Below are 72089 nucleotides of genomic sequence, written 5' to 3'. Positions count from 1 at the left end.
TTACAAATGGAGCTGAAAGCAAGACTTATACTCCACAGCCAAATTCAGGACGTTAAAACTTTAAGTTTGAGTTATTTGTCACACGGATCATGAGTACTGACACAGAATTACAAGGATATGCCAAACAAACACGTCATTCAATAATATCAAGATCTGCTCTGTTACCATGGCTGCAGTCTGTTTCATTTTATAACCACTGGCAGACAAATTGAGTGTAAAAAAAGAAATTAAAATATACCCACATCCATGAAACATTTTCCACACACAGAATTATCTTATTCCATTAAGTAGTCTAGCACTATAACTGTTGTAAAGAGAGGGCTATTCTCTGAGAAAACGAAGGAAATTGACATTTGAACTCTCTTGCTATATTACCATCCCCATTGGAGACATGATCACACTTGATCCCTCAGTTGATCACCTCCCAATTTACACATCACCCAAGAATTTACATGGTTTAATGTGAATAATTATCATACAGTATTGCACACGTTTGGTATCATTTGAAATGTCTCAGTGTGACTGGTACAAAGGTCTCATTCCAAAAGAGTAAAACAACAGGTAATAAAGTTTTTAAGTGTTTAGAGATAACTTCTGCTCCGGTGTAAACTCATTCATATTGCCATTGTTAGCAAATGTTTCCATGTAAATCTGGGATGGAGGTTAATGTAAATTCTCCACTGTGAACTTATGTTCACATTTGAAAAGAGGTGTCTACCTTGGTCCATCTATGTAATGAAATGGCCCAAGGGGCTCTGGGTGATTCTGTAACATAATGTAAGGACCTAAGGGCTTCAGCATTATGTATTTTTGTCAACAACAATCATATGATGTTATTGTATTGATTATCTTTGAACTGATTATGAAATGGGCATGATACATTTACCTGACATAATTAATTGTAAACATTTAATTTTATTCTAATGGTTTCTGACATTATTTTCAGTAAAGAGTTTAAAAGAATAGTCAAACATTCGCTTACATTTGTGGTGCGGATATCATTAAAACGTTAGCACATGAAAAAAATGTATTTCATGTAAATGTGGTGCATGTGCTCTCGGTCGAGGAGCCCTGACTGGCTCGAGCTGAGGCGGACTGCTGGTGCCCGTGCTCTCGCTGTGAACTATGAACACATATAGAGTCTGTCTGCTGCAGAGAATTTCAATGATGGCAATTTCTCCTGAACGAAATCTCTGAATAAGACGAGCACACGGACGTTTGTGTTGTGATGTGAACTATCCTAGTTTCGCCTGACTGAACATCCAGGTATCATGTAGTAATTCACCATATAGAAATAAATACAAACGAGGAGTAATTCACTAATGAGTTTGCCAATGTAATGCTAACAGGGTTTTTTGTTGTGGGAAGAAAGAGGCGGGAACCGGCGAACATTTAAACGTTTTAATAATAGTATAAGTATAAGCCAGCAGCCCCTCGTGGACGACTGTTGTTTCTGTTGTGTCTAACATTACAGAACACAACATAAAATCAGGCCTGTTTTTCTCTCGATCTGCCGCCATCGCTCCTCATTTTATGCTTTCGCTCCTCCGTGAGAGATGCGAGACCGGTGCGTCTCTGTCTTTCATTATCACTCACGCCACCGGCCTCACGCCATTCTCTTACGTCCCTCGATCGTCCTGCTCACCATAGCCAACTAACTAGAAATTTTGTGTGAAATGAATTTCAAACTCTGGTGACAGCTAACGTTAGCCTTGTAGACGGAAGAGTGATTTCTCTGTTTGCGCTGTTCCTGATTAATGGGTGTGGCTTGTGGAACTGTGCAATGTGGTGCATTGTGGGAGTTGTTGTCTTACATACAAATGCGCCCGTCCGTTATTTTCTGTCTTTTCTCGGTCAAGAGGGCACCAAATTCAAAAATTCCTTTACTTTTCGACACTTTCAATAAAGATTAATGTTGACATGGGTGAAATGCTCCTTTAATACTTAACTTGGTTACACTTTATTTTTATGATCCACTTTAGACATTCTACTAAGTAACTTTGCAACTAGAAGTCAACTAACTCTCATTAGAGTATTGGTGGACTGTCTGCTTAAAGGTATTTGTTACTCAAGCGCAGAATGAGTGTTAATGGGTTTTATTGAAAGACAGTTTGACAAGACGAGAAATGGTGGATGAGGAGGTGATAACAGTCCAAACAGTGGGAAGGGAACAAAGCACAATCACAGGCAAGCTGAGAGAGTGGCAGTTGAGACGAGCCCAAGGTGAACACACTGCTGTTTTGACTCTGAGGGAGATGAGCAGCACAAGGCCAATGGATGCAGCAAGAGCCAGACAGGATAATACAGCATACGTAGATGGAATCACAGGGCACAATCTGTCAATGCACCGGTCTCGCTGCTTGGTAGAGTGGAAGCAGCCAACTTGCAGGGCTGAAGCAAACAGGGAACACAACAAACACAAGACATGATATCCAGGCACTATACACAACTGTGACCATGAGCAATAAGTAACAGATAGCAGAAAGCACTAACTGAAAACAAACTGGCGTAACTGAAAACAAACTCCACATACCAAGGGAGCTGACCGCTACTGCCTACTGGCCTAGTGGGTGCCATCTTAGACTGGTCACCCTCTCCGCTCAGTGTAATCTGTTTGGCAGGCGCAATGAGCTGTCAGTGCATTTAATTAATCTTATCTCACTGAATCTTCTGATTTTCACAGTTTTTTTTTATTTGCTGCAAAGGTCATACATGTAGCTCTGATTAGGAATGGCTGACGTGAAATGGAAGTTCTGAAGCTTTTCGAGATCCCGAAGCGCAGATGTTTCGAAACAATGATCCGAAGCGTGATTCAAAACTCCCATGTCACGTGACTACGACTAAATGAAGCTTAGAAGTGTTTTGACAGGTTCAATTCAATTCAATTTAAATTTGTTTGTTCTTCTGCAGAACAAACACAAAAAATATATTTTGAATAATTCTGATGTTTTAACTGTATTTGTTCATACAGTGAAAGTGTGGTTCAAAACAGCATTGGAGCTCATTGTCTTCAATTGTAATTTCTGGAGAAAAAAAATCACAAATTCACATTGTGTGATAAGAAGTCAATATATTGTTTTATTTCTCTGTTATACTGTAAGATTGAATTATCAAGTTTGTCCAAAGGCTAGACACCAAGTAATTAATTGTATTCCCTTTCTCTGCCATCAAATCAAAATTGTATTTTGTTATTGTCAACTTGTATTTGTCAAAGCCATTTTTGTGCGTTTGATTTTGTGTGAGCATTCAGTCAGTACTGGCAATAGGTGGCAACACATTTGGTGTTGTCTGAGCATTTTTTCGATTAGCCTGACAGTCTCAAACTCTCCTTCCTAAAATATATTGACCTGGGATCCAAATAATTTTGTTATTCTGACTTTCACCAATTACACAGAACCAATCAAAAGTAGAGAAAACGTTGGGCCAACATTTGGAGCATGGCAATACCCTCGGGTTGGCCTCATTAGCGTGCAGCCCGTTGGATCTGCTGGTGTGGAGATAATCCGCTGTTGTTTTCTTCTGTCTCACATGAAGTATATGCTAATGATGACACTGTTTTACAGAGATACAAGACACAACAAAAGGACTACATTCTGTTCTTTAGTTTATATAAATTAAATCCCCTTTAACATATGAAACTCACATTTATTAGTCTTTGCACAATTCTAACAATATGTTGGCCGTCTTTCAGATTTCAAAAGCTTGGGGTTCGTAAGATTTATTTTTGAAGAATTTAAGTTTAGAATTTACACTTTAGAATACTGTTCCATTATTAATGAACATCTATACAGGAATATATGAGTAACATAATATTAATATTCTAGTAACTGCTATTAAAGGTGCTATATGTATTTTTTAGCTGCCTCTTTTGGTGATGTTTCAGATTGCAAGAGTGCTTGTGCTCTTGTGCGTGCTCGAACACAAGAGCGATCACTCATGGTACACGCCCACACTGAGGCTTTCAACACCGGAGAAAGCATCACAAAACAGGCTGGAAACTCATGTAAACTCCCACGACAACGTTACAGTAATAGGCTACTTTTATCAGATTGATATATATTTGTACTATGATAACGTAACATTTGTGGTGTTATCTAGCAAAAGGAATTTCACTAACTAAAGATACACTTTGTGTATATTTCACAATGTCAACATAGATGAATGTATAATATGATGACGAAAACGTATTGATCATAAGAAGTAACATTACTGTACTGAACGTGTCTGTAAATGTGTATTATAAACAATATGATAGTAGTGGAATGAGTCACGTTAGACAGTAGATCTAGTACATACAATAAAAGTTACATCCTAAAGCACCTACTTTTTGTTATCCTGGAACGGTCTTTTGTATTCATTTCATATGTCATATATGTTGTAGTTTACCTTGCTATTTTCATTATAGTTTATCATTATTTATTTCAGCATATCTTAAAAATTGTAGTTTATCACAATAAAAATAGCGGAGGTCTCTCCATAATTCAAACGCTCTGAATCTTGACAACGATGTTGATCCGTGTTTTCGTACTAAGTCGATCCAATTCACGTTTGGCCTGACGAGCTTCAACAGATAAATTTTTGTTTTGTTTTTTATATTTATGTGGAGTTTGTGTTCGAGTGTGTGTTGTGCTGGAGGTAGGTCGTTTTTTTGGTGTTATCAGACTCATTTCGTTCGCTGCAGGGCCGTCGCATAGACTGTATATAAAAGGAGAGAGGCTCGGGAGCGCGCATACGTCACATCCGATGGATTTCGCAGAAAATCCGACCCGGAGACTATGTGAATAGAAAAAGGAAAAAAAAAGAGATTCTTATTTATTAATTTTTTTTTTTTTTTTTTACAAAAATAAACATACTGGACTCAGTACAAACTTTGATATATTAAAATCAAAGAAAACAAATTGCAACAGGCAGCAAAATCTCCATGATACATTCAGCAAAATAACCCCATCCTTTTCCCCGTAAGGTTCAATTAAGACTGTCTTATATAGCCTAGACTATATAGCCTTTTGGCATCAATACCAAAACTTTGTAGCCTAAATATATGACCTTTTAACTTCCAAAAATAAATTAAATAAACTCATTCAGCAACTTAAACAACATGAAAACACTTTAAGACATTTATCCATGCCTTCATCGCCAAACTTTAGGCTCACTTCCCTCTTAATAACCAGAGCCTCTTTCTCCATAGTAGAATATCTGACCTCACAGGGGAAAAATTTCCGACTTACATACTGCACCGGCCTTCGATTTTCACTGTCACCTTGCAGCAAGACAGCTCCTAGACCTACTCCTGATGCATCTGTTTGCACTGTGAAAGGAAGGTCAAAGTTGGGGCTCTGCAACACACTAGCCCCTGACACAAACAGCCCTTGAGATCTTGAAAGAATATTTCACACTCCAGTGTCCACAAAACCTTTTGGGGGCTACTCTTCTGAGTGAGGTCAGCGAACATAACTGCTTGGGCGGAAAAATTAGGAATGAAACGTCGGTAACAACCTACGAGACCCAAGAAGAACCTCATCCACTTTTTGGTTGTTGGAGGTGGGCAAGAACGCACTGCCTCCACTTTGTCCACTTGAGGTTTAATTACCCCACCCCCCAGCACATATCCCCAATAAGACACTTCAAGCTTTTCCAAATGACATTTAGAGGCGTTAACCCCAAGCCCAGCATCATGGATTCTGGAGAATACAGCTGACAAATACTCCAGATGGTCTTCCCATGATGAGCTGTAAACAACCACATCATCAATATAGGCTGCTGTACAGTCCTCCATACCTCTCAGTACACAGTCCTGCAGGCCATGAAGGCCGAAAGGCATGACCCTAAAATGATATAGCCCATTTGCTATTTATTGGGTCAACCTGCAGCATCATCGCTGAGATGCTTTGCGTTCATCCTGGCTACTAGGTACACCAACACCTTTTACCATAAAAAGTGTCTGGCCCTATTGGGATGTATGACCTTTATGCCTTCAATAAAAAGTATGTAAATGGCATGTTTTATACATAAGGGGCAGTGGACATGTTTTCTTTGCATAATTTCAATTTCAATTCTGAGTGCTTGGCCCTAAACAGCATCACATAGAATATGAATTTCACCAGAATTATCATTTCCACCTAGTTTGACATGTAGGGAGCAATGGCGTGTTTTTGCAATAGGGTTTTCTATAAATATTCAGATATGTAGATCTGTGCATGCATCTAACTATAAAGAACAGGAAATGTGAGCGTGCTCAGCAGCAGATCTGGGACCGCTAATGTTTAAGTGAAGATGTTGGCAGGTGATGTGTGAGCTCTGCATTTATATTTATTTTTTTCACCAGACCAGAATCAGAATGCTTCCAGGTGTCACAACACATTGTTAGTCAGACACAGGAAGTCTAGAAGCTCTATGGTGGCAGCAGGATTCCCTTCGAGGCACAATACTTTAGATGCTCATCAATCAAAGCTTGAGTCTGAAAAGCAGAGCCCAGGGTAAAGAAATATGTTAATGGAGAAAAAAAACTTTAAGTTTTTTTTTTAATGAAGATATCAGAAAAATAATGATTTTCATTTGCATCTTAAGCAGGAGAGCAAGTATGTTGATTTTGTACATGGACAATTGATTTTATGTGAGTTTGGCTTTGCAAGAATAAAAAACTTTGAATCTAAAGTTTAAATATGTTCAAGCACTTTTGACTTCATCCTGTAATCCTGCAAAATAGTGTGTAGGAAGATTAAGCTCAAAATAGCTCTTTCCAGCTGCTAGCTAACCTCTCTGCACTAATTTAAATAAATAACTAAATAAAAAAAAACGTACTCAGTTACTAATGTAACCTCGGTTCTAGGGAATGAGTACTGCGTAATATCTTGCGCTAGGGGAAACCCACTTTTCCACGAGATATTGAAGCCAAAATTGATCCTTAATTTTGAATTAAAAATTGAAATCTCTGAGGGATGATTCAAAGAGGCCAGCTGGGGAGATAGTCGCATATAGAAACGCGGAGCACACCATCTCAGATAACGACAGCCATAGATGTCTCTCAGCATGTTCCGCTCAATGGCCGGAGCAACCGATTTCGCAGCGCAAGAGCCAGGTCTGTAGCACTCCTCAAATGTGGCACGCTGATAGCTTCTGGTAACTTCCTCATCCAGTTTTCGGAGAAGGTCGGCTTGGAAGGTCTGCGGTACCGCCATTGAGTGTAATGCCGTTGCAGCCTGACCAGGCTCGCCCAATCCTCACTGTCCAAGTCCAGGACAGAACAGCTGGCCTCCTCATCAATGGCAGAAGAGGCAGCGGAAGGCGTTCGTTGTCCGTCAGAGAGCAACTCGAGTGAAGCTGGTGAGACTGGCGGGTGAACTCTCGAAGGCTCGGGGGACCCTCTCTGCAGTTGCCGCAGGACAGCCAATAGGCACACAAGCCGTCTTGCCAATGTCTGCACACTGTCGCAACGCATTTTACATTAATTCAAAATTAAGGATAACTTTTGGCTTCAATATCTCGTGGAAAAGAGGTTTTGCCCTAGCGTAAGATATTACGCCGTACGAGAGAACCTCTCGTAAGAGAACTACAGTAAATAGAACATTGATCTTCTGATTCATGAATGTTCGACAGCTCTATCTACAAGAGCTCATTCTGCTTTCTCAGTTCTCAGCATTTTCTCATTTTAAATTAATTATATTTACATGTATTATTTAATATTTATTTTTTCATTATTTTAAAATATTATGCATTTTCACACATAAACAACATTTTTGCAACAATAGCTTATTTTAATTATACATGAAACCAAGACAATAAATTCACTTTTTGAAACACCAGGAAAATGTTGGCGTTTAAGACAAAACATTACCAAATCATTCTGTATGCTAATAATTTTACCTGCTAATGTAAGTAATAAGAGCCTAATTTGCATTATTAAAATTAATCTTCTCAGTTTATTTCCAAAGGTGCATCTTAAACGTTCAACTATTGCTTGTAGAGACTAAAATCATGAAGAGTAAAAGTTCTCACTTTTACTTAACTCTCTCTTTTCTTTTTTTTTCTATTCCAGATCTTCACCTGGATTAAGTCATTTCTTCTGGACTGGCAGCTTCACGTGGCCAATATTTAAAACAAGAACTTTTTACATCTTTTGGTGTTCTGAGAAACTGCAGAATCACCTCTCTCTAAACCATTTGCAGCCATCATTGGATATGCGGGGAATGAAGGAATATTCTGATGCATATGTCTGAAACAACAGAGCTTTTGCAGACCAACAGAAGAATAAATTAAAAAGTCTTCCAACCGTTCATTAGAGCCGAAATTGTGGGATCTCCACATTTTTATGGTAGAATACGGGACAATAAAGAAAATAATGAGCAGTGATTTAAGGGCTAAAGGGATATTTTTTATAACTTAGATGAGCACAAAGAGTAATACCCTTTTCTTATTTGTTCTGTGGCATTTAACTTTCTGTGTGTGTCAACATATTCTATAAAACAACATTATAAACAGTCACAGTATATTCAACCATGAAAACAGTCACAGTATATTCAACCATCACAGTATATTCGACCAATATATGTGCTCACATTTATCAGCCATGACCTTCTCAAAGGCAAAGCATCATCAATATCTCAAACCAGCCTACTAAATTACTCTTTCACCACAAGAGGTTTTTATGGAATAATTGATCATTTATGGTAAGAATCATGCATAGATGATGTGAAGCGCTGGTGAACCATGCAATATGGATCTGTTCAACAGCTCAGATGAGTTCTTCCTCATCAATGCTACGGTCAGTCCCACAACCCTGGAGTCCTGGGACGACGCTACTCTCCTCGGCTTTCAGATCTCCATCTCTGCTATGCTAGCAATCGTCACTTTGGCCACTGCTCTGTCCAACGCTTTTGTGATCGCAACCATTTTCCTCACACGCAAGCTTCACACCCCTGCCAACTTCCTGATCGGCTCTCTCGCAGTGACTGACCTCCTGGTGTCCATTTTAGTCATGCCGATCAGCATTGTGTACACGGTCAGTAAGACCTGGACTCTGGGTCAGATCGTATGTGATATCTGGCTATCATCTGACATAACGTTCTGCACGGCGTCCATCTTGCACCTGTGCGTGATCGCGTTGGATCGATACTGGGCCATCACCGACGCCCTGGAATACTCGAAACGGCGCACCATGCGACGAGCGGCACTGATGATCGGGGTGGTGTGGGTGATCTCCGTCTCAATCTCCTTGCCTCCTCTATTCTGGCGGCAGGCTAAGGCACATGAGGAGCTCACAGAGTGCATGGTCAACACTGACCAGATCTCCTACACGCTTTATTCCACATTTGGCGCCTTTTACGTGCCCACGATCCTCTTGATGATTCTCTACGGGCGTATCTACGTGGCGGCTCGCTCCAGGATCTTTAAAACACCAGCGACCAGCGGAAAACGATTCACCGCTGCTCAGCTCATCCAGAACTCAGCGGGCTCTTCGCTTTGCTCGCTGAATTCCACCTCAAATCAGGAGGGACATCTTCATCCTGGAGGAGGGGGGGAGGGGGGTCTCCTCTTTTCACAAACAGTGTGAAAGTGAAGCTGGCTGACAGCGTACTGGAAAGAAAGCGTCTTTGTGCCGCTCGGGAGAAGAAGGCAACCAAAACTCTTGGGATTATCCTGGGTGCGTTTATAGTCTGCTGGCTCCCGTTCTTCGTGTTTACGCTGGTGATGGGAGTCTGTAAAGACTGCTGGTTTGAACCTGTGCTCTTTGATGTGTTCACCTGGCTAGGGTACCTCAACTCGCTCATCAATCCAGTCATCTACACTGTCTTCAATGATGACTTCAAGCAAGCCTTCCACAAACTCATTAAGTTTAAAAGATGCTATTGATGTTACACTCCTCTCCTGTTTTGACACATTCATGACTTAATTAGAGGATTTCTGCTGAAAATACCTGAATCCTGTGAACTTTCATTGTTCATATGCTGTTGAGGTCCCCTGCACTCAGAGCTCCTAAACGCGCATACAGTGTCCGGTCTATGTAGATTATTGTTCTCATGAGACAGCTTGTAAATATCTTGCCATATTGTTGATGCTTCCTCATAGTTTGAATGCATGCTAAGAATACAAATCCTTCACTAGAGAGCAACGTTCTACTGTCTCTGTAACCAATAACTGTTTATAAACTGCCTTATTTAACAGAAACAGAGTGAAATTGATATGAAAGACTATTTAAAAAGAATTCAAATAAATGGTGGTTGCTGTTCCCATAGGAACGCATACATGAGCTCCCTGAGGACTGTGTAGAAGTATATGAATATTAGCATAGACACTCTAAATAAAAATGTTCATTACATAAGTTTAAAAAGAAGCTTTAAGTTTTGTGGTTTTGTATTTTCGTCTGAAAGAAGTTTGTTTTCAGTTCTCCCCTTCCCTCCATTTTGATGTCAGAGTTTGAGGGATTTTATGATCATGAAGATAAAAAAAACAGGCTTCAGGCTGCATGGCTCATTTCAGGACATGATGCTGCAGAAGAAAATCATGATCAAACGTTCAAATTCTGGATATACCTGATGTGTTTTGACACAAGGTGCAGCAAAATTGACACAAAAGGTATTTTTTATTGCTATTTTAACAATGTCCACATAAAAAAAAACACAAATCAAACCAAACAATAATAGAGATAATAATGATTATAAAAAAGGAGATACATATGCAGTATGATTATGATAACACAATGGAGGAAAACAATAAGGAACACACAAATATCCAATATACAGTACATCATATATGTACTTTATATATAACCAAATTAACAGGGGTATATACATGTATACTACAACTGTCCCATTATGGATACATGCTGGAATCTTCAGTTATCCCAAGAGACTTCAATGGTTCTTTCCACAGTTTGCCCATAAAAAATAATCCATTTTTTTTTCTAAAGATATACTATACTTCATCATAACTAGCCAATCCCTATGTAATAAAGGGCTACCTCAGACCCATATGTTTTTAAAGGCCTTCCTTGCCAACATCAGCAATGGATGAACAATTTCTTTGGCTGAGTCCGAAATCGCATACTCTTTTAAGTAAGTAGTTATTTTGAATAAATAATTACTTCACGGCTGCTAACAAAAGGATGTTCCAGATATGAATGTGAATGTGAACGCACTACATTCGCCATGCTGTCATTATCAGAGCATCATTTATTTTATTTATATATTTAGTGTGAAGGTCCTTATCTCGTCAAATATCCCAATAATGCAACTTGTGGAAAGTGAAGCACCTCTGACTGCAGTGGTATATATGAATAATGGCATCCAGGAAATTGGCAAACTTTGCCCTCCATCACTCTGTCTTATGAAGAAGGTCGGCTGTGTTGGTTCAAAAGGTTTTTTGATAGAAAAACACGGCAATAAGAGACTTTAAACTTGAGTCAGACAGGAATAATGAGGCATATCCCTGGAACGTGCTGCCTGCAGGCTCTCAGACAGCATTTGAGAGTGCAGGGTAAAGCTGTGCTGGGCAGTGGCGGCTCCTGCAAAATCTCTCAGGAGGGGCAAATATTTGGATGATTGATAAGGACAAGGCCCACCCATGCAATGGATAAATTAAAAGCTTAAGCATGTAAAGTCAACTTCACTTTAATATTAATGACTAATAAAGTGACTTAATAACAATAAATCTTCTTGTTTCTATACTCACTATTATTACACTTATTACATCACATTTAAGAGATTCGGCACACAAATTAAGATATTTTTGATTATATCTAAGAGCTGGATCACTCCTCCATACACAGCAAATTCTGTTTTTTGGAATAAACTCCGTTAGTTAAAATCAACTCAATCTGAGTGTACATGTGAGACCATCAAATAGACTCCAGCGCAGAGTTAAAATAACTCTGCTCTTGGAGTTGAATTTAACACTTTTTCGGAGTTAAAATGTATGGAGTTAAAATACTAAACCTACGGAGCGTAAATGTAACTCTAAAAATAATTATATGAACTCATTACCAGTGTTAAAAAGTAACACTCAAAAAAAATATTTAGTTTAACACTTCTTAGAGTTAATATTTATTTAACACAATATAATGTTTTGTGTGGAAATTACTACACTGAACACCATATTCTTGATTTACTGCCTTTATTTCAGCAAATCGATTTGGTTCAGATTTGAGGAGGAGTAACCTTCAACCGGTTGTCTGCAGGACAGTCGCATATGAAGATCACAAAAACAACAGTATGAGGCATAATCTAGCACCATTCATTGAGAATGCAAAAATATATTAGCTGAAAATCACGCACATGTGATCGTGGGTCACCACTAATACGTAGCCTAACGTTATAGCTGTTACAATTCAAATCATTGCAGGCCTACACAGCACAACTATCTTATTTTCCAGGGTAACGTTAGACACTGCAATTGTGTAACCACGTATGCCTGTAATGCATTGATGCATCAACTTCACGGTAAAACACTCATTTTCAGAAACACGGTGAATGGAAAGACGGTTAGCTAATGTTAACTCGTTTACATTGACAAAAACCCCACGCAAATAGCCATTTCAAAATTTGAAACAAGTAAACAAACGTTCAACAGCAAGTTTGTCATAATCGTTGACGTTAGTAAACAGTATAACTAGCCTATAACGTAGCAGCTACGCGATGACCAAACGTGTTTGTCAGAAAATATAGAACATTTGTACATAGTTTATATACTCTTTTACCTACCTCACGACGAGGCACATAAGTCCATTATTCCTTTATCCAGCGGCAGGGTCGTGTCGAGGCGCATTTCTCAAAAATAACTCCAGGTGTAGCTAGTGTTAAACCAAAACACACTCCTGAACACCAATGAATGAACTCCAAAATACAACACAGCCGGGGAGTATCCAATAACACAAAGTGTAGTCAGAGTTAAAAAAAGATAACTCAAAAGTAACTCTTTTTTGCCTAACTCATGATTTTTCAACTCCTGAAATTTGCTGTGTAGGCATCTAAAGGACTGTGTTCGCCATGGCGTTGTTCAAGTTCAACTGTCTGTAGCCACAACTCGCGAGATGTCCCAACAGTCTCTCTCGCTCTCGCTTTTTTTTTTTAATCAATTTGATAAAGATAATTAAGTAGTGTTTCATTTTTTATTGTTGCTGTTTGAAGTTAAAATTGTTTTAAAATATTATTTGTCACTTAATATTAAAGATTTTTAATAGTGGATGTTTGTTCCCACCAATCGCTGCACAAGTTAAGGATACGTATGATGATGTAAGCACGTTAGTGCGAGCCCTCCCGGAACCCATAGAGAATGCGTTGCAGTGCCTGCAGTTCGAAAAAAACATCTTTGAATGTAAGTCTATGGGAACACTCTGGGCGATTTTCAGCCAGAGTGAAATCGCCCAAAAAGAGGCGGTACTCCACAGAACGTGACATGACACTGATTGGACTATATAGTGATGGCTAGCGTAACTCTCTGGTTGAATGAGATTGTGAGTGTGATGATTCACACTTTGGTGGTGCGTCGCCCAATCGCCCCAATGAAGAAACCGCCCCTGGTGCTGGGCTATTTGGTTGAGATAGATTGTCTGTATTCACAGTCTGTATATCAAGAGATAGAGCTCCCTCTCCCTCATCCACACAACAAGGATTAGGTCACAGCCCATAAAATAGATCTTTAGGCTCATTATCATTCACTACCACCAGTAAATCCAAACAGGAATATTTGTTCGTTGTACAGGAAGGCTGGTGTGATGTATCAGTGTGTGGCCCGTCTTGACATGGACTAGATTAGAAGACAAAAATTGATACACTATGATGTAGAGGAGGTAAAATCTGAGAACGACAGGGATTTTCCATTGACATCTTGTATTTATGACATTTTCTATTCTACACAACCTCTTAAAAGGATGCTTCACCCAAAATGAAAATGCTGATATATATCACACACATCACACCAGCCTTCATGTACAAACCTCACAGCAGAATACGTGGTGAAAGAATATTCCTGTTTGGATTTACTGGTGGTTGTGAACGATACTGAGCCTAAAGATCTACTGTATTTCATGGAGTGTGACCTATTTTTTATTGTCTGAACAGAGACATTATTTTTCACAAAATAACTTATTTTGTGTTTTGTGTGAGAAAGAACATCACGCATGGTTTAGAGCAACATGAGTGTGTAAATTATGACAAAATTAAAAATTTTGTGTGAACTATCCCTTAAATAAAAGGTAACACTTTAGAATAAGGTTCCTCTCTGTCCCAATTTGAGACACTCTCGCACTGTACTCCATCTTTTAATGCACTTTAGACATAACACACACACACACACAAAAAAAAAAAAAAAAAGGAGAAGATAGGGACTGAAGAGATGTGGGGGGAAGGTTATCTTATATTATCTTATATCATCTTTTATTTTAGACAGGGTTGACAATGGCAATTGTTACATAGGAGGAAGGATGGAAATAAAAATCGATAAAATACAATATTGGCAATATGGTGGTAGTGGGGAGTGGGGGTGGTGATGGTAATGACAATGGTAATAAATGGTTACTTTGTTTACGCATACATACACATACACACTCACACCCACTCACATACACACTTAGATCAAACACTTAAATCACTCTTCTGGAATTATGGAATTACAAGATTGCTCACTACTACACTGCACACACACACACACACAAAAAAAACAATAAGTAACACAATATTAACAATATATAATTATTAACTTACAAGAAACTCTGATTAACAAACTAGTAATAGTGCACAGATGAAAGTGGTACTTCACTAACTAACCACTATTTTTTAATGCTTCACAGAGAACTACTGAAAAATGTTATTAACAATCTAGTAAGTACTAAGAAGCACTGATAAACGAAGTAGTAAGTAATAGCACACAGATGAAAGTGGTACTTCATACTTCTGTGGGAATTATTAATTTTTTGGATCCTTATTCTAAAGTGAAGATCATAGGAACTAACTAGTAATGACTCAAGTGTTTACTTATAACTCACCATTATGGTGATTATTGTTTGCCTTAGTTGGCCTCTTGACCCTTAAACTATTAACATTAGATTTAGTTTGGCTGTTGTAATTGAGTTACAGGTTGCCAACTCTCTGAAATGGAAATAAGAACATTCATAATGTACCATGACCGTCATAAATAATAAAGTCATTGAATTGAATTTAATATTTTCTTCAAATAGTTAAATAAATTGGAAAAATAGTTCAAACTGATTTTGCTGTGGTACCTAAATTGTTACTGAGAACTGTAATTTTTTTTATTGTATCGGTACCGACTAGTGGAATTTTGTTTGACTAGGTTTCAAATTTTATACATGTCATGTTTTTTTTTTTTTTTTTTTTTTTTTTTTTTTTTTTTTAGGAAACACAGTGGCAGTTTGGTCCAACTTGATAGCATAGAGTAGACCAAATGTGACCACAAAACTAGTCACAAGTCTCACGGGTATATTTGTGGTTACACCCAACAATACATCGTATAGGTCAAAATTATTGCTTTTTCTTTAATGCCAAAATTATTAGGAAATTAAGTAAAGATCATGTTCCATGAAGATATTTTGTAAGTTTCCAAGCGTAAATGTATAAAATATTTATTTTTGTGATTGAATGCAGCACAATCGCGAACATAAATGGACAACTTTTTAAGGCAATATTCTCAATGTTTAGATTTTTTGCACCCCCAGATTCCAGATTTTCTCTGCCAAATATTGTCCTATCCAAACAAACCATACATCGATGGAAGGCTTATTTATTCAGCTTTCAGATGAAGTGCACATCTCAAAAAAAAAAAAAAAAAATGGACCCATGTTACTGCTTTTGTGGTCCAGGGTCACAACTATGTAAATCTATCTGAATCCTTTTTTTGTTTGTTTGTTTGTTTGTTTTTTCTTCAGATAAAACCAAGATTCTAAGTGTGCTGTGAAAAAAACTTTTCTATAATATGGATTTCTTTACGTTTATTTTTTTGAATCCTAATTCCATAATTTCAAATGTGAATTGCAAATGCTTGAATTTTGATGCTTCAATTCATATTTAATTGAATATCAGAAATTGAATTGAACTAGCATTTTCTATTCAGTTCTGTAATCTGCACACACATTTCTGTTATACCCCCAGCTAGTATTTCCTCAAAAATATGAATCCATTCTTGCTCCCTAATGTTCTCATGTTTGGAGTTTCACTCAATGCATTATTCATATTCAGTTAGTTGCTCCCAAAACAAATCCGCTAATTAATTAAGTCTCATAAATTAAGACACATGCGTTTTAAAAGAGTCTAAGTAAACAAAGCCTATTAAAAGCAGCAACAAAATGAGCTCATTGGTTTGCAAAAAGATATTTAGCAGTGTGAGCAGATAAAAAAAAAAAAAAAACATGTGTAAGGCTCCTGTTTTTATTCTTTTCTCTTTCAGCTGAAGCAGGGTGTCGTGACTCAATAAGGGAAAGGTAATCACATGTGACACAGAGATGCAATTAGCTCGATATCTCCTGATTTCTGCCTCAGGAAGTGTTTAAATCGACAGCATCGCTGAATCAATTTAAAACAAATGTAAATTGCAAACAGGCATTACAATTGAGGTGGGGGTTCAGGAGGAGAGATGGCCAGTGACCTCACTTTACAGGAAAATAAGCAAGATGCTTCAGATAATGTTAAGTTTGCAGTAAAACAAGATGGAGAGGGTCAGCATGCATTTAACCTTGCTGGGTGGTGTTTGTCTCTTCGCACTTAGGTGAAACAGAGATATGGAGAAAGACGGAGACAAGGGACAAACAGAATGCACTCCCACAGAGGAGAGATACAGGGTTTAAATGAGGACAACCCTAAACATTAACAAACACTTGCATCCATAGAGAGCAGCAAAAAACCCAGACAGGAGGGAAAAGGACAGACAAGAAAAAATCTGAGTTTGCCCTTTGAGTGCACATCGATGAGATGTCTCCCTCTGAGAGACATAACTACCGCCTCAAGAGCTGCTGCTGGGGAGAGTCACAAGCACTAAAGCTGAAGAACCACATAAACATCAAGAAGAGAACCCTTATTACCTATTCAGACTGACTATTGTTTTTGTTTGGGATCCAATACCCCAATGACTTCTAAAACAATAATCCTATTATTTAGGCTACCCTTCAAATTATTTTAAAAAGTTTGCCATTTAACAGACTGGATTCTGTTTGGAGTCAGGTTTATCCTTGCAAAAAAAATGCATTTTAAAAATTCAATAAAATATTAATATATTTATTTATTTTATACAGTAAAAACTTTAAAATAACTGTTTTAACTTTTAATAACACATAAAAAAGTGTTATTTATTCCTGGAATGCAAAGCTGAATTTTTAGCATCATTAATCCAGTCTTCGGTGTCACACATGATACTTCAGAAATCATTCTAATATGCTTAATATGTTAACTTTGATTATTAATAACAGTTATTATTATCATCACCAATATTAAAAACAGTTTATGCTCCTTGTTGAATACATTTCTACAATACATTTTCTTTAAAACAATCTTTGATGAATAGAAAGTCGAAAAGAGCAGCATTTGATTAAAATAGAAATCACATTATAAATGTCTTTACTGTCACTTTTGGTCAAATTAATTACCTTCTTTGTTAAATAAAATATTAATGTCATTTGCTGTGTCCGAAATCTCCACTCAAACCACTAACTCCCTACCACCTACATAGTAGAGCACTATATAGTGAGCTCACCAGCATAATGGAAACACTACTTTCGGACACTACTCGATCGTCTCTCGGCGCCGTTGATTACATCATCTGTCAGCTGGTGCCGGGCAGGCTCTGGGCTAAATAGATTTTTAAAAATAAATACATTACATTATTTTGAGCTTATTTCTCCAAAATTTTAAAAACTAAAAGTCATTTCTGTTATAATGCGCTACTCCACACACTATCATAACTTATTTTTATGATCAGTGCAATGCATGATGGTAAGGCTTGGGTTAGTGACCATCGGTTGTGCACTACTTTTCAAAATACATTCTGGGATACATTGAGTGGAGTATATAGGGTATAATAATCATCACTACACATTCGCACAGCACTACAAAATGGCGAGCTCACTATATAGTCCACTATATAGTGAGTTGTGGGTGATTTCGGACACTTAATTATCTCAAACATTTGATTGGTGTATCTGTCAGTTATGTTCTGTCCTGTCTGCACCTGTTCTCGTCAGTCCCTGATTAGTTATCTTCCTCCACCTGTGTGTATTTAATTCAGCAGGAATAAAAACAAAATTAAAATGCGATTTTTTCCCCCCATTTCTAGGTAATGTCCTTCAACCTCATTGTAAAGTAGAGATGTTAAAACAGAGTATAGGTGTCAGGACTTTTTTTTTTAACGTAAAATGTGACTCAAAGTGGGAAAAGATTTTGAGTGACAAGATAAGCATTTTGCATGAAGCATGCATCTCTAAAAAACAACAGCTAATTATGAAGCATGACAGCAGTGATGATGAGTGTTGATGGTATTGTCTGAGATCCATCAGCACAGATTGATCTGGCAGAGGAAGGTTTGCTAACAGGCAGGATGTGCTCAGTTGTGGCTGCTTCTAATAAGACTCCCTCTCATTCCCAGTTATTACAAACAATCAGGGGGCACCATATGAGCCTGGTGGTGTTGTCTTGACAAATGACTTGACTAGAAAGCAAATCTGCAACAGATGAAAGGGGAGTTTCAAAAGAGAGCAGAAATATTGCACCAGAACACAGAATTGAGTGGGAGAACCTGATGAAGATCAGTAGCCACCGATTCAGAGATAATGATAATTATAGAACAATGGGATCTGACGTTTAAAAGAGCTTCTGTCACTCACTATCACATTGTTGCATCATGAAAAAGGTATTTCACTCTTGGGAAGAGGAGGTTATTCGTTACCATGAGGAAAAAAAAAAAAAAAAAAGGTTGTACATGATCCATGCGAATGGCTGCAGCTGGTGCTTATCTTAGAGAGAGATGTGCAATATTCTTCACTTGCTTTGCTTTTACTATTAATTTAAAAGAACATCCATTGTGAATTATGTTCTTTAAAGGAATAATTCACCCATGGCATTTCAAACCTGCATGACCTTTTTTTTTCCATGAAAACTGCAGCTGCTCTTTTCCATGCGATAAAAGCTATGGGTTGTCAAGCTCAAAAGACACCATAAAATTGACCCATATGACTTCTGAAGAATACTTTGTGTGATGAAAAAAGTCTTAAATTTAAGCCATTATTCACTGAAATGTATATTCACTTTTGCATTACCACATATTATAATTACAGGTGTCACGACTGGTCATGTAACACATGAGAACCAATAGCACTCTGCACCATTAATTACTTTTATGGTCCTTATTAAGACTAAGGCTCAATCCCAATTCACCCCTTGCCCCTACCCCTCCGTTTTGCGCGTTCACGTCTAGGGGTAGGGTGTCCCAATTTTTGTTGAGATCAAGGGGTAGGGCGAAGGGGTGAATTGGGATTGAGCCTAAAATCTGTGACTATGTTAAACAGGAAACAAAGTCAGACAGGTTTCAAACTAAATGAGGCTGGGTACATTTTGGGTGATCTTACAAGTCTTAAAAGGATAGTTAATCACAAATAAAACTGGTTTAAAGAATGTTAAGGTTCAAACAGTGTTTGATGTTCCTTTTCATAAAAAAAAAAAAAATACAACAAGCAGCTTTCCTGCTGATTCTAAATGTGGAGGTGAATTACATAACTGCTTTACTTAATTTATTGTGTAGAACAATATGCCCAGTACAAGTGAATGATGTCTGGGGCATGTATAGCATGTTTAATCTGCCAAAACATTGTTATGAAGCTGATGACTGATGCGAGTTTGTAAAATGATGGAAATGAGTTGTCCTCTGGGTTGCCATGACAACACTTTCTATACAGGAACATGCTGTGTGGGAAGCCAGCCCACCATTCACCCAGATCTAGCCTGTCTCAAAGGCATAAGTGATATTTTATTTGAGTTAAATGATCTTTGCTGTAAACTTTTGCTGACCTCTTTTATAACATTAGACCTGTAATCCATACAGTCATTCTGAGATAACAGGATTTTCCTTTCTGCCATGACCTGCCTCAGTGGATCAGTCAAACACTGATATATTGACATGAACTTTCAGACCAGCATCCATGAATCACTGAAAATGACTGAAGTATTGAGACACCTCAGATTGAGCTTATACCCTTTATATAACAACATACAAATATGAGCTGTCAAACTTTTAACTGAATTAAGCATATGTTATGCTGATTTCATATGTTATACGTTATTTTTTATGGTTATTTTGCCTTTATCATGACAGGACACTTAGTTGAAAGCAAAGTTGGAGAGAAAGGGGGGATGGGATCGGGAAAGGTCCAGGAGCTGTGATTCGAACTCGGGAAGTGCAACTGCGCTATATGTCGGCATGCTGCCCAAGAGGCTATTGGTGCCAACACAAGAACTTTTATTAAAAACAGTAACATTACGTTACTGTCAGAAGAAATAACTGAATATACAAGATGTGAATTTAGACCTTTATCCTAAGTTTTAACCTATACATAATAAAATTAAGTTAATTAATTTTGTTTAATAAGTTAATTAATTAATGAACAAAGAACCTTTCAGAGAACAGTTCTTAAAAGAACACTATATTTCCCACTATAAAGAACCTTGAAAGATTGCATGAATGTTAAAGGGTTTTTTAGCATGTAGAATGCATATTGATACACAGTGTACGAATAAACCAATAAAACTGAAATGATAAAATGAGAGTTGAAGGAAGGAAGGAAAGGACTCCTAGGAGGAAACATGAAGGAGGCAAATGAATATTACCATATTAAAGAAATTACATAAGATTTTCGGAAGTTGAAGTTGAATTTGACAGTAATGTAATGTTATTGTTTTTAATAATGTTGGCGTCAATATAGCCTCCTGGGGCTGTATTCATTAAGAATTTAGTCTAAAGACTAAAAGTTGCTCCTAACTGGCGAATTTAGGAGTAGCCTAACTCCTAAAAATAATGGGTGTGACACTCCTAACTTTAGGACTAAGAGTAATTAACAAAGCATTTTAGCCCTAAAAGTGGGGCTAAAGACTTAGCCCACCTAAGTCTGGGACAACTCAAAAATGATTGTAGAGCATACCACCACCTCTCGCAGTCGTCCGGGTCTGCGACACAAGAGGGAATGCATTGATCTGCAAACAAATCCTCATCCATGTCTCATGCTTAGTTTTGCTTGATATCCCAGTGCCAAATTTCCCTTTTGTTCTGTTTTTTTTTTCCAGCACCAAGATTTAGATGTCGTAGTTCCATGATTTGTTGGGTCTGTTATGTTCCACATGATGGTCTGGCCCTGTCATCTAACAACCAATCACCGGGATCATTGCGAGGAAGCTCGTGCAGAAGAACTGACGTCAGCCATAGCAACAAAGACTCACTGATAGTTTAGGAGTTGCCATTTTTCCTTACAAATAGTAAGTCTGAAAGGTGTTGTGAATAACATTTAGGAGAAAACTCCTAGCTAAAATATTTTAGAGCAATAAAATATTTTAATTAGGGCCCCTGGGCAGCATGCCGACATATAGCGCAGTTGCAGTTCAATACAAACCTCACATGCCCTTTTCTTGCACTTTTAAATCCCCAGATGTTCTTCATTGATTTCTTCATTGATATCATGGACCCAGTCTTTTACTTCTATTGCGCTTACACACAATCACATCATTAACTGAAAATTCAGCCCTGCAGTTCTAGAGCTCATGAACAGTTGCATCAAGCAAGCTTACAGCAGATGGCAAACCTCTCACACAGTTTTTTTTTTTGCCATCTTAAAACTCATAATAGCTCCACAGTACACTATTTATTTATTGTTTTTTACTGAAACAACTGCAGAATAGATGTCTGCATTGGCATTGAGTCCCGCCGGGTCCCGCTGGACCCAACGTAAATCTCGCAGGAGCGGGCGGAAATGGGCGGCCAAGAAAAACACAGCGGGATCAGGAGGTAGCCTAGCGACATGATGGAGATGTCAATAAATGATGTGGAAAAGAACCTCAAACGAGGTATTTACAGCACAAAACCTAAGCAAGGCAAGTCTGAAATTAACGTATTTTGTCTTTCTGTGTTCTCCGAGGCTAGATGCTTTCAGAGATGCTTTCTGCACATTTACCCCAGGACCAATTAACACAGTCTCATCCCAAAAAGTCATATAACTGACGTTTTGGGACGTATTTTGACCATACGTCAATATCAGCCTTTTTAGGGCCCCCTTAAACGTCGGTAGATAGCGATCCCGGGCCGTCATACAACTGACGCTTTACCTTTAACGTCAGTTAGGTGACGGGTTAGGTTTAGGGTTAGGTTTAGGTATGGGGTAGAGTTAGGATCCCATAACCTCATCTACCGACGTTTAAGGGGGCCCTAAAAAGGCGAATATTGACGTATGGTCAAAAGACGTCCCAAAACGTCAGTTATATGACGTCTTGGGGTGAGACCGGGTTGGACCAATAAAGCCTATGATGGAATACTTCAATAGCTAAAATCAAAGTACTTGAAATATTAAGAAATGCGCAGTAGCCTAAGCTTTTTAGATGTGATCTAGATGTGATTTAGATCTGATCAGTGCGTCAGAATACATGCAAACAAAATATCTTTAATAATAGCAATACAAATACGTGTTTGTTTTTTCCTGCAGGACGGGAGAAGACACAAAATCAATGCATCTATATTATTGTGCGGGTATACTGTAGGTGTTACACTCCCGCCCACAATATGTATGTCCATTCCCGCCTGCACCCGCAAAACTCTGAGAATTTAATACTACGTCGTTGTACGGGAAACGCACCCCAGATTTGAGAGACACGTTTACAGTTTCTGTCAAGTTTGGGCTTAAATCAGGTTAAGGTGCTTCTAAATCAGTTTTATTCACCTCTCGTTTCCCTCTGATTTTAAAGATAACTTGTAGGATTAGGTTCAGGGGTAGGATATGGTTAGGACAACATTTTCAGACAGGAATGCTATTTCGGGATCAAAAAAAAAATATTTTACGTACTAACATGGTAAAGTCAAGTAAATGTTAAATGTTGGCAGAATAGATAATTAAACAACTCTTACACAATAATGGCCAAATCCACATAGAGAAACAATCACTGGGCATTGCCACATCAGAGTGGTCATGTACTGCAAGAAAACAACAAAGCCTTCGTAAATTTTGATCTGAATTGGTGTTTCATTATGGTCCTTTGGGAGGTTGATGTGTTTCAACAGGTTTAGCTGATTAGCTGTGATGTGTCCTTAATTTTAAAAAAGTGAGTAATAAAGTAAGCAGCAATGAATTTTACTGAAGTTTCTAAAATAATATACTTCTGTGGAGAAACATACCCTTTACATCAAAAGCACCCTGTGAGAGAAAGCTATGGGTGCTGGATTAGTAAAGTATGGAAATTCTGACATTTTCAGAGGCTGCTGGTGTGATAGTGATGCACACTGCCTTCACTGCCACTGGGCAGGATCAAGGGAGCTTGACCCAAACAGGCTGGGAGCTGAACACATTGCTGGTGGTCATTATAAAGATGATGAATACATACAAGTTCATAGAAAATGGCAAACTGGTTCAAGCTAACCAGTCTCTGAACACATCAAACCTTAATGTGTACGAGCTACTTCAGCAAAAGACTACCTGAGGCTACAGAGGTTAGAAACCCAACCAAACTGGTCTTAATACTGCTTGACTAAGCATGAAGTGTGTCAGTAGCCCAGTCTGGCGGTGGTGAATGATAGGAAATCATTTGTTGGCATATGTTAGGCTCCTTAATAGCTATTGAGCAGTATTTTAAAAACACTGCCTGCTGGAATGCTGACCGTGAATGCCTTATATCCACGTATGGCTATTCCAGCAGGATAATGCAAATGTGACCATACATTCTTTGTATTTCAGTTTTTTACATATTTTGCATCTTTGGGATTTAGCTGAAAATGCACAAAATGAATGTACAACCAACACAATTACTGGAACTAGCTCAAGCTCAAAATAACAACCCTTTGGTGACATTATTTCCTTGATACAGTAAGTTTTGTGGTGGAACATTATTTATTTATTATAGCTTATAATCATTAATTTACATAACATTAATTGCTAATGCTAGTCCGTTGGTGAAAAGACATTCAGATACATTTGTATATGACCCTGCAAGCAAGATTGAGTCTTTAATATTTGGGGGCTTTTTCAAATATAACTCACTTTTTAATATATATATTTTATTACGTTTTTTAAGATGTTTTTATTGGATCAAAAATACAGCACAAGTAATATAACTGGCAATTATAGATGGCAATATTACATTTTTAGTAGCCATTACTGCAGTCTTCAGTGTCACATGATTCTTCAGAAATCAATCTAATATGTGGTATATCTAATATACATAATACGTATATATATATGCATAGGTTTATTTTAAGGCCCTTTGTGGGAATCCAGCCATTTTCTAATTTGATTGGACACTGGGAAATTGAGCTTGTTTTCATTCCATTTGGGCGGGTTTTGAGTTGTCATTGGGCTTGAAATATTTCTGGGACCTGGCAACCCTGGTGATTGCTTGTAGATTGCATGTAAAGGACCTATCAGCCACCCTGGAGTTTCATGAATGAACTAGATCTTTATTTCTAAAAATAAAAATAAATGAAAAATCTAACTGTCCCAAAATTGTTGAGTGTTTATGGTAAAAGTGAATTATCTTTTTTTTTTTTCTTTTTTTTTTTTTGGCAAGTGATATTGACAAATTGCCACAAGACTTTAAATGTTGATGTCCAACAATGGAAGCAAGGAAAGTAATTTGCCATATTTGAATACACAGCAAATGTGCAGCATCACTTGATATCGCATTCACTTTGAACAGGGCTTCACAACAACTTGAATTAACTTGACACTTGACACTCACTGAAATCTCACTGTTATGCATAAATCGCAGATCATGACAGGGAAGGAACAGTGGGAAATATTCTTATTGAAAATGTAATACTCATACATTCACTCTCCCACACACTCTCTCTGAGATATATAATAAATGTACAGGCAATGGATGTGTTAAAATTGATTGTGAAGACATTCTATCATTCTGATGCTTTCAGTTTGGAGGAGAGGACCACAACAGCCATAAAAGCTGCTAAAAAAAAAACCCATAGCTGCACACATTTCTCTCCTGAACCCTGACCGCTGTCTCACCTGGACTCAACACCTTTCCATTTAGCAGAGCCTCTCCTGAACTGAACAATTAGAGTCATTGTCTCTCTCATGACAAAGATGGGTGACAACTTTGCAGATTGCAGAAACCTTGCGAGAAAAATGGTCTCCTGCATGATGTAAAGTTTCCTAAAAATTGCTTTAGATCCAACTGATCGTACATAAACCATGATATGCTTAGACCTTTTACTGCATGTGTAATTATTCATAACAGGCACACCTGTACCAAATCACTTTAGATCCAGCTGCTCATGAATTAATCATCCTGGATTTTTCTGCACTGTGGCTTTTACAGTATGTGCAACATTTTCAATCCAGTCACACTTGCATTTGTGTTCAAGAGACTCAGGCACAACACCCCCCGTATCATGGTCATGTTTTAGTATACATCCCAGGGCACACCACACTGCCTAAAATGCTGATTTGAAACACAAAACGGGTGGAAAGCAAGCTCGAGGACTCATGCTGCGCTGGTTTTGATGGTGTGTGAATTCCATTGTGTTTGAAGTAGCTTATATTAAACCGCAAACAGACAGTGAAATGGAAAAATAGTGTGCCGTATTGATTTAAGCTCATGAAAGCAGGAGGAGCTAAAAGTGCATAGTTTTTTAAGCAATTGAAGAGCTATTGTTGAGCACATTATAACATCAGTGCTGTATTTCCTCTGATACATGATACATGTCTCTTTATTAATGTCAGAAACAAATATTTTAAAGAAATGAAAGGAAAGTTAAAGGTTGATGAATATACTATACTATACTATAAAGCTCAGATTTAGTCATTTAATTTGATCAATTAAATGCAAAATTTCTGCCACTGAAAATGTTCAACCAAAAAATACCACAAAATGCCATTTTTACTGTTCAGATGGAAGAAAACATACCAGGCATTTTAAAGAGGTAAGCATTACTTTGACATCCAATATTAGTCATTGCCATGGAGAAAAAGCAGTGAGCACATAAAATGATCCAATTTTAATTCATGTTTAATGCAAAAAAAAACAGCTCTCTGTAGGTGATGTGAGAGAGTCTTGTGGAGATATGCAGTCATGCACAAACTCAAGAGCAAATTGAGTTTTGTATTTGAATTGTCTTGTTGTACATTCAAATTTAATTGTCATATTAATACTGTTTCTCACATGCTTGCACAGACTGCACAGGTATGTATTTGCACAATTCCCCAATAAGCACTAATATACTGTATATATATATATATATATATATATATATATATATATACAGTATATATTACATAATATATGATAAGGTCATAAGTTCGATTCCTGCATGACCTGATCTGCCAAAGTCATGAATGTATAGCATACAATATTTTAAGTTGTTGGAGGCTAGATGATATTTCATAGAGACAAACCTAGTGTAATCAGTAAAAGTCCGAATTAATTAAAGTCAAAAGGAAAAGTAGAAAGCCTTAAATTTATTGTAAGGTTATTACAAATGAGTATTTACAAAAAACATATGAAAATATATTACGCTGTCCTTGTTGTGGTCAGCGGTCTAGAAACAAGGATCTAAAGCCCCAAGAATTCATGGTTAATTATGTTTTGACACAAATGATTGTTATTCTAAATGAGATAATTAGAACAAATTCTCTTCTACAGTCACACCAAAATAATAATAAAAATCACAATTAATCTTACTGCCTCACACAGTGGGACAATAAATACTTGAAGCAATTAATGAAGCACAGAGCAAACAAACACACACACACATGCTGCAAAATAACAGGTTCATCAATTTTGAGGTTTTCCCACTTAATCATAATAAAGCTAAATCCAAAACACTTATTTCATGCATAAATACAGTCCTTAAGCATAGAAATCTCAGACAGGATTATTGCATCAGCTGTTATTCACTTCTAGCCTGACTTCGTCATACTCATATTCTATTCAGAATGTGAGTATGATACTGCTCCATAGGGCTTTGATTATGAGGCGTGTCTTAATCGAACCAGGAAGAAAAAAAAAACCCTCTGCACTAAATTGGATAGACCTACAACCAATCAGAGCAATATGTTGAGCGACTCATAGTTGTCAACAGAACTGAACTGCATGCACTCTGGGAAAAAGTATTTAAAAGAAAAATTAGTGTTAATGACCTTACTTGCAAACTCGTTAATGAAGAGTACTTGCAAACTCGAAAAACATTTTTGAACGAAATAGAAAATGTGAATGTCTATACAAACAAGTTCTCTGTTTAGGATTAGATCTCAACAATAAAGCCAACAAATCTGCTGGCATTTGTCGGCCCTGTCTCAACTTTATAACACGGGTGGAGCGCGACATGACTGATGACTGACGAAAGAGACCAGGTTGAAGAAGCGTGTTCATTTGAGTCTTCAAAGAAAAGAGGCCGGTTTTAATTATGCATTTAATGATGATTTAAATACAAAAGGACGAGTAGTATCATCAAATAATTTATTTAAAAAAATACACTGCTTATAAGGGGTACAGTGACTACCAGTACGGGTATGGTGTGCGAGTAGTTTAACAAAGCGTCACCATTGTTTGATGCAGCGATGGCTTTGAAATGAGTTGTATCGCAGTGTTGCCCATTTCGGTTGCTTGATTTACTTGGTCTTCCATGAGTGCAACCAAAAGAGAAACCACAATGACAACTGGGTTTTCATTGCGTCCCATCTTCTTAGCGATCATTGGAGCCATACTGATGCAAACACATCTTTCCGATCGACAGATGCCTTTATTGCAGTTCTCTGTTCGTCTTTTAAAATGAATGCACTTTCGGTTTCTTCTAAAACAGACGCGATAACGGAATCTAAACATCTCAATTCTCCAGCTGCACTTATCTTTGTTGTAAACCAGTTCAAACCCAGTGCTCTTTAGTGACGTGATGATTACGTAACTGCAGATCATCAGTCCATCATCGTACAAAGCCCGCCCTGACAATTTGATTGGCCCGACCGTTTTTTTACTGATCAAAATTACTCCTCAATGGATCGAATCCAGACTGAACTTCCCGACCAAAAAATGTTGTTCGGGTTGGAATCCAGGCTGATTAACTACATATCTGCACGTGAAATTCATTAATGACTTGGAAAGAGGTTTCATCATTAGGTGGCTGTCAGGCTGTAAAATTCCCAGTCTTCTCTCACTGGCCTGGTTTCCTGTCAGTGATCATCTCTCTCTTTGTCTATGTGTGTGTGTGTGTGTGTGTGTGTGTATGTGTGACTCTCTGCCTGTGGGTAGGTTTAAACATTGGTATGCATAGAGAGCAGTGGAGAGTCGTTCTTCTCTTATCTGCTGTGCGGAAAGACGTGAGGCGTAGACGAAAGAGAATTAGGAGAGAAACAGAGTGTGGGAGACCGCAGGCATTACTGAGCTCACATTTGTAATTACAGGCTTTATGCTATTGATTCCATAGTCCAAGTTCACTTTTCCATTCCAGGTCCTCCAGCCAAAATAGATTTCCATAAGCCACACAGACCTTCTAACACTGACCAATCAGTGATGGTCAAGCAAAGGGTCTGAATTTAAGATTCTTGGTGGAAATGTGAAGCTTGTGTCAGTTTCTTTATCTGTCTGTCTGTTGGATACATGTAACAGTATAAACAAGTATTTCATATGTAAAATTATTTGAAGAAAAAAGAAATGCATTTGCAGTCTCCAGTGTTGCCAAGTCCATGGTTTTCTTGTGGGATTGGGCTACTTTTACACTGTTGCTGCTTCTTCCCTCGAAACACGTTTTTTTTTTTTTTTTTACTGGGACGTGATTGGTCCAGGTTTGATTAGCAATTGGGCTGAGACCAAAAGTATTGTTCTCAATCTCTCTTTCGCCTGCAAAACTGATGTAATGCTTAACCCTGCAGGAACACAGTTATAATGAAGAAAAAAAATACATTATTCAGCAACTGAATGGAGGCAAAGAATTGAAGAGCAAGATAGACAGAGACAGCTAGAGAGCGAGAGAGAGAGAATATACACAGTGATAACTGTATAATAGACCTTGATGTGAAACAAATGGTCCAGAGCTTAGGTTAATTCATCTGAACTTAGTTTGGAAATGGATGATAGTCTAGGGGAGCATTAGTATTACATATGAATGCTTTTGTATTGGCCTGCCATCCATCTGAGATGAGGTCTGCTCTGTATTATATAAAACAAGTGGAGGTAATAAGGAAATGTCTGGCAAGACCTTTGTCAAAACCCAGTCTCTATAATAAACAAATTGCAGCCATCTGTTGTCAAACTTGGCTTGATGTTGGGCTGATTGGAGATATACTGTATGTGCTCCTTTGTGTTCATATTACTTAAGAAAAAAGCTAAATCCTCTCTGAAGCTGCACTTAAACTCAATGTTCTTTCATATGATGATAAATCTTTGTCGAAATGCCAAACTGTTAAAAGTCGTACACATAATGACATGAATCATTCATCATAGGGGACACGGTGAATTGAATTTTATCTGGAATGGTGAATTTTATCTGGAATGGTGGTCCAGGTTCTTGTCAGAAAAATGAAGATGTATAAGTTCTGTCAGGACCACTTTCGTCAAATGCGCTTGACAATTAGCATATACAGTTAGGATTGGTATGGTTCTGTGGGCAAGAACTCCTTGCATAGACCTAGCATAGGACCTTGCATAGACCTAGTATAGAGCAGGGAGAGCAATGATAACCTCCCTTAGGGTGAACAGAACCAACATTGCAGATAGCATTGATTCAAGATTTTAAAGTACAACATAATTTGAGAATTTATTCTGATTAAAAGGGCACGCAGAAAGCCAAATACTGACTGCACAAAAGGAGGAGCTGGGGATGGAGGAGGGTATTCAGTTCCTGAGAAAGATGATAGCTGCTGATAATACTGAAGGAGCTTATATATGTACACGTCGATAGGCATCATGTTCCTTTACAGTAGGTAGACGTGGATCAGCTGAGATTCAATGACGTGACCTGCCAGAACTGACGCTATGCTTATTTTTATTTTTATTTTTTTTTACAAATTTTAGGTGGGAATTACTTACACATTTCCAGCACCAGAGCCACTCATGAGTTGAACACAAAGCAAACCTAAACAGAATAACCTGCATAGGCCAAAAAAGACTCACAAGACATTGTTCAAAATACTCACAAACTAATGATTTACCAGTTTGAACAAGTTCATCATGAATCCTCCAATAAATAAACTCACCAAATCCATCATAGCATCTACAGCATCAACATAACTCACCTACTGAACAGCATATATTATAATAATAACCATTAGGCTACTGCTATGCCACCAAGAAAGCAGAAATATACTTTTCCTCATTAAAGGAGCATTTCACCCATTTCAACATTAATCTTTATTGAAAGTGGATCATATATGCAGCGAGAGCACGGGCACCAGCGTCCGCCCAGCTCGAGCCAGTCCAGCTCCTTGGCCACGGCAGGCAGCCGTCTCCGGTTCCTCCATCAGCTTCAGCTGCTCTTCACTATGCGACTCGTAAAGACAGCCACGAACATCGGATTCGAGCACCATAATTTCAAAATCCTCTTCTTCCATATCATGTTTAGTTTCTTCCATCATTCTCATACTTCCTATCTACACAGCACTTGTTAGCTTAGCTTCCAAACAAGATTGCTGATATTGATTTCAGTTTCTGCAAGTGAAGTTCCACCCACTGATCTGTAGTAAGTCTGTGAGTGGGTCCCACACCCTTGAATAATGAGGAGTTAAGTTTGCTCTACACTTTTCAATTAAATGTGACTTCCTGCTTATTATGACGCAAGACGGTGATTTTTACATCATAATAAGCAGGAAGTAGAACACTTAAATCCTTATTTCTCCCATCTCAGGGGAAAATAAGGGAATAAACCATGACCATTCAACTGGGTTTCTAAAGATACAAAGCTTAATGCAAATGGGTGAAGTGTCCCTTTAAGTATTTGATTTCTGTATCTCACATTCATGTATTTGTGCATGTTTTTATTAATTGTTATTGCTTACCTAAGACAACTAAAGTGATAGGCTACCCAAATGTAACTCTACCTGAAAAAGAGCACAAATGCATTTTTTACTCACAGTACACTTAAATTATTTGTCAGTACTCAAAAAGCTATTGAACAAACACTGCATTGCAGACTGTAAACAAGTTTCAGATTAATCTTTATAATCTTTATACAAGAAAATATAAAGCATTATGTTGGGGTACATTGAGTTCATAACTGAAAAAAAAATTAAATAAATCTCATGAATTTACTGAAACATTAGCTCTGTTTCAAAACCTATTGAGCTGCTTCACTGCCTATATAGGCAGCTGTCTTCTATGACACAATCTTAACTGAAATGGAACCTATTAGTTATTGATTTGAAACGCTCTACATAATCATGAACTCAGTGCGCAATACAAAAAACACTCACACTCCTCACAGGAAGTGAAGGAGAGACTCAACTCGCAGCAGAATTCAATACATGTGAGAGGAACAATGTAATATTTCAACATAACACTCAGTTTAAATGGGAAAAGGTTAGTTTTAAATTTAAAAAAAATTCTATTGGTAGTACATTTATCTACCTTCTAGTGCGTTATGGCATAGCCTTCTCTTGAAAGGAAGCATGAGATGCTTCTAGTATTGAGAATGGATCTATTGTGCATGGAGATTTGAGATAACTTTTTTGTTCAGCAGGATGTCGGCATGATCTAAAAGTACTTTTGAATCAGCCTTCATGTCAGGAGTGTGCAAAACAGCCAGTTATGGGAAAAGAGCAAATTTGCACTTAAAGTCCCCCTGTAGTCAACTAGTTTATCCCTTAAAACTCATCTTTGATTACCAAAATGACATATTTAAACATTTTTTTCTTTGAAAAAAAATCTTAATGCATTAAAATAGCTTGAATGTAACTCTACACCCTTGCTTAATGTAGTATACCCGGATCCAAGAATATGCTAATTACCCCCGTCTTCACTTATTTACGTCAGCTCACGGATTTAACACTGCACAATGGCATCACTCTTTACAATGTCGGACACACATAATTAATGCGATTAGCTTTTGCTTGACAATCAAGCAGCTAATATTGTGTTGCTAATGTTACACAAACTATGTTTACAGCATTTTTCAGGAGAAAATACTCAGAAATGGTGTTGACAAGAATTTACACATGGTTTGTGTTAAAGCACGGTAAAAACACCACATAGAAAAAACATCATTAAAAAATTGATTTTCAACACAGAGACTTAGAACTAGCATGTTTTGCAGTGATGTATCATGAGGAGTGGGGTTGCATCTGCAGAATCATTCACATCCAGTTTGTTAAGGGCAAAGAGATTGCAATTTTTCCAAACTGTGAACAAGTTAATCATTGCCGACAGGAGCTGCTGAAAGAAAGAAAGAGGGAGTGATCAAGTTAAACACATCTCCCCAGTGAGGACCTGCTGGCATAAGAGGAAATTACAGAAGCTTTACCCTACTTTTCTACATGTGTGTTATCGGTCACCTGCACAAACAGGAAATGAGGCGTGCTGAAGATACAACCGCCATTATGGCATCAGAGATGAGCGCACGGAGAAGGGGAAACGCACACACCTGACTCATCCTCACCATGAAAAAACCCACACACTTCCTGATTCCATCAGCATAATTGCCATGGAATTCTGAATTCTGCCAGAGAGCATGATGGGATTAATTAGACCGAAGAAGAGACTTGTTTGTAACTGCTATATACTTTCCTTTTCCTGCTCATTTACTGCTGTTCACCACTCTCAAAATCAGTGCAGTCTTTAACTATGTAAAACAACAACACTTCATCACTCCACCAAGACTCAACCTGAAGGTTCAGAGAGACAGAAAGGATTTATGCACTAAGCTCATGCTCCGCCATAGCCAAATTTGTAGAATTCTAACCTAACATAAAGGCCAGTGTTTTATGTACAAAACACTCCTGAATAATGATTGCAGAGCTTGAGAAAGTCCACGTAGATTCAAGCTTTGGTTTTCAGGACTAGTAGAAGTTGTTTTTGCTATTTCTGCCTGAAGTATTCTCAACTTTTCTTTTCCTCAAGCCTCCCTGATGGCATTTGCATGTAACAAATCATCATTAATTGGTTACAAGCCTCAGAGTTGGTAAACAACCTTCATGCAGGCTAAATATTCATACCTCTCATTCGCTTCACATTTAGGTAAAAGTGTTAAGAATGCATCTCTTAAAGCACCCTGCAGGTAAGAAAGAGGCTTTGTTCACAACCGCCACCTGAAGGCTGTTATAAACAGTAGGCATGCATATAAAGCAGCATCTCACAGGCATCAGCAAGTCAATATTCAGTACTGAAAATCTGCAGTATAAAACATCCTTAGTAAAAAAATATTTGTGCTGTTTATTTTTTGTAAAGTATAAAAGTATACTTTTAAATACACTTTGTGTAACAGTATTACACAACTAGTTTACAACTCTTTTTTTTTCATTTGTACTACAACTATAGCTGAACTCATGGGTATACTGATAAGTGAACTCATGGGTATACTGATAGTTTACTAGTCAAATACTTGTGTGTGTGTGGGGGGGGAGGGGTTGTTTAATAGGCTAATCAATCAAAACAAAATGCATTATCAAACTAATAGCACACTTCAATAAACTTTCCAAATAGACAACTTTATAATGATTAACATGTTGTTTGTTTAGGGCAGTATGATAACACAGTCTCATCCCAAGACATCATATAACTGACGTCTTGGGACGTCTTTTGACCATACGTCAACATCCGCCTTTTTAGGGTACCCTTAAACGTCGGTTAGATGACGTTATCGGATCCCAACCCTACCAGAGACCTAAACCTACCCCTAAACCTACCCCGTCACCTAACCGACATTAAAGGTAAAGCGTCAGTTGTATGACGGCCCGGGATCGTCATGTAACCGACGTTTAAGGGTACCCTAAAAAGGCGGATGTTGACGTATGGTCAAAAGATGTCCCAAGACGTCAGTTATTTGACTTCTTGGGATGAGACTGAGCCAGTAGTTAGCTTAGCAAAGAGCTGATGCCTGAATCTGTTGAAAGTCTCAGTAAACAATAGTTTGTCAAGTCCCTCGTACAATGTGAGGAGCCTTATATAGCAAGTGTAATTGACTTGCTTATTAAGCTTCAAGGTAGGCCATAAGCTAAAGTTGAACTACCATTAAGGTACCCTTTTGAAAAAGTAGTTAGCTACACTACAAGATGCTAAAAAGTAGCCAGCTAAGTACGGCGAAAGCATTAAAAAGCATTTGATCAGTAGAATTTGACTACACATTAAAATATTTAGTAAATCCTGCTGGAAAAAAAGATCTCCCAGTTCTCACAGCCTGGTCTGTTGGCTGTTTTTTTAGCTGGTCAGTCCAAGAGACCTTATGAAACCAGCTAAACAAAGTTAGTGGCATTGCCACCTTTATCTAGTTACTTGCCAGTATAGGATTTGAAATAGAGGTATTGTGTTTCTGAATCCCACCCATGAAGGGACTCTTTTTTGTGTCCTGGACTCTTGGCTGGTTATCATTTCTGTTTATAGGTCAAATACCACACTTCCAATCTTCTGTCGGCCTCTTATCTCTTTCAAAAGGCTGGCCATTGCTTCAACCTGAACTTCATAGATTGCTGCACAACTTAGATTAGGCCAGACAGCCACTTAATCTCAGAGCCCGAGAGCTCTATCGGCCAAGAGCCAATGAACATGTGATGGAACTCAAAATGACAGAAGAGAGACAGAAAGGAATGGAGAATTGGAGAAAGGGAAAAGGAGAGATGGACAATGCAACAGCAGGACAGACTGAAAGCGGAGATGAAGGGGAGAGACCGAGAAAGTGTAAATGGAAACTCAAATGACAGAAGGATAAGGAGATGGACCATTACACAGATCAGAGGAAGGAGAGGGTTTATGGTCAGCACTCTATAGTGTGTGAAGTTTATCTGAACACAAAGAGTAGAGAACTTCACAGTGGAGACGAAACAGAGAGAAATCCTTTCTACTATTTCCACTCCAAATATGATCAAAACAACCTGGAGATATAGAAGACCACCAAAATGCAAACATAAGGCTGACAACCATCCCATATAATATGAAATTGTACCATATTTAAGGGCAAACCAAAAATCCACTGCTGCATCAATGTATATCTAATGAGTGATTATAATCAAGGTATTAAACAATAGTTTTCCTTAAATATCACATGAGTTGAATGACTTCTCTAGGCTTACTAGATTTTACTTTGTTATAGAAGTTACCAGTGTGATTACTGAAATGTTCTTTTAATGTATTCTCTAATGTTTGTATTAAATATCTGAGAGGTGACTGCGGGTCTAGCCCATGCTAGGAATACAGCAACAGTTGTATTCCAGAAATGGCTTCCAGAAATGAAATATGCACTCCTTTTATTTGAGAAAGGTCTTCAACGTGTCAAAGGTCATTGGAACCAATAGTTTAAGTGACTACAGCCCATTCTCACCCCCAAGGCGTCACCTAACTGACGCCTTGGGAAGCATTTGGACATGCTTCAATATCTGACGCTTTAGGCGCCCTTTAGCGTCAGTTAGATGACGCCCTAGGATCGCGTGTACCCTACCCCCACCCCACACCTAAACCTAACCGCGTCCTCTGACTGACGCTTTCCTTTAGCGTCAGTTAGATGACGCCGTAGGGTCGCGTCATGTAAGTGCTAAAGGGCGCCGCTAAAGGGTGCCTAAAACGTCAAATATTGAAGCATGGTCAAAGGTCACGCCTTGGGGTGAGAATGCGTTGGTGACTATTTCATAGGGTCCTCTCATTGAGAGAAAGAACATGTTATCAAGATGTTTTGGGAAGACTCTCATGCTTATCATTAGAACCCAACAACAAAATCCAACCTCGTAGAAGCTGTGAGTTGGTGTGTGTTAGTCTTCTTGGTTACAGGTTAAGGAACAACCACCATTATTGTGCTACTAACTATCAGTCCATGAGTGGAACATTACTAGCTCCTTTCACACAGCACGTTGATCCCGGGAAATTGCCATTAAATTGCTAGAGTGCCTTCTGTCCCAAGACTGATGCCGGGATGGGGACCTAGTATGCCAGGATCAGTCCTGGAACACGCCCTGTGTGAGCAAAAGCCAGGGTGAATGTCGTAAGGGGTGTATCGTGTACAGTAATGATAACTCATGCGCCATTGCAATGATGTAGTTATCGTGCAACTCTGTTGCTCTTAGAAGAAAGTTTGTGTCCGTCGTCAACAAAGAAAGAACGAAAAAATGTCTGCAAACTTGAATGAAGCAGGGAGCTCCTTACTATCCGTGCTGAAGCTGAGATCATTTGCCAGCTTTGTGGAACGGTACGCGATGGGTTAGTGCCTGATCCGCTGCCATGTTTTTTAAAGAAATGCAAACACTTCCGCTGTTTTAGCCCAACATGTTTTCGACAGGTACCTTACACATCACATGCTGACATCACGTGTCTTTACGGGATGTGTCTGAACGCACTCACAGATTCCGGAAAAATCACTGGCAGTGTGAATGAACCAAAATCAAACGATCCACATTATCACACATTATCTGTGTATTTTCCGGAATCTCAGTGTGAAAGGAGCTTATGTTTATCTATTTCTTAGCCAATCTGAATCATTAAACCTGATGCAAAGACATAGCACAAACCTTGGTGAAGGGTATAATTGCTGTGATCTTTGTACTTTAAACAGGGTGGCCTACGAACTCCTTGTGAGTCTTGAAGCTGACTTCTGCCTGATAAAATTCTCTTTTATTTATTACAATTCTGACTCTTGTCTTAAATTGACTGCACTTCTAACTCTTGGTTTTACACTAATTAATCATATCTGGACCTTGGGTCTTTAACTGTAAATCACCAAACACAGAGACCAAACAAAATGATCAACATGCAAAATGATTACCTTGCCATAGGCTGAACAGGAAAAGCAGCAATTTCATAAATGCATAAACATCAGAATTCTAATTTACATTGTTTATTTGCGAGAGTGATTGGTTAGTAAATGGCAAGTGAATTCTAAATGTAATGTTAGAATAAATAAATTCCAATCAGAATAAATAATTCCAATGTGCAGTAAAATACGCCTCTTTATTTAGCTTTTTTTACCTATACATGGTTATATAAATCTATTTTATTATTTGCATATAGAGTTACTTATGCCTGCTGTGATAACAGGCCGGCACAACAGTGTTTTCTCAGGAAAGAGCTATAATATTAAGTTCAAACTGAGCACAATACAACACTAAACGTTTACACTCTTTCAGGTCTTCACTGTGAAAGGTGAATAAGGATGTCCTAGCAGAGTAAGACACACGCACACCATTTGGGAGGCCACGTGATTGATGCTTGACAGTTCTTACCCAGTAACGAAGAGGAGCTGTCATAACGCTGATAAAAGACATGATGAGCTCCTGGCAGATCCAAGCCCTTAATCAGAATGAGGGAAAGCCTGACCTCTGTGACACTGCTGTCAGCATGGAGGAAATACAGCTGTCCAACAGTCTGCTCACAGCTTTTGCACCACAGTCAGGGGTTACACAGACTGCTGAGAGTTTATCATGCTCTACATGTGTGTGAAAACAGTATTAATAGACTCAGATCAAAACCATAGGGCTGTGGAAAATATGTCTACTGGTCAGCAGGGACGTGCCACAGAGGATCTTGGGTACAAGAATATATATGTTACACTTTGTCCTAACCAGGTGTGATAAATTTCTAGTGACAAGTAATTTGTCTGAGCACAATAAATGCGAAACTGCTGCATGACCTAAAGTTCATTTACAAGCACAGCTAGGGTCAACGCATTCTCATGCTTTAGCGTCATATGTGACACTATATGACAAAACGGCCAAATACTACGCACATGGCACCCGTTATCGTTAATAAAACAAGCGCTGTGACGGGTAGGTTTAGGTGTGGGGTAGGGAAGGGTAGTCTCATATTACGCTAAAGGATTCATGACGCCTTGGGTTCGCGTGTTATATTAACGATAAAAGGTGCCATTTGCGTAGTATTTCGCCGCTTTGTCATATAGCGTCACATATGACACTAAAGGATGAGAACGGGATGCTAGGTTCATGCTGCAGAAGATTTTTGCATTGTCAAGTTTCAGCACTCTGCCTAAATACACAACGCATGCATAATCGAATAGATAAATGAAAAACACCGTGTGCAGTGCACAAAATAAAATGTTGGACTAACATGATTTCAGTCAGACTAAAGCACTTGCGTGGCATTTAAAGACATTGCTTTAGCCGACTGAAATTGAACTGAATTGAAGTGTATGTATACGTTAGTAACAGAAACAAACGGTATTGGCTGTTTAATGTACAGTGAGGAGGATTTTGGAGGAATGAGATTTTACAGTGGGCTACTCCGCTTGAAATCACTGCAATAGAAACGAATATACTGACAAAACTTTGTTGTCACTGTATAGCTGCTTGGGACATTCATTACATTGATCAAAAGTAAGTTTCATTACATTGGTCAAAAGTGACAGCAAAGACACTTTCTGTTTCGTAAAATCTACTTTTAGTTTAATATACTTTTAACTTTTTTAATTCTACTTTTAATTCAAGCTTTAGTGACGCAGGTGTCCGAGCTCACTCAACAGCTTCAACATGTAGGAAGTCCCGCTGCGCCGCCCACACCGTCAGTTCAACCCACACCACCGGAGTCGTCCTTCCAGTTGGAACCTTGTCTTCCTGGTCCCATAACTTACGGAGGGGAACCCAATTTCAGCAGGGCATTTCTAACCAGATGCGAATTGCTCATGCATTTTTAGCACTTTAACCCCGCACCTACAACAACGAGAGATCCAAAGTAGTCTTTGTGCTGACTGGGAGGGCGGCATTATGGGGAACGGTGGTGTTGGAGAACCAAGACCCATGCTGTGCCTCATTCCAGGTATTCGCCAAATAAATGAAGAGATTGTTTGACCGGTCGGTGGTGGGATGAGAGTCCTGGCCGACTTACATCAGGGGGACCAACCTGTGTCAGACTACTCGATCGAGTTTTGCACGCTGGCGGCCGAGTGCCAATGGAACGAGGAGAAGCAGTGGGACATTTTCCTGCGTGGGCTGGCTGACCGTGTCCAAAGAGAAATCATGCTGTACCTACCTACAAGCGTGAATGGCCTTGTGGGATCTGGCTCTTAGAGTGGATGCTAGACTTACCAAGACGGAACGTCGGACTCTCCGTGTCCATTTTCCTGGATTCACAGGGGATCCACAAGCCAGAGGCAGAGACACGGTCAGTCCCGTCATCGATCACAAGCCCGTGCAGGTGGGTAGAGCTCGGCTTTCCTGGGAGGAGAAGGAGAGGTGGAGGTCCCTCAGACTCTGTCTCTACTGTGGGGAGGCGGGTCACGGTTATAGGCCAAGCCCGGTAGTAAACTTGAGGCTACTATCAGGTGGGATAATAAGATGACTGTTATAGATTTACTGCCAGGTAAGTCTCCGCCTAAAGGCAAGTTATATTCACTTTCTGTTCCAGAAAGGGAGGCTATGGAGAAATATATTTCTGATTCTCTAGCATCTGTTCATCCGGCCTTCCTCTTTACCTGCGGGGGCGGGCGGGGTTCTTTTTTATGGGGAAGAAGGATGGTTCTCTGCGACCTTGCATCGATTACAAAGGGTTGAACAACATCACGATAAAGAATACCAATCCTTTGCCGTTGATGACCTCAGGTTTCGAGAGGTTGGAGGGTGCATCGATCTTCACTAAATTGAATTTGCGTAATGCCTATCATTTGGTTTGCATCAGGGAGGGGGATTAATGGAAAACCACTTTAAACACCCCCAGGGGACACTTTGAATTCTTGGTTATGCCATTTGGGCTGTCCAATTCCCCAGCGGTTTTCCAGGCACTCGTCAACAATGTGCTGCGAGATATGGTAGATCAGTTCATATATGTCTACCTGGACGACATATTGATTTTTGCATCCTCTCTCCAGGAACATGTGCAGCACATCCAAAGAGTACTTCATAGATTGTTAAAGAATGGGCTTTTTGTCAAGTTGGAGAAATACGAGTTTTATGCAGTCTGTTTCTTTTCTAGAGTACTGAGGGAGTGCGTATGGATCCTGATAAGGTTAAAGCTGTAGTAGAATGGCCAAGCTCAGATTCCCTTAAGGCTCTACAGAGGTTTTTGAGTTTTGCCAATTTCTATAGGCGTTTCATTTGCAATTTCAGCCAACTAGCCGCTTCTCTGACTGCCTTGACCTCCCCCAGAACTACGTTCAGGTGGTCTGATACAGCAGAGGCTGTATTCGCCAAACTGAAAAGTCGCTTTGTTTCGGCTCCCATCTTCTCCTCCCATCTACGGGGGTGGTGATGGCGCAGTGGATAAGACACATGCCTTTGGTGTGAGAGACCCGGGTTCACCAATGTGTCCCTGAGCAAGACACTTAACCCCTAGTTGCTCCAGAGGCGTGCGACCTCTGACATATATATATATAGCAATTGTCAGTCGCTTTGGATAAAAGCGTCAGCTAAAATGAGAATGAATAAATCTCAGCTAAAATGAGAATGAATCTTGATAGCACTCCCAAAAGACTCAACTCCAGGCAGGCCCGGTGGGCCCTTTTTTTCAGACGTTTTGATTTTTCACTCTCGTACTACCCGGGTTCCAAAAACATCAAACCCGACTCTTTATCCCATATTTTTGACCATTTCGAACACCGGCCTTCTCCCGAGTGCATTTTAGCAGAGACCCTATTTGTCTCTACACTCACATGGGAGATCGAGTCGAAGGTCAAGATGGCGTGAGAAGCGGTAACACCTCTGCCCGGTGGCCCACTGAGTTGATAATTTGTGCCGGAGGTATTACGGTCCGACGCCATTAAATGTGGGCATTGTTCTTACGTGGCTTGTCATCCAGAGGTTAATCGCACCCGTTTTTTGTTTAAGCAACGATTCTGGTGGCCATTAATGGCTTGTGACATTCGCAGTTTTGTCTTACTTGCTCGGTTTGTGCCACTGGTAAGACTACCGATCGACCCCCAGATGGGTAACCCTTGTCCCACATTGCGCAAGATTTTATTTCCGTAGATTTTATTTTTACATATAATAAATGTGATCCCTTAAACACAACATTCCCTTGAATTCCAACTGTTGTGGTGTCACAGTATCACACTTTTTGTGTGATGTCACAGCAGTTCTCTCTTTGCTGTCACTCCCTATAGCTCCTCAGTCAGTCTCCACAATGCGGCAACATGCCAACTGCTCCGTCAGTCCAAGGGGATTGAGATTGAAACTGCCTCAGGGTTGATGGGCAGAGGAAGACAGAGTGTGTGAAGGGCAGTGTCATCTGCTTAGCACTGAGTGGATGTGGCAGTGTGAAACAGTACTTTCCCATTAAACTTTTCCATGTTGCACACCATCAAACACTGACACATAAATATAAAACTACACATAAAATTGCAAAATGTGGGAAGATCTATTCAAAGTTGTTGCATCACATTAGAAAGAGAAATCCCGAATGAAACCAGCAATATCTCATTTATTTCTAGGGCAGAATAAGAGTCATTTGACTCATATAGATATTCACAGAAAATCTTCCCATTTATAACAAATGATGTTTTATTAAAGTTTGGGAGGAACACGTTCAGATAATTAAACCTAATTAAACACATGGAGCACATTTAGGTAATCAAACCTAATTAGACATGAGTGGCGCATACTCTGTTCATTAACCCAATCAATGAGTTAAGAGGTATATATATATGGTTACACTTTATTTCGATAGTCACATTAGACATTCTACTAATTATAAGTAACTTTTCAACAACATATCAACTAACTCTCATTAGAGTATTAGTATATTATAGTAGACTGTCAGTAGACTCTTAGGTAATGGTTAGGCTTTGGGTTAGGAGAATAAGTTTACTTGTAGTTGTCAAGTTACTTATAGTCAGTTGAATGTCTGTTGGGGGACCAACAAAATAAAGTGTTAGCAGATATTAAGCAGACAGTCTACTAATACTCTAATGACAGTTAGTTGACATGTAGTTGAAGAGTTACTTATAGTTAGTAGAATGTCTAAAGTGGACTATAAAGTGTTACCATATATATATACTATATGAAGAGTTCAGATGCAAAAGCCTCTAAATGCCATTTGAAATTTTGTTCTTTAATGATGATTTTTATCAAACTTGTATATTTAAGTTCAGTAATTTCACTTAAATAACAATTAATAGGTAATTATCATTGCCATTTAAGTGAAATCACTGAACTTAAATATACAAGCTTGATAAAAATGATCATTCTAGAAGAAAATTTCAAATGGCACTTAGAGGCTTTTGCATCTGAACTCTTCATATATATACAGCAAACTTACCTCAGTTCATTGATAGTTTAAAAGCATCCCTCCACCAGCACTTCTTGTCCTAAATACTCTTACGCATGTGTGCTCAGTTTGAAAAGCATCATCCTAAAAACCTAGAAGAAAATCCTCCTTCAAGAGACCTCCTTCAAAACACCTGAGCTTTTGCAAGAGTAACCTCTGTAAAATAAATATAAAATATTCATACAATGAAAACCTTTGGCCAATTTCTACAGTCTTTCCTGTATGTACTGAACCAAGAGGCATACAGTACAGACCCAAAGGCATTACCGATGTTATCCAAACGCACTTGAGGGACGCTATAGAAAAAGAAAGGCAGCGTCAGAGCGGGAGATAGATATCAGTCACATAATAGATTAAAAGCAGTGTGAAAGAGAGATAAATGCACATATATAGAGAAATTGTATTGGCACAGAAATGCCATTTAAGTTCTAATTAAAGATTTCAACTTGTAAATTGGCTTTTCAACAATGGATATTTCCACAAAGCGGCTTAGAATGTCAACCCCCTTGGTGACCAAGCACAAAGACATTTCAAGAAAAGTATAAGTGCAAGAAAGAAACCTTGGGAGGAATGGCCAAAGTTGAAAAAATATGAAACATTTTTAAACGCCAGAAGCAAACCATCTGTATGAGTACTGCTCAGAACTGCTGTAATTTCCGGTTCTGAAAAAGTAACGAAACAAACAAACAAAACAAACCACCATTCATTCATTTCAACATTCATTTAATTACATTTATATTATTCAATATTGAATTATATTAACTTATATTTATATAAATATTAAGAATCCACAACGGACAAATCTTGTTTTTTAATGTAATATTCCAGTAACTATTATTGGTATTCTGGTTTTATTTCTGGGTGGGTTTTCTACACTTTTAGTTTTCCATGTTTTTTATTGCTTTATTTTTTGTCACTCTTGAAGTTAATTTCATTAATTGGTTCATTTGAGCACTGTGTTTTGTTCAGTTCAGTTGTCCGTTATTGTTACGCTATACTTGTTCTGTTCCTACCTCAAGTTTTCTCTGTTTTCTTTATTTCACATGTAAAGAAAACATCTTAAAGATGTTTGTTTAACTTTTTGATTTAGTTTTAAATGTTCTGTTGGTTGTATTTTATCCCAGCTTTTATGTAGTGTTAAAAAACTGAAACAGGAAGTGCTTCTGGACCAGTGTTGTTTACATCTTGTGAAATGGTCTATAATTAATTCCAAAGTATTGTGAGAATGCAAAAGCACAATTACAGCTCTTGGTGGCTTCAGCTGTACTGTGGCCTAATTGACACTTACAAGATGCACACAATCATCAATACAAAAGTGAATGTAAAGCAGAGTGCATCATAAACCACCTGGCTGGGTGATAAATTGATTTTATCGATTAACTCGAATGTGTAGTTTACGTTGATTTGTTTGAATGAAAATCGGTTTTCTCTTTAACATCTGCCAACGCTCTCCTCTGGGCTCCCGTAGTTCCGACTGGGCTCAGCATTTGCCATAGAGATACACTAACAACATGGCAAATGTGAACAATATGTCACGTAACGTTACATTTACATCATGAAAGTCATTTTAAACTTAAAAAAATTGCTATGGAGGTGTATTTTGCTGAATATGATAACTTTATTACATATCTATTATACTTTTACCTATATCATTAAAATATTATAACATTATTATAAAAAATGTATTATATTTAAATTTGGGATTATTTCTAACCTTTAATAATAATACCAGCTGACAGGGTTTTAAATCATAAATCGATTTAAATCGTAAAACATTTTTAGGCCATATCGCCCAGTCCTAAAACCAAATGTATAGTTTCATACTACATCTATTTTCTTACAGATTTGATACGCGCATTAAAAAACCCCCACAAAATCTCAGGAGGACTGTCACAAAAACAGACTAAGTCACGAGGCAACCTAGAAACCACAATGGCCTGAATCCCAAACTCAGCCAGCGAGTTTATGTCTAAGACAGTGAGGTGACACAAAGAAGCTAAATTTATCCATGAAATTTATCCATGAAAGAAACAGAAAGCAAACAGACAGTGAAACACAATGATCAGAACTTTTGTGTCCCTGAGTCATGCAATGAGGGGTAACAGTTGGGTTCTCACAAGATTCAAAATAAAGATGCCAATTCTCATTACCATCACACAGGGCAAAACAGCAAGGCACATCCTCAAATTTGTTGTGTGGTTTACAGATTCACTTGCTGGAAAAAAAGAACAAACGCAAATAAAGCAACTCAACATACAAACCAATTCAAATAATTATATGTAGGGGCATTCTGAAACTATCTGGGCTGAGTGTTGTAAAACACAAGAATTATGCCCTTAAATCAATATTGATTTAAAAAAAAAAACACAGTCAAATATACCTCAAACTCTGCTCTTGGGTGGCTGATGAAGTCAGAGCAGGCTAGTTATCAAGCACACAAAATGAGACCACAATTACAGCGATTAGCAGAGAACTGCCAGCCATTTACTTCCAATTAAAGGCAAATCAGGGTTTAATGAGAGAGACAATGTAGAAAGATGATACAAACTGTGAATGTTAAAGCACATTTTAGACTGTATCTAGACCTGATAAATATGATGCCTAAGGTCAAGACTCAATTTCCTGCTGCATGAAATGTATTATCACTCTCATGTCTTTCAGTCCTTCTGTCCCACCTCTTACAGTATAAATTTTATTATAAATAATGCATACAATACATTATAAATTTGGCCACTTTGTTATAGAGATGATGCGTTCGCAGTTTACAATATTTATTTGGCATTCATACCGTCTTATAGTTTTCTTTTATGATGATGGTTCTCCCAAGGTGAAGACTGTGCAGCTCAGCAGTGAATTATTTCCCAAATGAAGGTGGCCAGAGGGAGTGTGGACCAGCATTCACTTTAGGGTATCTTTTTCTAATTAATGTCAAGAGATTGATGATCACTTGCGAAACTTGCTGCAGGGTGCAGTTATCAGAAGTTTCATTTCATGTTAATGGAAAGACATTTAAAGGGAATCTGAATTAAATATGTCAGGGTATTATGTGTATTTCAGGATATTTATCATTTCTGTAATTTCACTGTAATGCTGTTTGTCCTTTTAAAGCTATCAGCATTGAATATGCAAATGAATCAATGGTAACTGGAATGCACACAATATCTAATCCAGTTCATGAATATATTGAGCTCTTATTTATGTACTCCACATTTTGGGTTTATAATTACATTATATATGCATGATATGCAAATCATTTATCAAACTCAAACCTTAGTTCAAACGGAAAGGCTATTTAATACCTTTTCTTTTATTAGTCATTCACTACAGTTCAATAGTTTGGGGTTGATAATTTGTTTGCTTCTTTGTTTGTTGATTTCTTTCTTTCTTTCTTTCTTTCTTTCTTTCTTTCTTAGTTTTATGGATGTTTGGATATCAGTATTGGTAAACAAAAAGACAAATACTTTGTTAAAATTGTTTTTGCAGTTTGTGACATAGTCCTATTAATACACGCCTCTTCAGTGTTGTTTCTCTCCTATTTCGTCAATGAGCAAGCTTTTATCTGTGTGAAACTGATGAGTGCGACCTCGCGGTTCCAGACAGGCACCCAGACCGTCACTGGATTCATCTGCTCATGTCTTTTTTGGCATAAATGTCTGCGGTCACGTAGGCTATGTAACGGCATTCTGTGATGCCGAATCCACACAAAAAAAACCCTCTAAAAACTCACAGGAGTAGTAAAGGCTTCCCATCACTTCAGAAATGACATGGCTCCAAATTACTTGATAATGTGGAATCAATCTATTATTAAAGCTTGAGTAAAGTGCACTCATTTAAATAAGGATGTCGTCACAGTAGGATATGCGAAAGCATTCCTCTTGAATGCTTGAATTGGTTTGAATTGATGTTTGTAGACACTTTCCAAACAGTGCAGGACTGAATCACTGTGAGGACTAAAAGTCTAAAATTTCCTCCACTGACATCAATACCAACAAATGTTGTGTGCTAATGAAGTCTTGTCAAGTCAGTAAAGATTTGACCCTTCACTTTCATTTCAGTTGTCCAGTCCTAATGACTCTTCAGCATCATACCGCACCAAAATAAAAACCTTTCGTACTTGTTATGGTCATGGAACTGGTCATTATTGAGTATTTGTTGTTATAACGACATCAATAATGACAAAGTGCTCTGCATTATTGGCCTGGTCTGAAATGAAATTACTTTACAATTAGCATATGTTAAGCTTTCCAGAAGGACGGAACCAGTAGGATAATAATAACTACCTGTTCTGTTCATAGACACGCTCTTCAGAGAAAAATCACCCACACAAGAACCATCATCACTTGCAGTTATAATGCAAAGCCTATATTAGGGAGGGAGAGAGAGAGAGAGAGAGAGAGAGAGAGAGAGAGAAAGAGAGAAAGAGAGAATGAAAGTGAGAGAAGACCTCTGGCCTTGTTGTTGTTTTTTTCACTCGCTTCTCTCAGCTTTTCCAATATCAGGCCTGCTTCACCCATCTGAAAGAACAGGAAATGAAGGCACCCATATCACAGGCTAATAATACAAAACAGTGATAGCAGCCTGGCCAAGACGGCAGAGTTATCGGTGAGAGAGCATGCTCTCTCCCGCTCAAAACATCCCGGTGTCCTCAAATATACAAACGTAACAACCGAGCAAATGTAAGGCTTTTATCCTTCTAATGAGATTAAAAACCGAATCAAATGGATTTGAGTAGAGCTTTGCTATAGCTTTAATAATAGAGCCATCTTGGAACGTAAATTGGTTAATTACACAGACGATATTTATAGGCATACAGCAGTTTACAAAAAGAGAAAGAGGGTAGCAGCAGATGTATTATTGCAAATATTGACCCAACCACGCCACCTAGCGCACATAAAGCAGTGTTACGAATTTCATTCCTCATCAGCTCACTTGCTTCTTTATCATTTTGGCAGATGTTGTTTTAATCAAAATCTCAGAAAGGATGTGTTTAATGAATCAAAAGTTCACAGTAAAGACATACAAAAGATTTCGATTTCAAATAAATGTCCTTTTAAACTTTATATTTATCAAATCATTCTGAAAAAGTGTAGAACAGTTTCCACAAAAATTGTAAAGCTTTTTACAAGTCAAATATTAACTTGTCCAGTAAACACAAATGGCAATGTAAAAGGCTTTCCTTGGTTGGAAATAAAAACTTTTAAGCTGTTTACGGTCATAGCTCACAGCAAAAACCTGAGTGGCTGTTATGGCAAAATATTAGACTATAAGACAGCAATAAAATACTCATGTAAACTTTATTATTATAAAAAAGCATGTAAAGTTTATTAAAGAAAATATACAAGTCAAAATACATTTACATTTTCAATATATTACACTAAACCTGCATTTTGCAGGTAGACATGGCACCCAAAACTGTCTATATATAGGTTAAACATTTCTTGTGTTATCAAGAGATCAAATTTAAACTGCTAATTCATCTTTTATACCTGAGTCAGTCGACTAAAAACCTGTAACAGCCCCTGAATAATGACATCGGATAACCAATTTGATCTTCAGATTCTAGTGTGTCATGCACATTGATTGAAGATTGCTCTTTGAACATTAACATAATGGAGTTTTTCCTAAAGTCTAATGCATATCCGGTTATTAAAGTTTTTTTTAAATAAATGAACTATTACTGATTAAAAAGAAATAAATAAATGACCTGAAGTTAAAACTTTAACATGTGAATGCAAAATGATTACTTAGAACTCCATCTTAATGAGCCACTTATTTCTTTCCGTTCGTGTTTTTTTTTTTTTTTCTTTTGGGATGCATCACTAGGCATCATCTGAGAATTTGAATTTGGCATAAACAATAAGCATAACCACTGACATGACCACACACAAGGAGCCAACCACTAAATAAGCAATCCCCAAGAAGTCGTTCTTCCCTCCCATCCAAGACACATTGCTGAAGACCACCTTCTTGCGTCCATCAAAACTAAGTACTGGGTAGTCTGGAAATTAAGTGGTTAAGGAAAAACACAGTTCATTCATGCTACACATGAGCACTTCTATGGCAGTTAAAACAAGACAGTAAAGCCTACTCAGATAACAAGTGTTTCTAAAAAATGTTGCCTTAAAGGTGCAATAAGTAATGTGATTATCCTACACAGCCAGTCATTTTGGACACATACTGACACCTAAAGGAAAAGGATGTTTTAATCCCTGATACCATTGTAGATATACTCTATTTACTGCCAGTCATAATCAATTGATTCCACAAGTGTCCAATAACAGGAGGGTTACAGAGATGTATTCAGCTGGTCAATTAGAAGACCAGCTCCATGTATATCTATTTAATTAGAGCGAGTCTTAATCTCACGTGAATGTACTCAAAAGTACACTAAGTTTAAGGTCAGTAAAATTCAGCAAGAACACATTAAAGTGACGATAAAGACATTTAGAACGTTGCAAAAGATGAACTTTCTACTAAAAAATAATCTTAAAAAAGGATAATGGCATCTCTAAAAATATTAAGCAGAACAACAGTCTTCAACATTGATAGTAATATTAAATGTTTCTTAAGCACCAAATCAAAATTCATAAGGATCGAGTGATACTGAAGGCTGGAGTAATGATGCTGAAAATGTAATTTTCCCATCACAATAATAGATGACATTTTAAAATACAAAACATTTACTTCAAATTGTACTAATATTTCACAATATTCCTTACTGTATTTTTGATCAAATAAATGCAGCCTTGGGGAGCATAAGACTTCTTTCCAAAAAAAAAAAATTGTTTGTTTTTTGACTTACCGACCCCAAATATTTGACTGGTAGTGTACAAAAAAATTAAGTGTAAAACTTGTATATCCACATTATTTGTAACTTGAATGTGAGAGGCTTCTGGTTTGGTTTCATTCGCTTCCAGGTTTTTTTTTACCATACAAAACAGCTCATTATGCTGCTTTACAGAAAATAGTTTACGGAGGAGGGAAATTTACAAAAGTGCACCTTTAAGACAAATCCTAGCTGCTCTTTTGCCTGTCATGCCTTTTCTGTCATTTATTTGCATAGGCACATAATGCATATTCAAAACAATACCCCTCTGTTTCTTCTACGTTCTGCTTTGCATTAACTAAAAGCCACACCCAACCTGTAAAACCAGTTTGCCTGGATCACAGGTAAACACTGTCAAAAGACATCTGAGAAACAGGACTGAAGCCATATGCCATGCGGTCTTGAGACTTTCTGACTGTAGCCATGATGTGGCTTAGATGAAATCCTATAAACTTAAGAACATGGAATGAACGAATTAAATATGATAATCCAATTAATGTCTTAAATTAACTTGACCTGCAGATGAAGGATACTGTAATGGACTATCAGAGAGTAGTTCCCAGCAGGGAGCCCCCCGCTATAATCACCGTCTGTGATTCGCCGGTACAACTTCCTGAACTCAGGAAGTGCTGCTCTCCTCATCCACACAAGGAAGTCCTGGTTTAGGAAACCATTGTTGTTCTGGTCTGTGAGGTCCAGCTCATATGCTGGTTTGGGCCAGTTTGGGGGCTTCACTGTACCTGTTAATCAGCATTAATAAAGATAAAGCATTTAGGTTCTATTCCACGTCTCAAATCACAGTCTGGGGATAGTGACTTTTGCATCATACTGCTAAATTTAAGGCTAATTACCATCAAAAGCCTTTGAAAACGAGCCATTCACAGAAGAAGGGTTCCTGTACTTGATGTTGTAATCAGTCCACCAGGATATTCCTTTACCATCTAATGGCACCAGCTTCTTCGTACCATTGATTATTTGGTAGAGCTCAAATGTGTCTTTCCAGAAACAAACAAACAAAAAAATGATAGCAATCCATCGCAGAACTAAGTACATACATAAAGTTAATCGACCAAACAGAAATGATACCATTGAACATGCTATTTGCAATAGCGCCGCATGGGACAATGGCGTTCTTGGAGTCATAGTCAAATGGAGAGCAGGAATCTTGTGGAGTCTGGAAAGTCAGATGAAAATAAAAACAAGAAATGTATGATCCATTACATGAAAAGAAAAAAGAAAATTAAAAAAAAAAAAAAACATTTAAAAAAAGATAATTCTGGCCAAACACAAACCTTGAAGTATGTTGTATCGCCAGTGAGCTGATTGTAGTCTTTTGACACACCATATTTTCTGAAGTTCTGGTAGTAATTAGACAGGCCATAGTAAAAGAAGATGGGTCCCTGTAAGAACCACAGACATTATCAGTCTCTATCAAACATTGAGAGAGAGAAATATATCAGGCTTTAAAAGAGAGTCAAACTCAAAGACTTTACCTTAAACAATTCACTGAGGGCGAATGTGATTTCACAAGTGCAGTTTGGGGTGTTTGGAGTTGTACATCTGAAACAGGGTGAATTGTTCTCAATGCCTGTGTAATCCCTCTGTGACATGGTGAAATAAAACAGAGCATTAATCTTTAATTAACGTCACTCACCTTGCACAAACCCCCCCTGTGTGATAACACCTTCAAACTAACTACTACTAGGCAGTGTAATGTAGAGCCAAGGGTTTGATAACTCTAAAACAGATTTGAATGTTTAAATAGTGTTTGTCCATCCTTTAACAAACGAGCAAAAACTGACCTCAGTACAACTGTTAAACTACTAGAGAGGAATGAACAAACTCTACAGTAAAATGTCATCCACCCAGTAAACTGGCTCCTGTTGTTGTCCTGCAGCAAACACTTACCTCTAGCACTTGTATGGTCTGTGAAGTCAGAAAGAGGCCAACACCGATGCCTATGAAGGCCAAGCCAATGATTAGAAAGCCAGGAATGACAATGCTAGCGGAGAGTATGGGCTGCCATGCCGGGAGCCGTTGCTGTGTGAACGCGGTGTTGTCAGGCCGTTCTGTCGTCTCTCCCTTGTTCTTCATGCTGATGATTTAAGAAAAGGAAGGACAAGCTTACTGTGTGCACCTAAATGACGTTGATAAAACAATAATACTCTGTTTAAACCTGGAAAACAAATGCAACAAATAATACATCAGAAAAGGGTTGTTTCTTCATCTTTGGGACATTTTATTAGTTTTATATCTTGGGCATTGGGATTTTGTTTTATTGTTAGATTTGAACTTTTATCTACATCACTGCATTTGAAACATTCATCATTAATGACGTTTCAAAAAACGTACAGTTTTTATTTTTCATTTTTAAATCTTGAAAATATGAAAGTCCACCATAAAATATGAATTAATATGAACTATTTCAATATTTATGGTGTAGAAATGATTCACATAAATTTATCAAAATATACCTCTTAGTTGTAGCATCATTTCAACCCCATAGTTCTTGTCCACTTCAATGTAATTATTATTATTGGATCCTTATTATATTTAGCCTACTATCAGTTAACGGCAAATATCAAAATAATGTATACCATGATAAAGTCAAAGACATTTTTGTGAGAATCACCTCACCAGCACTAGGCTAAAACAACAACAACGGGTGACGTCGCAGGAAAACGAAACCATGCTTCATGAATCTCAATCAGTAATCACTCAATCTGAAAGCAGAAACCTAGATTAATAGACGGGTTAAAACTAACCTTTATGAAAATATCCGCGCTGCAGTTTGGTCAATTTTAGTTCCCCGCTTTAAAAAAAAAATCGTGAAGAACTGTACATCGACAATCAGGAGACACACCTTCACGTAGTCAAGTACCTGTTTTACCTGTCCCGCTCACCGACCGCAGCAGTGGCCCCACCTGAGCTTTTCCGCTTTGCGTATGCTCCTCCCATAGCGCATACGTCACACATATGGCTCGTCCTCCCAACGTCCAGCCTTTCAAATGTCTTCACGATGTGAGAGCGACAGGCCTGTACTCAAACTTTTCCAATTTGCCTTCATGTTTTGAGCGATCTGGACCATATGTTTCCACAATTTTCATAAAGTAGACACCCATAAGTGTTTGGGCAGTAATGTTAATAATTTGATTTGTATTCACCCTCTAAAACCCACATTAAAAACATACTGAAAAACTGGCCATGTGTTATAGTTTGGCATGCACTGTGTCACAAATGGATAATTTTTCGCTATCTATCTATTATTATTCAGAAAATCAGTCACAAAAAAACCTGAAAACTAAAATCTGAAACCCTTCAAATATGGTTGTCAAGATTACTTTGGGTTTAGACTAAGATATTATTGTTATAGATTTGTAATGGCAAATGTCCCAGATTGTGAGGAAGGGGGCGTCTTGGAATATATTAAAAAAAAAACAATAAATAATAATAATAGATTAAGATATTTAATTGTAAAACGTGAAAAGTATTGATAAAAGGGTACAATTATTAAAAAGTTCAATGTTTTCTCACAATTCTGGGTTTTGTTTTTTCACAGTGATTTATTTGGGAATTGTTTTGAATCCAACTGGTGTCAATTTGACCCACTGCATCAGGATATTATGTAGAATTCGAACGTTTACGTTGTTGATTTAGTCCATGAATATATTTTACATATTTATAATAATGTTGAACGACGCGTTGAACCTGTAAGGTTGAACTCGACTTTCCGAAACATTTGATCGATGGCACTTTACCCAATTAAAACACTGAACAATTTAGATCCCGCCTTCTTAACCCTCGTTGTCTACCATGATTGGCTGTGGTATTTCGGTAGGGACAAGCGTCTCTTTCTTTGTGCTAGACTCCCCACAGCCGCGAGGAGGTAAATATAAATAATATTTTTTTATATATATAAACAGAGCACAACGCGTTAAATGAGACGAACGCAAAACATTTATTTATATATTATATGATAATTATGGTGAATAAACAGTAATGAAGCACTAACTTACGGTTTTCTGTAGATTGAGAAGCAGAGGGAAGAGCTCGTTCAGCTAGCAATAGCATGTTTGCTAACCCGTGCACGAGCGTCAGTTACATTGTTATTTTTCATAGTTACAAAATATATTGTTTGTGGACGTTTAATAAAATAATTTAACGCGTACGCACATATTTAGAGCGGAGACTGGTGTTCCTGGCTTTAGATATGTGCGGTTTAGCGTTTATCTGCCATTGGTATTAAAACAGCTTAGACTTGGATGATTCAGGCCGCTCATGATGTATTGTTTTGGTCTCTCATTAAAAGTAAATATATAAATATAGCTTTAATTTGGTTTAATACTACATAATTTGTTCACAATATATTTGAGCAGAGAAATTGGGCCAGTATAAAATACGTAGCGTGCTACAGTCAAAGTTATTTTGCAACATTTACTCAGCTCCTCTCATAACGTAACGTTACCTGAACACCCGGAGTGTCTGCACAATGCCTGTTTGTTCAGAGCAGGTGCACTAGTGCGACGTTAAACGTCTGCGAACCTCAATCAAATCAAAGATGATCATTGTTAATCTTGAAGCATTTAGTTAAGACAGAGACTCAAAGATTGTATTGTCTCTCCTTAGATTGCTGGTCATCTTTTGTTTGTGCACCTACTTTCAGTTTTTTTCCTCACTTCAGGAGAGTCCTCTGTCACCTGTGATGCTGTCCAATAAGAAGTCAGACCCAGGCTCCTCTTCCTCAGGGGGTAACGGCGGTGACCGTGCTCCTGAAATCCTCCCTGTCCCTCAGGCTGGTCCTGCTGGTCCCTCTGGTCCGGGTTCAGCAGATGTGAAAAAGAAAGAGAGAGCCTCCCCAAGTGGGGAACCAGGTGGACCCCCTCTCTCGCACCCTCCTGGACCAGGAGGGATTGATCAGGACTCTGCAGAGGGGCGCAGAACCAGTCGCCGCAAGAGGGCCAAGGTAAACATCTCTATTAATGTTTCCTGTTCTCTGAAAAGAGAACAGGAATGATTAAGGCAGGCTTATTTATTTAGCTGAGTTGAACAAAAAAAATGGCTGATGTAAAATAATTCATTGGCACTAAATAATATATTACTTTTTATTGCTGTGATACTTAAATTGGTCTGATTGCTAATCAAAATATTTACTACTTGTGCATCAAATTCTTAACCGATTCTTGGTAAATATTGATATTTGATATCACCAAAACAACCCCCTACTCAAAAGAGTTATCACACCCCGATCTTGATGCCTCCAACCCCATGTTCACATACACACTATGCAACACAGGCAACGACTAAAGCAGAATTTTTTTGCCTACCGCTTGAGGGTATGATGTCATCAAAAACTGAAAGCAATCTGTGTTACTATGATAATTCAGGTTGAATGTCTAATTGTTATTTAGCTCCTCTACTCCTTTGCTGGCAAAATCATCCCTTCCGTCCCTAAAACAAACAGCTAATTTCATAAACATTTAGTCTTAACCTAGAATGTCGGAACCTGCTGATGCCCAGGATGATGAACAGTAAACACACTTAAATGTATGAAGTGCATACCGAGTGTGTCTGAGCATTAGTATGCGTGCACTCTTTTAGACACACTCGGGTATTTTTTTTTTGAAAAACCGAGACACTATCGTGAAAAAATATTTTTGCACAGCCCTAACCCTCATGTTGTTCCAACACCGTAAGACTTTTGTTCATCTTCGAAACACAAATTAAGATATTTTTGATTAAATCCGAGAGCTGGATCACTCCTCCATAGGCTTCTTAAGGGATCGAAACTCGCCGGCCCAAAAGTTATGAAAGACATTGTTAACATATTCTGAGTGACTATAGTGGCTCAATCTTAAGTTAATCAAGCGACGAGAATACTTACTGTGCCCAAAAAACAAAGAAAAATAATGACTTTATTCAACTATTCATTTCCTTCTCTGTTGGCCTCAAGATTTCACATGAAAGTGAAAGTATGCAAAGCTTCCAGGTTGTACGTCACACACATCATACAAATGGCGGCCAATAGTGAGCCTACGTGCAACACAGAAGCTTTGTGCAATATCACTAAATGAATGGTTGAATAAAGTCGTTATTTTTGTTTGTTTTTCTGCACACAAAAAGTATTCGTTGACGATTAACTTGATGGTTGTCAAGAAAAATAAATCATTTTGCAGAATATATGCACCATATTACATAGCCTAATCATATTTTTTGTTTGAATCCAAGTTTTTATGACAGCCACCATACAAAATGAGCTGATTAGAAAATGAGTTATGTAAGTATAAGTATTTTAACTTTTTTTATTATAAAATGTACTTAAACTGGTTGCTCTCTGTGTGTAATCAAACACATCAACTTCTCATTGTAATTCTGGAAACTGAACTGTCGCTCTGCTGCCACACTGAAGTGCACTCGCTACCAACTGGACAGGGGTGGGAATTACAGGCTTTTATTTTCCCAAATCGTTGAACTGCACTGGCTTGTATATGAGACTGGCGTCTATATGAGACCGGCCTTTATTATTTAGTGTTGATGTTGTTGTCCAAATGCTCCACGTGAAACTGCGGTCTTCCAACCTTTTACTATTGTGTAAATTGATTTTGATATGCGCGAGGGAGAGAGCAAGACAGCAGTCGTGTTGTTTGAAGACGTGAGAGTGTACACACCCCGGCTGCGTAAGGGATTCAGGCAGAGGTTTTATGTGTTTCGCTTGTATGTTTAATTTGTGATGTGCTTCCTCCCTTTGTTCTTTTCTATTTAATTGTTTTAAATAATCCCTGTAATGCCACAAATTGCTCTAAAAAGTGATATTGCAGTAAGTTGTAAGAGAATAATGTTCCCATTTCATCCCAGGTGAAGCAGAACAAGGTTTTAATGAAGCTTTTATTGTGCCTCCTGCTGCAGGTGGAGTACAGGGAGATGGATGAGAGTCTCGCCAATCTGTCGGAGGATGAGTATTACTCAGAGGAAGAGAGGAACGCTAAAGCTGAGAAAGAACGCAAACAGGTGGTTCCTCCACCAGCCCCACCAATAGAGGAGGAGAATGACAGTGAACCTGAGGAACCATCAGGTATGGAAAGAGGTTGGCCTAATCTATAATTTTATACCTTTTACTGAATTCCAAAAGCACTTTAACATTTCAAAATGATTCCTGTCATTTTGACATAATAGTTGTGAGTCTATGAATTTGAAATATTGTAACTTTTCAGGTGTAGAGGGGGCTGCCTTCCAGAGCCGTCTCCCACATGACCGTATGACATCACAGGAAGCTGCATGCTTTCCTGACATTATTAGTGGACCACAGCATACTCAGAAGGTGTTCTTGTACATCCGGAACCGCACAGTGAGTTCACAGCTGGAGGCACAATTTTGTGATATTTGATTTGTTTTTTTGAAGCTGATAAGCAAGATCCAAATAGACACATCATTCTTAAGGCAGAAACTCTTCTAGAAGTTGTATTGGATAATAATACACTACTCTTCTATAATTTGTGGTCAGTAATACTAAGAAGAAATTAATACTTAACATTCAGAAAGGAAGTATTAAATTGATACAAATCTTTGCAAAAGCTTTTTTATTTCAATTAATAAATGCTGTTCTTTTGTATTTTCTATTTGGCAAAGAAAAGATGGTTTCCTCAAAATATTAAGTAGCACAACTGTTCAACATTTTTAATGTTTCTTCAGCACAAATCAGCAAATTGGGATATTTTGAAGAATAATGCAACCCTGAAGACTGGAGTAATGACTGTTGAACATTTAGCTTTGCCATCACAGGAATAAATTACAGTTTAAAATGTATTAAAATATGAAAACAGTTATTTTAAATTGTAATCATATTTCACTATTACTGTTTTTACTATATTTTTGATCAAATAAATTCAGGCTTTGTGAGCAAAAATCTTACTGACCCAAACTACTGAAAGTAGTGTAGAAGATATTTAAAGGTGATTCAACAGAAACATTTCAGGAACAACTGAATGTGTTTTCCATTCAGTTGTGAAAATGTCTTCTCTCAAATGTTTAGCTTCAGCTATGGTTGGACAACCCCAAAGTTCAACTGACCTTTGAGGCCACTGTGCAACAGCTAGAAGCTCCATACAACAGTAAGTCTGTTCCACCTGACATTACTCTGATTCCAAAAAAAAAAAAAAAAAAAAAAAAAATGATGTTATTAAACTGTATTGAATGTATAGACTTAAAAGGTACACTATGTAACTTTTGGCCCTCCAGCAGTTTAAAAAAAAAAAAATCTTATGCAAGTACTTTTACTTTTTTAATACTTAAGTACATTTAAAATCAGGTACTTTTTTTCTTAACGTCTACTTTTACTAAAGTAAATATGTGGTTATTTGTACTTTTACTTAAGTACTGAGATTCAGTACTTCCTCCACCACTTCATTATATGTTCCTGAGGTCAGATTAAATTGTTAATTTTGAACAGCTAAAGTTACATATTGTACCTTTTAATTGTTTTTGATAAACATTCATGTGTATATTTTTAATTTCTCTGTGGTTCCTCTCTGCAGGTGATGCAGTGTTGGTGCACCGGATACACAGCTACCTGGAGAGACATGGGTTTATCAACTTTGGTGTCTACAAGAGAGTAAAGCCTCTGCCAAGTAATTGAGACTTAATGTTACAACAGAGCAGAACTAGAGATATTAATGTCCAAACAAACAGGAAGACAACAGTATTTTTTCACTGTTATGTTTATTTTTTCTGGTGTAGAGACAACTCTGTATTGTTCATATTACACCCACTTATGTTCTTATAGCAAAGAAAACTGGAAAGGTGATAGTGATTGGAGGTGGGGTGTCAGGGTTGGCAGCAGCAAGACAGCTGCAGAGTTTTGGGATGGATGTGACTGTTCTGGAGGCAAGAGTAAGTACATTTTTCTACGATAAAGCATTTTACACACAACTGAGCCAAGTTTTTTTCTTTTACAAACCTTGATTGTTCTTGATAGGATCGTGTTGGAGGGCGAGTGGCCACTTTCAGGAAAGGGAACTATGTAGCTGACCTCGGTGCCATGGTAGTGACTGGACTGGGTAAGAAATATCAAATACATTTCTCCCCAGGAAGTGGCACTATTGACCATGGAAGAGTCATTTGTTCATTCAGACTTTTTGGACCAGTTTGAAATTGAAGTGTACATCTCTTTCAGGTGGAAACCCTATGGCTGTAATCAGTAAACAGGTCAACATGGAGCTGGCCAAGATCAAACAGAAGTGTCCACTCTATGAGGCCAATGGACAAGCGGTGAGTGCTCTTGAAACACCGGGAGACACGCATCACTCTGGTTTCAAACACATACCAGTAATATGTACTTGTATGTCTGTATGTATAAGATCAGAATATCAAAGTATTAAGTAATATACCAAAAGTAAAATTAATGTTAAAATTGGAATATAATGTAAATGTCACAATTTTGATCATGATATTAGTAGATGTGTACAGCATCCATTACTCAGTGCGTTCACAGTGTTATAGTGCAGTTGTTTCTCAGACTAGTTAACATATTTAAATCAAATATGAAAAGTATCCTCCCATTCTCTTCTGATTGGCATCTTAACTATGTTTAAAGTCAAGCAGTCAGACTCTAATTAGAGGGAGAAAAAAAACATTCTAACGGTATTTTTCGGTCTCTCACTCTCTGCCCCCTCTTAACCCCTGCACATTTTCCCTTTGCTACATTCCATCCTATTCTATTTGTTTTTCTCTTACTTGATTTCACTCCATTTTCATTTCTTAAAATGGTGATTGTCCAGGGAGAGCGCTGCACAAGTGTAAGTATTTCTGTTTATAATATTACACAACACATGTAATTAGGGGAATTGTTCCAGTTAATTTATTCACATACTTAGAAACAACACCCAGTGACAATTACCTAGTGAATACAGGTTTGTCTTATTTTTATATGACTACCTGTTCAGTAGACTTTTCTACCCAAGAACATGATGGAAATGAACAACTGTTAAATTGCAGACATCCTGCTTTCATGTGTTCTAATCCTTTAAATGCATGATGTTAATTGTCTGCATTGAATGGTGATACAACTGAATTTATGAATAATTTAGCTCGGTCGATCAGTTAAGGTCAATATAATACCTCTGGGAAAATGATTCCCCACTAATAAAATGCAACAATTATTATTGTTTTTTAAATACCATATTGTTCCTAATATAAGACTGTTAAGACTATCTGAAAAAAAAATGGGGTGGTCTTATATTCAGGGTCTAAACTTTTACATGTAAATAATTCACCAATAAATAGGGACAACAATAGGGAGCACCGAATATGATTAAAACGAGTGTTCCACCCAGGACTGATAAACACAGTGGAGTCATCAAACATTTCTCGTTAAACAGCCAAGAAATGTAATGTTAGAAGAACCCAAAAAGACAGTCTTAAAAATGCTAACAGTCAAAGGAAAGCTTAAAGTGGTTCTAGAAATTGTCATATATTCGGAACAATATGTTATTATGTTAATTGTTCTTTACAGTTTATTGATATTCACAGGCTGTTACATTTAAAAGAGTAGTTCATCGTAAAACCACCTCATGTTCCAGACAAAAGGACATTTTTAAATATTCATCCATATATGTTCATTTAATGGTTGTAACCCCACTGAAGGTCCCTAAAGAAAAGGATGAGATGGTAGAGCAAGAGTTCAATCGCCTGTTAGAGGCGACATCGTATCTCAGCCACCAGCTGGACTTCAACTTTCTTAACAACAAACCCGTGTCTCTTGGACAAGCCCTAGAAGTCGTCATACAGTAAGTGAACACTGGATTTATTTAATTTTCTGAGATCCTTAAAGGGTTAGTTCATCCAAAAATGAAAATTCTGTCAGTATTTACTCACCCTCATGTTGTTCCAAACCTCTATGTGTTTATTTGTTCTGCTGAACACAAAGGAAGATATTTGGAAGAATGTTTTAATCAAACAGATCTCAATCCCCATTGACTACCATAGTAGGAAAAATACATACTATGGTAGTCAATGGGGATTGAGATCTGTTTTGAGATCATTTTTGGGTTCAACTAACTCTTTAAGAATTAAACCTCAAAATAAAGGCAATTCTTGTCCTTTAAAATAAAGAGTCAATAGCTTAGCACTGACATGCTGCTTTTCTCTGTTCAGGCTGCAGGAAAAACATGTGAAAGATGAACAGATCGAACACTGGAAGAAGATTGTGAAGACTCAAGAGGAGCTCAGAGACCTTTTGAACAAGGTAATTAACACACAGTTACACGTCCCTCACTTACAGCTTACTCATCGCACAGTTAATTTGCTTGTTCGTGTTATTGTTCAGATGGTGGGTACTAAGGAGAAAGTAAAAGAGCTGCATCAGCAGTATAAAGAGGCCAGTGAGGTGAAGCCACCCAGAGACATCACAGCTGAGTTCCTGGTGAAGAGCAAACACAGAGACCTCACAGCTCTCTGCAAGGTAGTAGACCAAAATCCCCACATTGACCAAACCCATATGACATCACCCCGCACTAACCATATAAACATTGTGGACGCTCACACATTTAGACACGCTGATAGAAAACCACATGTCAAAGACAATCGGTTTGTTGCAAACAATTCTTGCAATCCACCGATGCTGAATGCATTCGACAGCCAAGCATCCCTTACGAAATCTCCTAATTAGGTCTTTTCTGGTAGCAAATCCAGACACCTCTGGATCCATCTATCTTTTTACTGCACAGCAGTGTTTTTCAACAATGCCAAACACCTCTGTGCTTGGTAATGGAGCATAATACCATTTCAGCCTGCTGTTTCAGTTGGGTTGTTTTAGTACATTTTCCAAACCGCAGTCTAACATTGTCGGCTCTCTTAAGCACCCACAGAGCAGAAAGTTAAATTCCTAACTTAAGCGGTCTACACTGGTGAGATTTTAGCATGTTAATTCACATAATCGCTCTCAATTGTAGCCTATTAGACTGCTTGAACCATTTATGGTTGTAAGATGAATTTCGACGCCTGCTCACTCACATTGGGGTTTAACTTCATTTTAAACTTTAGAGATACTTTTAGTGTGTGACTCAGAGATGAAGCCTTAAACCTTGGCCTTCAGGTTTATAGTATGGAAAAATTACAAATTTTATTCACATTTTCATATATTCAAAATCAAAACTTGACTACAGAAGGATTATTTTATAAATCAACATACATAACCAGATTAGTCTTTAAAGGGGCCAAATAATTGCTTTCTCCATGAAATGGACTACCATTCAAAAGTTTGGGGTTGGTAAGATTTTTGTAAATGTTTCATGTTCACCAGGGCATTTTTCATAACTTTTATATTTTAATATAATTTAAAATGTAATTTATCTCTAATGGCAAAGCTGAATTTTAAATAGCCACTACTCCAGTCTTCAGTGCCACATGATCCTTCAGAAATCATTCTGATTCGCTGATTTGGTGCTCAAGAATAATTTCTTATTTCTTAATAATTTCTTATAAGTGGTGAAAACTGATGTGCCGCTAATATTTTTGGAAACCGTGATGTTTTTTTTTTTTCTTTCAGAATTATTTTGAATTGAAAGTTTTCAAATAAAATGCATTTTTTTTAATAGAAACATTTTGTTATACTACCACTTTTGATCAATTGTAATTGCATAATAAAATAATTCATTTCTTTCAACAACAAAAAACTGATCCCAACCCTTTGAACAGTAGTGCATATGGCTTTAAAGGGACTCAAAAGAGCAACAGAAATGTCTACCTATTCCTGTAATTAGGGGCCAAGCCCCGAAGGGGCTGAGGCACCTATTGTATCTGTTGGTTTTCTTATTATTATTATTCCGTGAATGGGAGTCTATGGCAGCCCTATGAACCGTAAGTAGGAAAATGATGAAAGTTGGCACACTTGTAGTGATGCTAATGAATAGTAATTGGACCAATTTTTGAGCCTCTAGGACCAACTCTATAGCGCCACCACCAGTTCAAAAATTCAACATTGAAATGGTTATAACTTTTGAACCCTTTGCTCTAGAGACATGAAACTTAGTACACCTGATTCCTCTCATCATGCTGATTACAACCAATACTGTACATTAAGACCCCGCCCATTACAGTAGTGGCCATTTTGAAATGTACAGTTCTCAGTTTTTTCGCTACTCCTCCTTCAAATTTTGTCCAATTTTCTCCAAACATGCACTCAAATGATCTTCGGACTGAGCCGCATAAAAGTACTGTCCCCGTTTTTTTTTATTCATCTTTGTTCAAAAGTTATGGTGTCGCAAACTTAACGAGGTCCACCCAAAATTGGCTAAGCGGCTGTATCTCGGCCAAAGTTTGATCAATCGAAACAAAAATTGGTACACTTCATCGGAAGCATGTTCTGAGGTTCCATGCCAAAGTTGGGAATAGCGCCACCTACGGGTCGTGAGATATGCAAAATTGCTATTTTGGCCAATAACTTTTGAACACTTTGTCAGAAAATCATAATTGTGGTATCTATGGATTCTTTGCGTCATGCCGAATTCGTGGATATCGATTTTTCCATAATGGGATGTACCCTGTGTCCGCCATTTTGAATTTTGTCATAATTTGCAATATCTTTTAAACTATTTGAATTTTCTTCACCAAATTTGGTATGGATTACCATTAGCATGGCCCGGAAGTACCTGAGAAGTTTGGTCACAGCGCCACCTAGTGTTCCAGAGATATCATTGTTTTTTGAAAAAACGCTTATAACTTTTGCTAACATTGCTTGAAATTTGATTTCTATATGTCAAAATATTCCTTGGGTTATGCCGATTTCAACAATATCTCATATGTTAATTTTGAACAATGTGACTGGCCACCATATTGGAGCAAATGGGAAACAGTTTTTTCGCTACTCCTCCTTCAAATTTTGTCCAATTTTGTCCAAACATGCACTCAAATGATCTTCGGACCGAGCCGCATAAAAGTACTGTTCCCGATTTTTTTTATTCATCTTTCTTCAAAAGATATGGTGTTGCAAAATGAACAAGTTCGACCCAGAGTTGGATCAGAAGCTGTAACTTGTGAACAGTTTGTCACAAAATCATAAAATTGGTATCTATCCATTCCCTGCGTCCTGTCGAATCCGAGGATATGCATTTTGCCAGGATTGGACGTACCAAGTCATAAGATACATTAGCATTGAACTAGCTTAGCATGCTAATCTGGATAACATGTCATGGAACTTTTTTGTGAATCATTCTCACACTGAACCCTCTCCCTTGCTGCTTTGAAATTCACAACCTCTGAGTGGCGCAATATGTTAAACCATGTATCTCAAATACTGAACCACTCTGGTTGTGGGTTCGAGTCCCACGTGGGGTGACTTTAAAATTGTGTAATAAGTTTTCATTTCAATTCCTTCGTGCTATGCACTGCTGTTTGTGCTTAAATGCTCACTGTGCTTCATTTACATGTGTATTCAATTTGTGCTGTTTTTGTTCTTGCGGCTCTGCACTGCTCTTGGTGCTTAAATGCCTGCTGCACTGCTGTACTTGATGTGCTGGCTCTGTGCTTGGTCTGCTTGCTGCGCCTTGCTGGGCTTGGCCCCGTGTTGCTGCTTGCAGCTATATTGTTTTTAATGTTATTGAATGTGCTTTCACCTTGTGTGGAGAGTTATACCATTCATCGTGCTTGTGGTCTTCATGTGATTTAAAAATATGTTTTTTGCAGACTATAACAGTCTGCCACAGAGAAACTGTAGCAGGATATTTTAAAGTTGTGTGATGTGGTTTAAGAGTAGACTTTTCTTTAAATAGTCCCATGCTGGTTAGCTGGGTGAACGGCTGGCCCACTCAGAGAGGGATTACTCTGCCCTCTGGGATGAAACCGCTGCTGCATTCAGTCGTTCACTGATGAGTGTATGCATCCGAAAACCTCACATTTAGGTGCTAGGGAGAGAGGACGACCTTATTTTTAACTGTTGTGGGTTCAATATCAACTTCTTATAATACCAATTTTGTGATTTTTTTTTTTTTTTTTTTGATTAATTAAATTGTGTAAAAAGCCTGCATGGTATTGCCATCAGGGATTGGATATTTCAGCCTAAAATCATGACCCACGTGAATCATGCAGATCAGTAAAAAACAAAAAAATAGTTTTGTTCAGTGCGATGACTGAATTCTTCTGACTTACATCAAAAACATTTGTGCATGCTTAAACTTGCGCTAGACCAAAGTTATGGAGTGCCTCACGATCGTTCCTGGCACTGCGTATCTAGGCCTATAGTATGAGTGCTTTTATTAGTCTTGCTCTTTATACACAAAAGTAATACGTGCATCTGGTAGGCAAAAAAGTGTGCATCATTTGTAGCCTACAGCGCTAAAATCCTTATTGGAAGCACGTAAAAGGTCATTTATGTGTATAAAGAGCACGCAAAGCTCAATCGGTCACATTCTCTGCTCCCTTTCTGTCTACAGTTTATTCCAGTTATAATTTATTCATCATGCTGATAAGATTGTGTGGTCTTCATTTTTTAATGCGTAAAAAAAAAACATTAATATAATTAATAAATGGTTGTTGGGTGTTTTATTTGTGTAGCCAGAATATGATGTGCAGTTTACCAAAACACACAAAAAAAACTATTTATGTTGCCTATTCCTATTGTACAAGTTTGAGTGGAATTTTATTTATTGAATAAGACTGAATGAGCTCGGTTTTGGAAACACAGTTGTTTTCTTTACAGAACTACAGAACAGTTAACGGCATCGCCCTTACATTTTCCCCAAAGATAAGTTAAGACGTCCTGTTTAGTATTACTAGAAATAAATTATAGCTGTTAAATATATTTCCATGTGTCACTCATTACAGTTCCTGGTAGTTCATGCAGTAAATGGCTGATTCAGGTGTTTAAAAAAAAAGTAAAAAGTGCTTTACGCTGGTCCTGCTTTTTTTCACTCGCACAATCACATCCCTGATAAACCCACATTGGTTAAACATAAATTTAACCTCTTCCTCTTAAGACTTTGTAATCCTTTAGTATACTGAAAGAATAAAAAATGAATGAATAAATGCTGATGATCCTGTCTTTCTGCTGCAGGAGTATGATGAACTAGTGGAGATGCAGGTTAAGCTAGAGGAGAGACTACAAGAGCTGGAGGCCAACCCACCCAGGTAATCATATAAAACCCATGCATGTAATCAAACACAGTGAGGCCATATACCTGTCTAACCTCCCTAATGAGTCCAATTAATGTCACCCTGCATCTCTTCCTCAGTGATGTTTATCTGTCTTCGAGAGACCGACAGATTCTTGACTGGCACTTTGCAAACCTGGAGTTTGCCAATGCTACACCTCTGTCGACACTCTCGCTCAAACACTGGGATCAGGTACTTCACGCCCACCTTTTCTTGCAGAACACCTTTAATGTCTTTATAGTGTTCATGTAGCTCAACTGGTAGAAAATGGTTCTTACAATGGCATGGCCAAGGGTTCGGTTCCCAGTCAAATGCATATAAATGTAATTGCTTCTGCAACCTGTCCCTTTTCTTTCTATGTTTGAGCAGGACGATGATTTTGAGTTCACGGGAAGTCACTTGACTGTGCGGAATGGATACTCATGCGTACCAGTGGCACTTGCAGAGGGTTTGGATATCAAACTCAACACTGCAGTGAGACAGGTCCGATACACTTCGTCTGGTGAGTCAGTTAGACCAGCTCTTGCTGCGTGTGCCTGTATTTTGGTGTGTTTTTTTTATTGTGTAAATTTAAACATAATTTCCTCTCCATCTCAGGTTGTGAGGTGATTGCGGTAAATACCCGCTCCACTACCCAGACGTTTATTTATAAGTGTGATGCCGTGTTGTGTACCCTTCCTTTGGGAGTGATGAAGCAGCAGCCGCCAGCCGTGCAGTTTGTGCCTCCCCTGCCGGAATGGAAGACGGCTGCCATCCAGAGAATGGGCTTTGGGAACCTCAACAAGGTGTGAATAATTCCTTTGCAGGCGGGTAGTCATTGTAATGACAAAATTGGCCTGTGTCAGCATGGGACATTTTATGTATATCCAACTAATCCACTTTGGCTAATACAGAGTGAAGCTGGTTAGGTCTAATAATTTTGAATACGATAGATTGTGTATTTAATGAGCCCTGAACAAATTTACCCCCACACACTTTGAGTGTCCAGGATGCGTCATCATCCTCCTTCGCTGCTCTCTCCCTCTCGTTGTTCAGCTGCAGCAGAAAAAGACTGCAGTATTATGCAATTGTCCTGCTCCATTTCTCGTTTTTTGTCACAAGGGGGCACAGTGTGTTACCAGATTCATTCACAGTACTGCTATATCAGAAACAGCTGTCTGTATACACCGCAGGATGTCAGAAATGTTCACTGAAATGCTTTTTCTTTGGCTATTGAAAGCAAGCTTCAGCTACTTTAAAGGACAACTCCGTTCCAAAAATGAACCTTTGGTCTAACAACACATTGGTACATAGTTAACCGTTCTCTGAGCTTTGTTTTCATGATAATCGAATATAAAGTGTTTTTATTTCTAAAAAACTGTTTAGCTTAGTATATAGGGCATAGAGTGATGAAAAATAAAAATTGCTAGTTAATACCACTAACAAGGCTCAAAATAGCCCTACACTAACACAGTAACATAATGAGGGTCCCTACATGCAAACAGAAACATTGAGAATGTTGTAAGTATACAGATGGTTTAGTAAGAATATATATCTTATAAATAACAGACAGTCCAATTCGCGTATACAGACAGGAGCCATCTTTGGAAAAGAGTCTCGACCAGTCAATTCATATCATTCTAGTGACAAAAATAATCTCTCAGTAATGGCTTTAGGCTTTTGTAGTATTATTGTGCAGTGTATTGGAAGTGATTTTGCTTCGTAAGCATCTGCTAAAACAAAATGTACATGTGATAAAGAAATTGTATAATGGGGGTAGTTTATTTGGGGCTTGTTGTAAGTGTTTTGATTACATTTGTATTATGTTGATGCAGCATTAGCCTACTAATATTTTATTGAAGCTTAATTGAATGGATAGTTCCACCCACAAATTAAAATTGTCAATTTACTCACCCTCATGTTGTTCCAAACCTGTATGAACTCAAAAGAAGATATTTTGAAAACTATTGGCAACCAAAATTGGTTGCTTTCATTGTACTGGCAAAAAAGCATACATTTCTCCAAATATCTAATTTTCCACAGAGGAAACTAAGGGTGTGCTCACACTTGTAGTTTGGCTATCTTGGCTCTTTTGGTCCAGACCAAAAAATAAGATTATACATTTTGTCCTGGTATGCTTAGCATTTACACTGACAATACAAAACAAAAAGTGGCTTTTATTAGGTCTATTTTGCAACTTGCAGAACAGTCAAAACAATGCTACTTAGTCCTGGGCCAAATGCACTCTATGTATGTGCGTATATGATTGTATTTTTACCAACTGAGAACTTGTGAAGAGTTTATAAAATAAGTAAAGTACTCAAAACAGCACTCGGAATTCCTCCGTTGCACACGCAAACAACATCCTGCAGCAAGGAGTCTGCATTTCTGATGCCTGTACCGAATTGTAATAGGCAATGTTGCTCCTATGACGAGAAAGAACAGGAATGCTTGAGAATTCTGTCCTATTTACGGTTGCATCGTGTGACCGCACATTCTGTTTTTGGTTTGTTTAGATGTCTTTGGTCCATGTTTATTCATATTTCATGAGGACGGAATTGTTGTTCTTTACTGTCCTCCACGAACAATGGTGTGATTTAAAAATATATATTCTGACTTAATCTGTGTCATCCTTGTCCTAGGTGGTGTTGTGTTTTGATAGAGTATTCTGGGACCCCAGTGTTAACCTCTTTGGACATGTGGGAAGTACCACGGCCAGTCGAGGGGAACTGTTTCTCTTCTGGAACCTCTACAAAGGTGATTATCATTCAGTTTAAAGAGGCACCAGTATTATAATTCTGGTTAATCTGATTATTATTTTGATGTTATGGGCGGTAACCAATAATTGACTAATACAAATCTTTACTATTTAATGGGAAATTAAGAAAAAAAAAAAAAGTTTAGACACAAGAAGTAAATTTAATCATCTCAACATTATTGAAATTGTGAACAACATATCTGCTAAAAGACTGCATTTAACTATGTAATTTATTTTTTACTCATAATTACATGATAATGTCATGTAAAGCTCACATTAAATCTGACCTTTTTTTTCCTTCTCAGCACCCATACTGCTGGCTCTGATGGCAGGAGAGGCTGCAGGCATTATGGAGAATATTAGTGATGATGTCATCGTTGGGCGTTGTCTGGCAATCCTCAAGGGAATCTTTGGAAGCAGTGCAGTACCTCAGGTGAGCTCAGATGCGCTAGAGTAGCTTTCTTCATTGGTAGTTGCATACTGTACAACAAAAGATTGTGTGACTACAGTTATGAGAGGAAACATCAACCTAAATCTACTGAAAAGTTTAGTTCTTTCATATCTCGGTACACACTCAACACACACTCGAGTTTTTGTGGCTCATTCCCGCTGTATGGAGCATCTGGCTCTGCTCCAACGACAACAAACTGACTATGTGTTATGTGTCTGTCGTCATGGTAGCCAAAAGAGACGGTTGTGAGTCGCTGGCGGGCCGACCCCTGGGCTCGTGGGTCCTACTCGTACGTAGCAGCTGGTTCGTCAGGGAACGACTATGATCTCATGGCACAACCCATCACACCTGGTCCTGCCATACCTGGAGCCTCACAGGTGAGTGTCATAGTTTATGGCTCATTTCCTCTGAGATGTATGTTACCTGAAGCAGATGTTATGCTGATTGTGTGCATTTCACAGCCTGTTCCACGTCTGTTCTTCGCGGGTGAACACACGATTAGAAACTACCCTGCTACGGTGCATGGCGCTTTGCTGAGTGGGCTGAGGGAGGCAGGAAGGATCGCTGATCAGTTCCTGGGAGCCATGTACACTATGCCACGCCAAGCAACAGCCAATCCAAACCCACAGCCCTCCCCCAGCATCCAATAAACATCTAAGCCCTGCACATGATGCAGCCAGAGAGAGGAGGAGGTAGGGGTTGTGGGTAAAAGAATGTCTTGGTACATAAAGTGTGGGAGGGTCAAGTCAGGACACTGGGTGTCTCCTTAGACTGAGAATGTGTGTGTGTGTGTGTATTTATGGGAGTTTGTCTATGTGTAAGAACATGCCTTTAGGGAAATCATTCACTAATCTGAGAGCTAGAGCCAGGATTTAAAGGAACCTTTCACTCAGTTCCCTCCTGTCATGCCAGCTAACTTCTAGGTCATCTCAAAGGACAGGTGGATGGTTCCCGACGAATTCCCAGGTATGTTGGAATTCACCTGGAATGGTTTGCTCCCTTCTAAGGCACATATAAGGACAATTATTTACACTTAATGTTACTCGTGTCTTAAAGTATAAGATGTTTCATTGCAGAGCATTAATTTCAGTTGTAAAAACAGGTAGGAGATGGACATTAATGCATTAGTTGAAATCCAACTGCCTACACAACCCATTCCTTCTTATTTTTTCAGAATAATAAAAAAGAAGAAAAACAAAAGCAGATATTTTGGCTTTGCGATGTCCCTCACTTTGTAGCCTGAATGATTTGTTAGGAAAAATTGTCTTAGCTGGAATGCACATTAAATTGCTAATATTATTTGTTTCTGTTAAAATAGAGTATCAGTTATATAGCTTTGTATCTTTTTTGAGCTGTTGAAGTTTTGCTTAAGTTTTATTTGTTTAATTGTGGTCGTTGTGATCTTTTTTTTATATTTAGTTTTTTTTGGTAATAAAAATAAATATGAAATCAGCTTCATGTTGCCTGCTTTTTATAGTTCTCTGTGGGGTTTATTCTATTTAATCATTTAAAATGATTTAGACAGAATGCATTTTTGTTTTCCACGACTTTTTTAAAATATTTTTTTAAGGCAAATATTTTTATAAGGTAACAATTATTTGTCAGTATTTTGCACATTGGTTTTCCATCCAACATTCAAAATGTCTGAGAACCTCTGTTCTTTTCCATTCTTCAGTGTTGCATCTCACTCACAATTACTGTCTCGCACACGAGTTCTGCCTTAAGTCAAATGAAAGTTAGCATGAAATGGTGATTCTAAATGCATGTTATAGATCTTATTGTGAATGATTCATCTATGAAGGTTTCGCTTTTAAAAATTCAATTTCATTTTGTACTTAATTTAATAACTCAATTTTCTAGTTACGAATACAGGACTACTCTAATCATTTAGTCTGCCCTTTTCTTAAATTTGACCAAGTGCACATTAAGATATGCCTCATCCAATCAACAACTGTTCCAATCCCTGCCCCTCTTTTTCTTTTATATAATCAATTTCTCTTTGACCTACATCACAATACAAAACTACCGTAATGATCTTTTGGTACGTCCATTACATTGCAACTTAATTATTATAATTTTTTTTAATGTCTTTTCGGTTCCTCAAGATGTGGTCACAATTTGCGATTTTCTGCCGATAAAAGTTATTTCAGTATAAATCTGTATGATCTGGAATTTTGAGGCCCATCGATTTCCCGTTGCATAATTCGTATTGTGGGTTTAAATCACATGGATTCAGTTACCTAGAGAAAGCTACTTGGTTTGAAAGAGACTTCTGTGTGAGCTGTGCTTCATTCATTGATGGACCTTTTTTACACATTTAGTCAATGTGACCGCAATGCGTCTCAGTTGTCTCTGTCCTGTGAACAATTCTATCTTATTATATAATATGTTTTAGTCAGACACTTTCTTAAGCTGTTTAGCCCCTTGTCACATTCTCGTGTTTTCCTCCTCTTTCAGTTTTGTGACCATTTCTTTCTGATTATATTCTTAGTTTATCTTGTCTCTTCACACGTCATGCTGCCCAGAGGCTTTCTTGGCATCTCTCTCCCTCTCTCTGTTCTTGCTATAACCCCTCTGGCTTCAGCCCCAGTTTGTGTGGTGTTAGCCCTGGCAGCTGCACTGCATTGTGGGAATCTGAGGGACCTGAGCTGATATTGGCCCCAGCAGTTTGGTTTATGATTAGAGCCTTGAGCAGCCTACACTAAAATGCCACAACCATATCCTTATTCATAATACTGCAGTTGACCAGTGGTTTTGATAATGTGAGTACATTTGATTCATTGACCACAGAGACGAATTGCCCTCAAATCACGTGTATTAGATATTATGCTATTTTGTGGATACTTTTATCTTGAGCTGTTAACTGCAGGCAAATTCAAGCCCAGTTCCTTAAGATTTATTGACTTTCTAGATCCACAACGTTAGCGGCAAGCAGGAAATGATGCACGAGCTGCACCGCCTCAGGACAGACTCCACGATCTGATTGCATAATATTAAATCTGATTTTAGACATTGAACTTGTAACACATTGACATTTCATAATGTTCTCAAAGTCACCTGGATGCCCTCAGGGATCTCTAATCAATATTTCACTGTTGGAGTGATTTCTGATGCACAGGCCTTGCAGTAATGGGTACACAAGCATGTCAGAACTCAAACCTGACTCATCCTGTTCACAGGCAGATGTTACACTTAATCACCCACACAACAACTTCACAATGTTCAACACAAAACCCCCCACACACTCTTGAGTGGAGAAATGTACTTCACATGGAATAAAATACCCATATATACTTATATAATACATCTACACAGAGACTAACGTTTTTATTCTTTATTCACCTAGCCAGTTTCATGTTGACACTTCCCTAAAATGCTTTTTAAAACTCTTCTTCTGTAATGCAGATGAGT

The 72089-nt window shown here is 38.0% G+C and overlaps 3 protein-coding genes across 8 annotated transcripts; 2 read left to right on the top strand and 1 right to left on the bottom strand.

The window, feature by feature from the left end:
* Nucleotides 1-8612: 8612 nt before the first annotated feature.
* htr1d (5-hydroxytryptamine (serotonin) receptor 1D, G protein-coupled) lies at nt 8613-9989 on the top strand. Its single transcript, XM_039679787.2, is given in 2 exon segments — nt 8613-9509; nt 9512-9989. Coding segments are annotated over 2 exon segments (1134 nt in total). The 5' UTR covers nt 8613-8713; the 3' UTR covers nt 9850-9989.
* A 38211-nt stretch (nt 9990-48200) lies between these two features.
* On the bottom strand, nt 48201-52352 carry tmem30b (transmembrane protein 30B). Of its 3 annotated transcripts, none has more exons than XM_039680170.2 (8): nt 52235-52352; nt 51262-51448; nt 50847-50954; nt 50646-50753; nt 50440-50527; nt 50205-50348; nt 49887-50093; nt 48201-48525 (listed from the first exon to the last, which is right to left on the bottom strand). In XM_039680170.2, exons 2-8 carry the CDS (start codon nt 51445-51447, stop codon nt 48347-48349), a joined length of 1020 nt encoding a protein of 339 aa, XP_039536104.1. In that variant the 5' UTR covers nt 51448; nt 52235-52352; the 3' UTR covers nt 48201-48346. The 3 variants fall into 3 exon arrangements, with proteins under 3 accessions (XP_039536104.1, XP_039535926.1, XP_039536013.1); XM_039679992.2 differs by having other exon boundaries at nt 52119-52258; XM_039680079.2 differs by having other exon boundaries at nt 51262-51490; nt 52119-52251.
* Nucleotides 52353-53164: 812 nt separating this feature from the next.
* kdm1a (lysine (K)-specific demethylase 1a) lies at nt 53165-70130 on the top strand. Of its 4 annotated transcripts, none has more exons than XM_039680474.2 (21): nt 53165-53239; nt 54035-54316; nt 56257-56422; nt 56562-56695; nt 57380-57458; nt 57882-57974; nt 58130-58236; nt 58322-58403; nt 58520-58614; nt 59124-59141; nt 59989-60131; nt 60499-60589; nt 60671-60805; nt 65393-65466; nt 65571-65682; nt 65860-65992; nt 66088-66275; nt 68112-68226; nt 68533-68660; nt 68909-69055; nt 69140-70130. In XM_039680474.2, exons 2-21 carry the CDS (start codon nt 54056-54058, stop codon nt 69326-69328), a joined length of 2490 nt encoding a protein of 829 aa, XP_039536408.1. In that variant the 5' UTR covers nt 53165-53239; nt 54035-54055; the 3' UTR covers nt 69329-70130. The 4 variants fall into 4 exon arrangements, with proteins under 4 accessions (XP_039536408.1, XP_039536267.1, XP_039536339.1 ...); XM_039680333.2 differs by having other exon boundaries at nt 56257-56434; XM_039680405.2 differs by having other exon boundaries at nt 56254-56422.
* The last annotated feature ends 1959 nt before the right edge of the window (nt 70131-72089 follow it).

This window comes from Pimephales promelas, chromosome 15, assembly GCF_988280905.1.
Source record: "Pimephales promelas chromosome 15, fPimPro1.hap1.1, whole genome shotgun sequence".
Classification (NCBI taxonomy): Eukaryota; Metazoa; Chordata; class Actinopteri; order Cypriniformes; family Leuciscidae; genus Pimephales; species Pimephales promelas.
This window is presented reverse-complemented; position numbering and strand designations above follow the sequence as displayed.

Bases quoted from the DNA above. Each gene is read 5' to 3' on its own strand.
- kdm1a (XM_039680263.2), top strand. From the start codon at position 54,056: ATGCTGTCCAATAAGAAGTCAGACCCAGGCTCCTCTTCCTCAGGGGGT. The intron at 56,696-57,379 runs GTGAGTTCACAG...TCAAATGTTTAG, and splicing joins TGTACATCCGGAACCGCACA to CTTCAGCTATGGTTGGACAA. The intron at 58,237-58,321 runs GTAAGTACATTT...TGTTCTTGATAG, and splicing joins TGACTGTTCTGGAGGCAAGA to GATCGTGTTGGAGGGCGAGT.
- tmem30b (XM_039680170.2), bottom strand. From the start codon at position 51,447: ATGAAGAACAAGGGAGAGACGACAGAACGGCCTGACAACACCGCGTTC. The intron at 50,349-50,439 runs GTATCATTTCTG...GTTTCTGGAAAG, and splicing joins TGCAAATAGCATGTTCAATG to ACACATTTGAGCTCTACCAA. The intron at 50,094-50,204 runs GTAATTAGCCTT...GCTGATTAACAG, and splicing joins GTTTTCAAAGGCTTTTGATG to GTACAGTGAAGCCCCCAAAC.